This window comes from Peromyscus californicus, unplaced genomic scaffold (assembly GCF_007827085.1).
Source record: "Peromyscus californicus insignis strain IS unplaced genomic scaffold, ASM782708v3 Scaffold_10__1_contigs__length_136768540, whole genome shotgun sequence".
NCBI lineage: Eukaryota > Metazoa > Chordata > Mammalia > Rodentia > Cricetidae > Peromyscus > Peromyscus californicus.
Window position 1 is genome coordinate 115,393,624 of NW_026294391.1, and position 65,835 is coordinate 115,459,458.

Here is a 65,835-nt window from a genome sequence, read left to right on the forward strand (position 1 = left end):
GATTTACTTGTTTTTTATTTATTTTGTGTCATCTTTCTGTGATCACGCACGTGCCATAGAGCACACGTGGAGGTCAAAGGACAAATTGTGAGAGTCGGTTCTCTCCTTTCGTCACATGGGTTCCAGGTATCAAGCCCAGGTTCTCAAGCTTTGGCAGTGCCTTTACACACCGAGCCACCTTGCCAGCCCATTTACAGGTTTTCTTTTCTATTGCTTGAGAATTTCCTACTTGCCTACAATGTGTTTTGATCAAGTCTGCCTCCATCCCCTCCTCTCCAATTCCTCCCCACCCCTACCACAATTCCCCTACCAGTGTCATGGGTTCTTTCTGTGATTTGTAAACCTAAGTAGTTCATTCAGTGCTGCCAGTGTGTGCATGGGTGGAAGGCCATCTACTGGAGTATGGGTAGCCTCCCTGGGGCCACAGCCCTGGAGAACAAGAATGACTTTGAGTTTTCAAAATACTGTAGCCATTCCCAGTGTGTTCTCTGCCTCCTTCTTTCAGATCAAGATGTGAGCTCTCAGCTGCTCCTGACATCATGTCTTTGTTCCACTATCATGGACTCTAACTTTCTGAAACTATAAGCACAATTAAATGCTTTCTTTTATAAGTTGCCTTGATCACAGTGTTTCAGCCCAACAATAGTAAAGTAACTAAGACAGTGCAAGTCTTTTGAAACCTCAAAGCCTTCCCCCAGTGACACACTTCTAACAAGGTCACACCTTCTAATCCTTCCCAAACACTTCCACAAACTGGAGACCAAGGCTCAACATATGAGCCCATGGGGCCATTCTCATTCAAACTAGCACATTAACTCCTGCAACATTTTTGTTTCTGTTGTACCAGTGGGCATATCTTGCCAGGCTGGCCATTACTATACTTCACAGGGTTCACTGTTGAGTAGGAGTGATGATTACACTTCTTCCCTGGTAATATGCATAGTACCTTCTAGCACTATGAAAGCTAGCTAGTAAAGATGAAGTGAATACCGGCTTGATTGTCCCATGTTCTACCATTATGTGGTGTTTTCAGCAATAGGGTCTTACCATCAAGTTCTGGAGGATAACCAGGAGCAATGGCAATAGCTTGTAATGTTTGAGATTTTATTTATTTATTTATTTATTTATTTATTTATTTATTTATTTATTTGTGTGTGTGTGTGTGTGTGTGTGTGTGTGTGTGTGTGTGTGTGTGTGTGTGTGTTCATATACCTAAGTAGGCCAGAGATATCTGTTCCATCAGGGCTGGAGTTACAGATAGTTGTGAGCTGAGTGTCAGGAACTGAACTTATGAGCAGTACACACTTTTAACTCCTCTACAGCCCCCATCTCCAGTTTTATTCATATCGTTGTTGTCTACCTAGCTTTTGTTGCCTTTCATGTGACTCTTTTTGAGATTTTTGGGTTATTTGTGGTTTATAGGCAGGGATATAACTTTTTTTTTTACTTGCTCTTGTGGGAACTGAAGGTTGAAATGTAACTTTAAGGTTGCTGTGACGACCGGCCCAATAAGGAGCTGATTGTGACACGTCTGTGGGCCACCTTTTTCAGAAGAGACTACTGGCAGGTCGGCAGCAGACTGGGACATACAGAGCAAGAGATAGTATAAGTTTTAAGCTAAAGGTTCAAGCATACCATTGATCTGAGATCATGGCCTACTGTGGAAGAGGAAACACTGATGGTGAGTATACTAATGTGTAGGTATAGATATAAAGAAGTAAGAGTAATCTCTTTAAATGTCAGGTTTGCCACTGTAGTGTACAGAATTCCTCTGGCTTTGTAGTACTTGATCCTTTTGATATTCTCACCTGTACTGAGTCCTATGTCTTTAAAGGTTTTCATTCTTTCAAAAGAGAAGACATGTAAATCTTCTCTTTTGAAAGAGAAGTCCTCCCTTTGAGTAATAGAATCATTGCTATCTCATATAGTTAGTCACTGCATATTTCTGTGCCACCATTTTCTTTGTTTATTTTAACAATAATGTGTAAGTATAATGTTTGTATTAATTATTTGAGAACTTCATACATATGTACAATGTATTTTGGTTATACTCAGACCCTACTTTTCCTCTTAACTCTTCCCAAGTCTACCCTACCGCCTTCAACTCCTCCTAGCTTCACAGCTTCTTCTTTCTTATAACCCACTGAGTCCAGTTTGTACTGCCCCTATTCATATGGGTGTGAGGCCAACCACTAAAGTATGGTCAGTTTACCAGGGAGCACACTGCTAAAGAGAATGGACTCTCCCTCAGTCAGCAGCCATCAATTGTCAGTAGCTCTTCAGTAAGGGGTGGGAGTTTGTGAAACCCTCCTTACTCCATGCTGGAATGTTGACTGGCTTGATCCTTACAGGCAACCATAGCTGCTGTGAGGTCATGAATGCAACAATCCTGTCATGTCTGGGAGTGACATGTCACTCAAGCCCTGCCCAAATCTGGCTCTTAAAACCTTCCCTACACCTCTTTCACAATGTTCCCTGAGACTTGGGTGGAAGGGTGTGATATAGATGTCTCATTTATGGCTGAGTGTTCCAAAAACACTTAAATCTTTGCACTTCGACAAATTGCAAGTTTCTTCATTAACCATTGTTTGCTCTACAAAGAAACTTCTGTTATGAGGACTGAGATGCACTAAATAGACATTAAAATGTGTATTTAGAGGGCAGTTTGATACTATGTTCATTTAGTAAAATAATAGTAAGATCACCCCTGGGGCCTCTGAGCTCCCCAGCCATAGGTTCTCAGTCAGAATTACAATACTAGGCATGCACTTCCTCTTGTGGAATGGGCCTTAAATGCAATTAGAAAGTGGCTGGTTACCCCCATAGCATTCATGCCACTACTGTACCCGTGGGCATATCTTGACAGGCTAAGCATTACTGTGAGTCACAGCATTCACAGCTAGGTAAGAGTGCTTTGACTCCCCCCACCCCAGCAGCATATATAGCACTTTCCAGTCCTATGAAGGGTACCCAGTGGGAAGGAAGCTTCCCAGGCAATATCAGCTTGATTCCTCCATGCACTGTGACCAAAGGGTGTGGTGTCTTCATCAATAGGATCTGAACATCAAGTTCTTGTAGAAATTCAGAAGCAATGTGTGCCACCCTTTTTCTAGAAACAGTCCCTGATTGTCTTTCCTTGTCATTACACTGTTCTTGTTTCTTAGTTATTGCATTTAGATTGCATATTCTTATTGCATTTAGATTTTTTAAAACTATCTGAAATGCTTAGATATATGAAACATCATCTATTTATTCAAAATACAGTCATTAAACATATTATCCCCAAGAGTATTAATGTACTACGTGAAAATTAAGATAGCAGCAAGAGCTTTTTGTTTACTTGTACACTCCACATTTTTTGTCACACAGTCCTTTCTTCTGTCTTTAAGCACTGCCCTTTTCATGCATTCCATATTCCTCGGCTTTAACAACCACATTTTACAAACTTACCAAACACCCAGGGAACTTTAACAATGCCTTTCAGATCATGGGTGGTAAACTGGATTCTGCTGGTACCAAGTTATATATCATTAACCTTTGGGGATCTATATGCATTGTAAAGTAGTAGTAGTAATGTATATATTTTACAATAAAACTATGAAATATAGTATCTTAGATAGTGTTTCTATTGCTGTGAAGAGACACCATGACCACAGCCACTCATAGGGAAAACATTTAATTGTGGGATGGGGGGCTCATTTATAGTTTTAGAGGTTCAGTCCATTATTATGGTAGGGAGCATGGCAGCATGCAGGCAGACATGATGCTGGCTATATCTTGATCAGAAGGCAATAGGAAGTGGACTGAGGCACTGGGCATGGCTTGGGCATATCTGAGACCTCAGAGCCCACCCCCACCGTGACATACTTTCTCCAACAAGGCCATACCTACTCCTGCAAAGTCAGCCTTCCAACAGTCCTATGAGCTTGTGGGGACCAACAACATTTAAACTACCACATATAGGTTATTTAAATTTGCATGTATTTATATAGCAATTTAATAAATATGTATTGAGTGTTTATTAGTATAGAAATAGTGTTCAGAGAAACATTCAGAGGTGCCTCTTCTATGTTTTTACCTAACTAGAAAGGCAGAGGAACCTTGTCTTTGCCACTTAGTAGTTGGAATTTGAATAAGCCCTCTGGGCTTTGGCTCCCTCCTTTGAAATCTGGGTATTGTGATGGTACCTACCTCACAGAATTATTGTAAGCTTTAAATGTGATCACATATTTAAAGTGATTAGGATAGTACCAGGCACATAAGTGCCCAATAAATGGTAGCTATTATTAACCTGTCTTACATCAGGAATGGAGACTCCAAATCATCCTCATGTCTGGGATTTAGATAATTTAATTCTGCTGAGCATAATCAAGTTTTCCTTCTTCTATTCCCAGAATGAATGAAAAATAAGTGATTATGATCTTACATGTCATAACTTTTCACATACTACCTCAAGACAATTCCATTACTTTAAGCTCATCACTGATTAGCTGAACAAGGCTGATGACTGAACCAATTGAGACATGTGAAAACATTTTGTAAACTCCAAAGTGATATTTGAATATTATGGCTATTTTAATTAAAAAAATCCCATTTCACTAGGGTCATTTACTTTTTTCTGCCAAATTTTATATATATATATATGTATAGTTTCCTAAAATGTGTGGCTTTACAGTATTACTAAGATGCTGGAATTATAGCTCAGCAGTGAGGCATTTCCCCTAGCATGCATCATGCTCTAGGTTCAATCCCCAGTACTCTCTCCCCCTCCACACACAAAAAAACCACAAAACTGAGTAAGGTAAACATACAAGAGGCTAAGGTAGAAGGACTGCTACAAGTTCAAGGCCAGCCTGTGCTACAGAGTGAGTGCCAGGTAAGCTTGGGCTACAATGTGAGACCTTGTCTCAGAAAAAAACAAAAACAAAACCAACCAAACAAACAGAACCGCCAATATTATTAGCATGAAGTTAGGATTTTAGCACTGAGTGGGACTCATTAAATGGTGCTGAAAATTTCTAAATGAGAAGAAGTTAAGTGTTGTGAGTTGCAGAAGCAGAGATAAAGTAGAAGCAATGTTAAAATGAGTACAGCACACCAATACTATCAAAAGTGGAAACATTGATTTGGATGTATTTTGAGACATGTGTTTAAAAAAAATAAGCTTCGCTGTTATGTCTGTACATCAGCTGAGGACTTGGACTAATAGCCAAATTTAATATACTGTGAATATTCATATCAGATTATTGTAAAAAAAGTTGAAAATGAAGATTTATCTGCACATTTGGTTCAGTTGGGAAAGTGATTTATCAAAGCCAAAACCATAAACACGGTGTTTTGCTCTTCTTTGTCCCTTTCAGATTTTAGTTGTGTTTTTCAATTACAAAGGTGTAGCTGGTCTGCTGTACAGGAAACACACATGCCATTAAGCAAGCTTGTTGGTTTCAGTCATAAAAGATGACAGACCAGTCCTGGGAAAACTGAAATAAAGGGTAGAAAGCAAAGTATTCCCATATAACTGACTCCTCTCAGCTTTTTCCTGAATGCTACAGTCAGCAGAGGAGCAGATACAAAGCAGACCTTTAGCACGGCACTAGGAAGAGCACAGGGAAAGGAGTCATGGAAAGGCCCTTCCTAGCCTGCACACATGCTACGCTGCTGCTCCTGAGTCTGCAGCCATAAAGGATGCTAATTGCTTGTGCAGTTAACTGTGCGTTGTCTGACTGGACAAAAGAAGCTGGCAGAGGTGTAACTGCCCTTGTTTCCTCAGGACAGTTAATCTATAGTTTTTGTTTTGACAGTTACTTGTTGCCATGGAATAGAAAACATAAGGGAGGAGAATTCACCTAGTCATTTGTATTAGAGATTTCGATCTTTTCGGCAATTAGGGGTCCAGGTGAGGACTAGGAGGTTTCAGGCCCGTCCTGCCCAGGTTTATGGTCACAGGTGTTAGGGACACTAGGGCTTAAAAGGTGAGTGACTCGACTTATCTAAGGGCTTCCGCCACTCCTCTCTCCCCTTTCCCCCTTTGCATCTCTCCTTACAGATTCTCTGCATCAAGACAGCAGCATGTCCTCAAATCAACAAGAGCCAGATACCCTTCAAAATTTCCAACTGAGTAGCAGCTTTGTCCTCAACACCAAACTGGCCAAGGAGAAAAGGGAAATGGAGTTAGGCCTGCCAGCAGCTTCCACCACTGTAGATGCCAGCTTCCTTAGAAGATCCAGCAGCATCCCTTTGATCAATGGATTTGGGTGAGCAGGGTGGACGTACCTGAGGGTCAAAGGGGGGTGTTGGACAAAAAACGACATCTGGTAGAATTTCCTTGCTTTTACTTATCAAGGTCTTGCAGGCATCTTCCATATTTTTGGTGTCTAAAGAGTCCACCTCAGCCTAGTGGAGAAGAGGGAATGGATGGGCCAAAGTGAGGGACGGCATTCACCCACCCTATCCCATCTCAGGTTAACACATATCTGACCCCGACCACTGTCTTCTGACAGGTCTACGTGGACCCAGCTACAGCCACCAGTTGGTGTGGAGCATGACATTTTTGTGATTTCACTTTATCTCTTAGCCACTGTTTGAAGACGTTGAACATCCCCCTGCCCGTGCCTCCAGATTTGTTATAATGATTGTTTCTTCACTTTCTCAGCGCACTGGTCACCTTTGTTTGACTTTCACCTCCTGCACACTGAAGATGGAAATGGCTGCCAAGCAAATACACACATATATAACTATGAATAACTATAAATATAGAGTTCAAAAACAACAACAATTTTAGGTACTGCAATAAGTTGCTCTCTTTTTTATGCGCTCTCAGTGGGTAATATCCCCAGCCACAAAAAGAGGAAATAACTGGTTCAGAAGTGTATGTTACTCTTTTTTGTGTAAAGCACAAGCATACATATGATATATGAGTAGAGAATTAATGCATAGGTGGTTGTCTTAGTTATTTCCTATTGCTTTGAAAAGGCACCATGACCAAGGCAATTTAAAAAACATTTCATTTGGAGCTGATGGTTTCAGGGGGTAGGAGTCCGGAATCATGGCAGCAGGCAGGCAAGCATGGCAGTGGAGCAGAGCTGAGAGCTCACATCTTGAGACACAACCACAAAGCAGAATGAAAGAGACACACTGGGAACGACTTCAGTCTTAAAACTTCAAAACTGCCCCCCAGTAACACACCTCCTTCAACAAAGCCACACCTCTTAATCCTCCCCAAACAATTCCAACAACTGGATACCAAGTGTTCAAACATATGAGCCTGTGGGGCCATTATTATTTAAACTACCACAGTGGCATCACAATTTGCTGTAGGGGCTGGAAAGATAGTTCAGTGGGCAAATTGCTTGATACACTAGCATGAAGATCTGAGTTCAGATCTCTAGAATCCACAATAAAAGCCAGGCATGGCAGTAAAGACCTGTAACACTAGCACTTGGGGTCCATAGACAAGTAGATCCCAGGAACTTTCTAGCCAGCCAACTGGACTAGCTTAAATAAGCTTTGTATATTTCATGCATACCTGATAATTTACTATTAACTCTTAATTTTCTGTACAAATATTGCTTTATGCATTAAGAGCTTGAGCTATGGAGTTTATCTCTAATTGCATATTAATATTAAATAAAACTCTTCAGTCCTGTGAACAACAAAGGAGACTCTGGAGGAATAACATATCTGTATCTATCATTCTCTCTGTGTGTCAGTGTTGGACATCTTGCTGTATTCTCTCCACCTCTGAAACAGGGCATCTCACTGAACCTGGATCTTACCCTTTCGCCTCATCAAAGCTTTTGACATTGGTACTTTTACTAACACATGATGTACATAAAGCATAAGAGGATATTGGATTTGTTTGTTTTTGTTTTGAGAGTCCCAGGAATTGGACCTAGAGCCTTGAACATACTAGGGAAGCTCAATACCACTGAACTCTACCTCAGCCCAGGAACTTAACAGTAATACTGTTTTGAAGAGTTCACATTTAGGAAATTCACTTCTGTAAGTAATGCTGCAAGAAAGCAGACCTCTCTATACATGGAATTCAATGCAAAATTAGAAAATCAGTTGAAAAACATGTGGCAGTGTTTAGCAAGCTGCAGATAGAACAGTTCACTGCTACATGTAGTTTGGAGAGTAGTAGGACACTAGGAAATTGAGGCCTGAGTAAGGGAGTATGGTGCATATGAACTGGAAACACAAGAGGGGAAATGAATTGACTAAGGCTCAGTGCAGCTCTACTCTAGACCAATTCTTCTTTCTGAGTAAGTCTCCGACTGCACCCTACCTCACTCAATGTGCTCTAAACAAAAATAAGCCCTCACGTGGGCAAGTCTCTGACCTGAGGCCTGTCAGACATGATTCCCGTGTTATGTCAGATGGTGTTATGTCAGCTGTTTTGAAAGCTGAGTGTGGCGGCTCATACTCATCATCCTGGCACCTGAAGCCTGGGCCAGAACGATCATCGTGAGTGCTTTATACTCTCAGTCTGCAGTTCGTTAACTTAATGGCTGATGTCCAAACGTTTGACAGTCTTATGGAACGGGCTGTGTTCTAACTGGTGATCTCTTGCCTCCATCTCCTAAGTGTTGTGATTAGAGATACATATACACCATCACACTTAGCTTCAATACTACATTCAAGGCAGTTTTTAAATTTATTTATTTATTTTCTATCCCAGTGCAGTTTCCCCTCTCCCCTCTCCTCTCATTCCTTCCCCCCACCCCCTCGGTTCCCACCCCCCAATACACTCCTCCTTTGTTTCTGTTTAGGAAAGGGCAGGTCTCCCATGAATATCAACAAAACATGGCATGTTAAGTTGCGCTAAGAGTAAGCACCTCACTATATTTAAGGTAGTTTTTCAATACTATATTTAAAAGTAAGGTTTTTAAAAACCTTTTTCTCTGGCCTTTCTTTAAAAAATTAGAAATTGAGATAGGGGTGTAACTCTCTGGTAGACTGTTTGCCTAGCATGTATGAGACCCTGGGATCGATCCCCATCACCACGTACAGATAAACATGTACACAAACCTCAGCTTAATCTGATGCCATCTACCTGTAATCACAGGACTAAGCAGAGTGAGCTAGAGAATTGCTGAGTTCAAGGCCAGCCTGGACTACATAGTGAGTTTGATGTCAGCTAGGACTACATGGTGAGGCCCTACTCAAACAAACAAAACAAAACCTTTAAATACCAAGTTTTTGGACTCCCTGCCAATGGCTTCCCCTTCTACAGCCCTCTGGCTTCATTCTAAATTTAAACTGTTACTAAATCAAGAGACAGATTACTGACCAAATACAGACTGCTGTTTGATTTTGTGAAAAAAAGTTATATTGGAACTTAACCACACCCATTTGCTTCCTAATTGTCCATACAGTGGCATAGAAGAGAAGTTACAACAGAAATTGTATGTCCCCAAAGCCTTAATATTTACTGGGTGGTGCTTTCAAGGTCTGTCCACTACCTAGTTTATTGAATTCTTACTAACCTAGAAGAATAGTGCTCATCCTACTAAGTGATTGTTTCAGGAACAGAATTAATACAGATCTACTGTTGCTTAGATAAGCTGCATACTGACATTTGATGTGGGACATACGAGCATGGCCCAGTTACATTGCCTCTGCTTTTTTTCAAGTTAGAGGACAGCTAGGTGTGGTGGCCTATGCCTGTAATCCTAGCATTCTGGAAGTGGAGTTCCAGAGTTCAGTGAGCTCAAGGCCAGCGTTGATTACATAGTGAGAGACTGTTTTTAAAAACCAACACACACTGTGTGTGTGTGTGTGTGTGTGTGTGTGTGTGTGTGTGTGTGTGTGTGTGTGTGTGTTTATGTGGTGTATGTGGGAGAGAGAGAGAGAGAGAGAGAGAGAGAGAGAGAGAGAGAGAGAGACAGAAAGAGAGAGAGAAAGACAGAAAGAGAGAGAGAATGCACACAAGTACAGAAAGAGGAGGAGGAAAGAGAAGAACAGCTGGGTATTATGCAAACTATAATCTTAGCACTTGGAAACTTAGGAGGTGGATGCACGAGAATCAGGGGTTCAAAGTCAACCTTGGCTACACAAAGAGGTGGAGACAGGCCTCAGCTTCATAGGAGCCTACCTGAAACAGACCAAAATTAAAGGAGGCAAAGAAAATTTAGGAATGACTAGCTTGGGTAACATTTCAAGTATATGGAATAATTCTGGAAATGGACAATCATAGGTATACACAGAAAGCTAAGTGGTCAAATTTGTGTGTATGACTGGCTTGAAATGTTTGCCTGCTCTGATCTGTTGATCTCAAGTAAAGGTCCTTTCCTCCCACTACTCTATTTTTAGTTGAAACGTCACCATAAATGTGTAATGCAGTTGCCAATTGTTCCTTTCTAGGCAGGACTAGTTTGTACTTTAAGGCTGTTTGCCCCCTACATAACATATTACCCTTTCACAAGTAAAATATTGAATGGGCCGGGTGGCAAAGGCCTGTGTGTAATCTTAGCTACTTAGAAGACTGAGGTAGGAGAACCTCAAGGTCAAGTCCCACCTGAGCTGTGAAATGAGTTCAAACCAACTGAAGCAATTCATTGAGTAAAAGGAGGGCTGAGAATATAGTTCAATGGTAGAGCACTTGGTTACCACGTACCTGGTGTTGGCTCCATCCCCCACTATCACAGTAAAGTAATAGACAAAAATTAATAATGGTGGTCAATAATAGTATTTAAAATGAACTACTATTAATTGTACATATTTTGGGGGTTTAGTAAGATCATTCAATACGTGTGTATGATATGTAATAATCAAATAAGTGGCTGCTATTCTTATTTCCTTAAATTTTTATAAAGCTCAGATGAACACAAATAATGACATTTGTCAGACTCTGTATATTTCAATATATGTATATATAATGTATGCTGATCAAATAAGAGTAAGGAATAGTTCCCACGCTCAGGCTGCTCTGTGTCTGTAGCCCGTAAGTTCTTCTCTTGGTGTTTTAAACTACAGACTAGTTTGCTGTGAACTCTGCTCCCTTCACTGTGCTGTACTGAACAAAAGAAAAACAGAGAAGCTGTGTTTGCGTCTGGATTTTGTTCTGAAATTTTCCTAGTCCCTGAAATCCAAAAGTCTGTAGGCAGACTGTGGAGGGCTTTGACTCTCCTACTGAAGACTTGAATGTGGTAGATAACAGCCGCTGGAAATTGCGAGCTGGAGAGCAAGCTGTTCTTTAGGAAGGTGCCCCTGGCAAGTCTGCTAACTAGCTTGGAATAGGGAAAGAACAGAGGTGAGGAGGCCAAAGAGACTATTGTGCAGTCTGTGTATGAGGAAAAATGCTTTGAAGTGGTTTTTGGCAACGCTCCTAAAAAGAATGAGATGGAGAGAAAATAGAGCTGAGGGGTTCAGCCTCAATGACTGGCGCTTGATTGGCTATGAGCAGCAAGAAGAAGGTGTTAGAGATGTTTCCTTTTGAGAGAGAGACAAGGTTTCATATAGCCTAGGTTGGCCTCAAACTCTGTAGCTAAGACTGGCAATGAATTCCTGACTCTCCTGCCTCCACTTCCCAAGTGCTGGGATTATAGGCATGGACCACCTACTGCTCCTGGCTAAAGATGATTTTTTAGAGTCAGTGGAGGAACCTGGATAAATGGCACATGGGAACCATCTGTATTCTTTATGTGACTTCTTAGGAGTTCAACTGAGGAGCTCTGATAAAACGAAACATAAAAAGTAAAAGGTGACATCTTCTAGGTGATAAGGTCAAATAAGTTTGAGGCCACCTGTGGAGGCAACAGTCAAGCTGGGAACATAGATGCCACTTTCAGTGTGCAGGGGTTAGCTGCTGAGTTTGTCTGCTCTTGTTTGCAGTGTGGGGATGTGGTCCAGTGTTGCACAAACTTGCAAATGTTCAACTGAAGCTGGAAATACTGAGTCTGGATTTTTTAAATGTGAAATCTCTTGGAAAACACAATGAATTCAAAACCATTTTAACAGAGTAGGGCAACACGTACCTGCAGACGCTCTCAGTTCCTTTGAGTCCTGCTATTGGGTGCGGTTCTTTATGTAACAGTTTAGACACTGAGAATTTGTGCTTGTACATTATAGTTCTGCTCATAAAATTCAATCAGGTACAAGTTTACACAAACATGGCGTATTTCCAAGCTTACAGTAAATTATGCTTATTTTCAGTAGAACAATTAGAGGGAAAACGGCGTAGCTGAGAATTTCTTACCTTGCAGTGAAGCTTGTTTAAACTTAGATGAGTAAGCCTCTGTCTCTGTCTCTATATCTGTGTAAACCATCTGCACAGATATCTCCACCATTTGCATTCATAGCGTTCCTCTTTCTTTAAGTTCTCTTTCTTTAAAAAGCTGGTAATGGATTTTATATGTCAAATCTTTTCTTTTGTCTTAGTGATAATTCACAGGGATTTCAAGCTGACACCGTGAGAATGAGAAGGAACAGCTCACCATTTCTGAACCGCCATGCTTTGGTAAGAAAATGCTTATTGTGGCATCCCTGGGTAAGACACACTTCCTGGTCTTCATTGGTGCCTTTCAGACTTGAGTGTGGAACATGGAAGGCTTGTTAAAACACAGCTAGGGCTCACCTTACAGAGTTTCTGACTCACAAGGTCTGAGAATGTGCATTTCTAGAAAGTTCTGGCTTTGAGAAACAGCTTCTCTAAATGTTACTAATGGACAACAAACACATCCAACACAGTTCTAATTATTTTGCTGCAGCTGCAACCTCATTATCTTTTAAATCCCTTATGAATTTAACACAAAGATATGTTTTTGTATGTAAAGCCATCTAGTTTCCACTCCATTCTCAGGCTTTCCTAAAAGTAGTTTTCATCCCTTTTTAGTTAAACTTTTATCTCATGTTCCTCTGGAATTGTAGTTAAAATTTCCTATTTATGGTGTTACCAGGCAATCTAAATTATAACTCCTTTTGTGCTAATTAAAGCTAGGAAAATAGGAAAGATTCCTATAGGTCAGTAAGTCAAAAGAATAAATGATTCATCATATAAATTTTTTAAATGACGTAAATTGTTGCTCACACAACATTCAGTGAACTATTTTAAGGATGCAATGAGCCGCATTCTGTGCTTTCACCCTGTGTTTGAATTATTACCTCTCCAGTTTCAACAAGTGCATATCTTTGTCTTACGGTTGGAATGGTGGGCGATTCAGTCTCCCACCATTGACTGATCTAAGGAAGTTCCCATCTGTTTCTACCTGTTTGAATTGTTGTAGTACTTTTTCTGAATCAGTGGAAATAATTGTGTGTTCTTCCCCATTGTTCTATTAATAGGATGTATTATGCAGATTTTCTTACGTTGAATCTCCTTCAGATTCCTGAGATAAATCTTCTTTTAGCATTAGTCTCCAGTTTTCTTGTGACGGTTTTACTAGCTTGGGTGTCTGGGTAACACGAGCCTCATGAAACACTGGGAAGCTGTCTATATTGATCCTTCTTTCCTTCTCCTGGACCCTAACTCACCTTCCCCCCCCATCTCCTCCTCTTCCCTCTGCTTCTTCCCTCCACATCCCCCACTTCCCTTACCTCCTTTCCCTTGCTCCTGTCCTCTCCCCTCCTCTCTCCTCCCCCTCCTCCCCCTTCCCATGCCTCCTCCCCTCCTCTTCCCCTCACTTCCTCTCCCCTCCCTCTCCTTCTTCTGTCCTAGCTCCCTTCAGTCTCCTCCCTTCCTGCTCCACTCCCTCTCTACTCCCCTATGCTGCCTGCCTCCAGTCTGACTTCCTGAGTTCAGTTCCTAGAACACGTATGGAGGAAGGGCAGAACTGACCCCTGAAAGTTTCCCCTGATCTTAATATTCATGTGCAATGGCATACATGTACCCCCATGCACAAATAACAAATTCATAAATAAGCAATCATTAAAGAAATAGAGGTCACGAGTTTGAGAGAGAGCATAGGAGTGCATGGGAAGGGGAAGAGGAAAACAATGTAATTACATTTGAATTTAAAAAATAAAATGATATTTAAAATCCAAAAAGAAAGGATCATATTTGATGAGCTGGAAGGAAAAAGAAATATAACGTGGAAAAAATAGGGTATGCACTGATTTGAAAGGAGTACATTGTAGCTAGGATGGATGGAAGTATAAGATGGGAAGACATGTGGTTGGGCCGGGCACTAGACCAATACAAGATCTTATAGACTGAGGTGTGGAAGCGCGTGCCTGGAAGTCCAGTTCTTGGGAAGCCTAAGTAGGAAGATTGGGAGCTTACGGGCAGAACTGAGCTCTATAGTGAGGCCACACTGAACTACACTCTAAGATTTTTGTCTTAAAAACAAAAAACGAACGAACCAACAATTCAAAAATACAGGACGTTTTTGTTGCATTCAGGTCATGCTAGAGATTCTGTGTCTTATTTTACGATCAATGAGAAGTCATTGAATAGTTCAAAGGCAGTTGTTGCTGTGAACAAATTTTCAGTTTTAAAAAATCACTTTGGGGTTCATGACTTTAATCCCAGCACTCAGGAGGCAGAGGCAAATGGGTCTCTGAGTTCAAGTCCAGCCTGGTCTACAGAGCAAGTTCCAGGATGACTTGGTTTTACAGAGAAACCCTATCTCACAACAAAAACAAAAACAAAAACAAAATTACCCTGGGGGCTGAGAGATAGCTCAGTGGATAAGAGCATGTGCTGCTCTTTAAGAGGACTGGAGTTCCCGGCACCCATGCTTGGTTCCCAGTACAACTCCTGTTTCTGGGGGTCTGACATCCTCTTCTGGTCTCCAAAGGGGAACTGCACTTATATGTACAAATATACATATACACATAATTAAAAATAAAAATAAGGTCTTTAAAAATTACCCTGTCTTCATGAGCTGGAGATATAATTCAATACATAGAGTGCTTGCCTAGCATGCACAAAGCCCTGGGTTTGATCCTCAGTACCACATAAACTGGATATGATGATTCATGCCTGGAATGCCAAAGCTTGGGAGGTGGAAGCAGAAACATCAGAAGTTCAAAGTCATCCTCAGCTACAAGCTCAGCAAATTCAATGCCAATCTGGGTTACATGAGAGTCTATCTCAAAAATAACATATATTAAAAAAATTAGATTACCTTGTCTTTAGAGTCAAAGAAAGATTAGAAGAAGGCAAAAATAGATGCAAGAGTTTTCAGTGGGAGGTCGCTTCTACAATAACCACGGCAAAAGGCTGATGATGGAGTTGGAGAGATGGGTCAGTGGTTAGGAGCACTTGCTGCCTTGCAGAGGACCTGGGTTTAGTTGTAAAAGCAATTTTATTGGAGAAAAGAGTGAGATATAATTAAGGCAGATTGGTTTCTGATGAAGAAGGGTGGAAATGTAAGGACACTAATAAATAACACTGTACATAAAAGCTCAGCTCAATTGTTTGGGGCCAAATTACTTTTTCTATGCCTTAATTGCATCATCTGTAAGATGAGAATATGATAACATTGACATTATAGGCTTCTTTTGATAATTACATCTTTCATAATAAATAACTTGCACATACTGGTCAATAAATATTAGATGTATTGTGTGTGTGTGTATGTTTACAAGGCTGCATGTGTAGGTGTATGTGTAAGTGTGTATGCATAATTGGGGAGGTCAAAGTTTAATATCAGGTGCCTTTCTCGATGTTTCTTCACCTTATTTTTTTGAGACAAGTTCTCTCACTGAACCTGGAGCTCACCAATTCAGTTAGACCGGCTGACCAGCAGGTTGCAGGGATCTTCCTGTCTCTGTCTTCCCAGCTCCGGGATTACAGGTGCATGCCATGACGCCTGGCTTTTCTATAAATGCTGGAGATCTGACTCAGGTCCTCAAGTTTGCATAGGAAACACCACCAACTGATCCATTTTTCTGGCCTCAAGATGTTTTTAGTACTAATAGTATGTGTAGACAATAACCATGTACCCAGCATTTTAATGCCATTCTAGAGGAATTATAGACTCTTAATTTACATAAGCGTCAGGCTAATACAATGTGCATTTTAAGTAAACCATCTTATAGAACTAGTCCAGGTTGCAAAGAATTCAGGTCATTTAACTTACTTCATGATGGGGATTTCAATGCTTATTGATTTAGCTTGCTATGACAACACTAGGCATATGTTTTTATTGTGTCCAAGTATCATTTCATTAATATAAGCCATATGTAAGTATATGCTTACATTAGTACAGAAATGCTAAGTTATCCAGGAGAATGACATGATGAATTACAATGTGGTAGGCAGAAGCAACAAAATCCAGTTCGAAGGAGCTTAGACTGTAAGAAGTCAGATAACAGAGGAGGTTTCAGGATTGCCTAATTCAATGGTTCAGTGATGTCATCAGAGACCCAAATTCCTTCCATGTCCACACTCTCCCATTCTCAGTAGCTTTATTAATAATATGTTCCCAGCAATTAGACTCCAAGATATTTACATAACATGTAAATATGTGTTTATCAAACTGCTGTTAGTAGTTATCTCTGGAATATGCAGTTATAGGACAAATTTGACTTCTACTTTGTACATTTCTATAGCATTTAAAAATTTTCAACCAAGTGTGAACACTCAAGTTTTGTTACCCACCTCTTCCCAGCCTCTCACAGCCACTCTTCTTTCAGTCTTCATGGAGTCTCACTAGGTAGCCTAAACTGCCTTCCAACTTGGGGTCCTTCTGCCTCCACCTCACTAATTTTGAATGTCCTCAGAAAAAGCATAGTTCCACTGAGCGACATGCCCTTTTGTAGAGAATAACAAACCTTTAGTGAAATGACAAACAGTGTGTTGTTTTCCTAATCAACCTACCCATTTCCTCTTCCTTCCTTCCTTCCTTCCTTCCTTCCTTCCTTTCTTTCTTTCTTTTTCTTCCTTCCTTCCTTCCTTCCTTCCTTTCTTTCTTTCTTTTTCTTCCTTCCTTCCTTCCTTTCTTTCTTTTTCTTCCTTCCTTCCTTCCTTCCTTCCTTCCTTCCTTCCTTTCTTTCTTTTTCTTCCTTCCTTCCTTCCTTTCTTCCTTCCTTCCTTCCTTCCTTCCTTCCTTCCTTCCTTCCTTCCTTTCTTTCTTTCTTTGCCTTTTTTTGAGACAGCATTTAGTTGTGTGGCCCAGGCTGTCTTCAAACTTGAGGTCTTCTGCCAAGTGCTGGAGTTGCAGGAATGTGCTACCACAGTAGGCCCAGACATTTGAACTGTACAACCCATGATATCTATCTGCTAGGACATTAGCTTTGCACATTGGCTGCCACAAGCTCCAAATCAGTTTATGCTCCCTTAGTAGCAAGTGTATCGTCTCATTCCTGACACCGTTCTGTACTCTGTCTATGCAACCCACATTCATTCCTGGTAAGTACTAATATAAGCTTCCTTGAGTCATTTCTGGAACCAGGCAGAGTGATCTCGAAACACGGCCTACAACCCTTCCTTCAGGATTATCTAAGCATTTTATCTGAAGCAACTGCAATGGGGAATGGGTTAAAAATAGTAAAACTGGGACATTTTAAATTTAATTTTTAAAACTTTTAATATCTATACACATTAAGTTTGTTCCCTATCTAGCTCTCTTATCTCTATGTAATATAGGCTGAACTCAAACTCAAGCTCCTGCCTCAAACTCTAGCATGCTGGCATTCATAGGCCTCCATACCTAGCTGTGCTTTTTTGAAAAAAAGAAAAAAATCTCAGACTGACTTCTTCATTTCTAAAGTGAATATACTTCTTGGGAATGGGTTTTAGCTAGCACACACTCCAGTCCCTTTCACTTCTATTTCCCTTAAACATCCAGAAACATGCACATACTCCACCCTCATGACATCATTTCTTGGCCCCGCTACTCTTGCTTCCTTCCAAGGAATTCATCCTCCTAGACTAGGAGAAAAAGGCACAATGAGAATTTACACAGAAGACAATCACAAAGTTTTATCAACATCTCAGAAAAGGATCAGTCCTGAGGATTGAACCCAAGGCCTTTTGCATGCTAAGCAAGCCCTCTTACCACTGAGCTTTACAACCCTGTTGTAGTTCAACTTCAGTCTCTTGTTTCACACAAGAAAAAAACACACAAGGCAATTTCCTCGCAAGTGCCACCTGCAGCGCTTAACTTGGAGGGAGGGAGACTTGCTTCCAGAGTTCTTGCCTTTCCTGGTTAATTTTCCACAGTGGTACTATTAAAAGAACCGGCCAATCACATATTGGAGTTACGTGTATCCAATTTAAAAGTCTTCCAGATGCTTCTTTAAGCCTTTCCTCTCTGTCCCCTACTCCTACACATGTTCACTCAGGCTTGGATTTTTGTTCCCATTCTACTTTTTGCTCATTGGACATTCATTTCTTATCTCTTCTAGTTGTTCCTTTTTTGGTCTAAATGTTTTTTATTTTTATTTTATGTGCATTGGTATTTTGCCTGTATGCATATATGTGTGAGGGTGTCAGAGCCCCTGGAACAGGAGTTACAGACAGTTGTGAGCTGCCATGTGGGTGCTGGGAATTGAACCCAGGTCCTGTGGAAGAGCAATCAGTGCTCTTAACTGCTGAGCCATCTCTCGACCCCACTGTCTAAATGATTTTTAATATGTGTGTGTGTTTTATAATATTTACTTTAGTTTTTAAGTGTGTGTGTGTGTGTGTGTGTGTGTGTGTGTGTGTGTGTGTGTGTGTAAATGTCCATGGAGTCCAGAAAATAGTGTTGAATCCTCTGGATTTGGAGTTGCAGGCAGTTGTGAGCCACCCATCCTGGGTGCTGGGAACTGGACTCAGGTCCTCTGCAAGAACAGTACACACTCATAACTGCTGAGTCTTCTCTCCAGCCCTCTGTCTAAATGTTTTTCTTTGAAGCAAATATTTGTACTAAGTAAGACTTTATTTCACTCCAAAATAAAACAGCACAGTCAGGGCAAGATTCATTTCAAACAGGGTCTTACTACGTATTCCAGGCTAGCCCGGGACTCTCATCCCCCCTTCCTTCACTTGAAATTTTTCCACATATTGCTGCTACTTTTTTTTAACCTTTCAAAGCAGACGGAACTTGCTTGTTTAAAAGATCTTCAAGATTTAAGAATGTGGAGAAACTTATACTTTGCTTTCTATTGAGATCAAAGTCTAAATTCCCAAAATTGCAATTCAGTTTCAGCCACTTCTCACCAAATTTATTTCCTGCTGCTTCCTCCCAGCAAGTTTTCAACACCTTGTGCCTCTCTGTGCCTGGAACATTCCTCTCTCCCTGAGTTGTTCTTCCTCTTCATTGGAATACCTTCTGTACACATTAAGAATGCCTACCTCAGCCTGGAGAGATGGCTCAGTGGTTAAGTGTACTTGTTCCTCTTGAAGAAGGCCTGGCTTCAATTCCCAGCACCCACATGGAGGCTCACAGCCATCTGTAACCCCAGTCTCAGCACATCCAAAGCTCTCTTCTGACCTTTGAGTGTACCAGGCTCACATGTGTTGGACACATATATACATGCAGGCAACACACTCATAAACATACAATAATAAAATAAATAAATCTAAAGAACCGGAATTCCTATCTACTCTGTGAGGCCTATTGTAAGACCTCAGGCATGAATCTTCTTTGAATTCCCACAGTCAGAACTCTGCTTTGGCAGTTGCTTGGGGTTTTTTCCTAACTAGAGGTTGATTTTCTCAAGGTCAGGAAGATTGCCTTTTTACTTCTGGATCCTTAGGTCCTAGCAAAGTGCTTTGGCACATAGTAGATATTTGTTAGAGATTTTTTAAATGCTCCACTCAGTGTGTTCTTAATACATAATGAGGCTGAGCATGTAGGCTAGTGTTAGGACACATGCCTGTCTTACACAAGATCTTAGGCTTGATTCCCCAGCACCACAAATAAAATCAGAATGTGAAAGTTAGTTAAAGAGAAATTCACACCAAGCATTTTAGGAAACAACCAGGCTACAGATAGAATAGATAAATTCTGAGGGTGATTTAAGCTTTAAGTCCATACTTAGCCTTGAATCCCCTCATTCCTTCATTCTCCTCTTACGTGGGTTTTCCTGAGCTTTGAGACAAGACAAAAAAGGAGGAAGTAGTTCTGAAAAAGAGAAAGGACCTAGGCAACAAGTACCTTAGCAACGAAGAGTAAAATTTTGGAAACTACTTGAAAGTGTTGCCTTAAGTCAACCCATACTATGAAAATTTCTTTTCACCAGCAGGATTTTAAGATACTTGATGAACTCGCTCTGTTCAGGTTTCCTTTGTGTGTGTGTGTGTGTGTGTGTGTGTGTGTGTGTGTGTGTGTGTGTGTGTGTGTGTGTGCTTAGCTGATGGTTTAATAACTGCTGGAGCATGTTGTCCTGGTAACACCTCTCACTAACCTTAAGTGCTTGATGAAAACCAGCAAGAGAACTGAGATGACGTCGATCTCTAGTGTCTTAGGGAAGGAAAATTGGCGATGTTGCTGGATGTGGTTGTGAACCCTGAAATTCCAGCACTCAGAAGTGGAGAGGCTCAGCTAGATAAGGAGTTTGAGGCCAAGCTGGCCTACAAGAGACTCTTTCTCAAAAACAGACTAACTTCCAAGGTAAACAAACATTTTTACTGATGTTTTGTCTCATGTTTCTTCCGTTAGCAATTATTTAATTTTGACATATATAGACTTCCGAATAACACAACGCTTTAGTCAAGATCCAATTTTAATGTTTTAAGCCTTGAAGTTAACAAATGCCATTGCTACTGTACAATAGGCACTCAATAAGTATTTTAGACAATATAACATTAACTTCATATTTTAAATTATTAATCAGAAATATTAAAGCAAGTTTGACTCTTATGTTTTAATTTTCAGTTTCTGCCTTCCCGCACTCGTACATCTGCCAACCGGATTTTCCAAATCAAACAAGTAAGAGAATTTTAAAAATTAACAGCTGCTCATTTTAAATTGAATTATTTTTTATTGAATTTATTTATTTATTTGTGAGTGTGTATATGAATGTGCCATGACATGTGTGTGGCTGTCAGAAGACAATATGTGGAACCTGGTTCTTTCCTTCCACTATGTAGGTTCTGGCAATCAAAAAGGTCATCATCAGGCTTGGAGGCAAGCATCTTTGCCCAATGAACCATCTCACCAGCCCCTATATTATTATTGGAACTGCTGTTTCTATAATTCTAAAAACATCATGTGCAGTTAAATTTTTAATTCAAGGAATGTTTTCCTAAAACAAAATGGATGAACTGCCAGGTGTGGTATCACATGCCAGGAATTTTAGGGCTTGTAAGATGGAAGAAGATAGATAAAGAGTTCAAGGTCATCGTCAGCTACATAATGAGTTCAGGGCTACCTTGAGCTACATGAGACATTTAGTGTCCACATTATAGACTATAATCTTTAAATTTATGTATTTATTTGCTGTTTGGGTTTGAACTCAGGGTTTTGTGAATGTTAAACATACACTCTACCATAGAGCTATATACCTGAAACTTTCAACTCTTTTAATCACACAGAACATCAACAAAAACTGTGAGTATATGTGCCTACAAAGTACATATAAAACCATGTTTATTTATACATTTTGAATATACGTCACTGTGCTAGCAGACTGTATGAATCATTGACTATAACCAAAATAGAAATACAAAGATACAGTGGCCACGGTGGTGCATGTCTGGAATCCCAATGCTCAGAAGTTGAAGGCAAGAAGATCAGGAGTTCAAGGACAGCCTGACCTACAGGAGACTTTGTCTCAATATGTCCCCCCTCCCCATAAACAGAGAAATACTAAAGAATGAGATAAAAAGGAAATGGTATTTTCAGAAATTCTTAAGTGTTATTAATAAAAGCTCAGTACTGATAGTAAATATGAATTCCTACTTATAATAGTCCATAATTTCCACAATATTTGCTTCAACTTTACATTACTAGTGTTAACTTCTGTCCAAGATTTCTTTGTAGGATTATTTTTTGTTTTTTATTTATTCTCCTCTCATATATTACATTACAGTTTCCCCTCCCTCTGCTCTTCCCAGTTCCTCTCCCCCAACTCCCTTCTCCCCCAGATTCACTCCTGCTCTGTTTTCCTTCAGAGAAGAGCAGGTCTGCTAGGGATATCAACCGAACACGGCATGCAAGTTACAATAAGACTAGGCACAAACCCACATAGCAAGGCTGGATGAGGCGACCCAGTAAAATGGAAAAAGTCCCCAAAGCAGGCAAGAATCAGAGGTTTGTAGGATTTTATTTGTTTGTCTTGAAACCGGACATCACTGTACTGCCTAGGCTGGTCTTGAACTCCCCACCTTGGGTGATCTACCTGTCTCCACTTCCCCCGAGGAGCTGGCACTATAGGGTTTCACACGTGCTGGGCAAGCACTCTGCCACTGAGCTGTATTCCTTGCCCCATTTCAACCATTTTTAAGAGTACAGCTAATGGTAATAAGTATATTCACAATGTTAGATAGTAGGTTCTATTTCTAGGACTTTTTTGTCATGCCCAAAAGAAACTATGCATCCATTTAAACAATAACCTTCAAGTCTCACAACCACCCCAGCCCCATCCTGGAAGCTCCATTCTATTTTCTGGCTTTACGAATTTTGACTATTCTAGGTACTGCATATAAATTAAATCATGTAGTATTTGTCCTGGCCTTTTCCACCTAGCATAATGCTTTCAGGATTCATCCATGCTGCAGTATGTATCAGAACTTTATTTGTTTAATTGTTTTGCACTACTGGTAGTTGAACCCAGGCCCTTGTACATGATAAGCAAACACTCTACCACTGCACTACATACTGAACTCATGCCTTAATTTTTTTTTTTTTTTTTTTTTTTTTTGGTTTTTCGAGACAGGGTTTCTCTGTGTAGCTTTGCGCCTTTCCTGGAACTCGCTTTGGAGACCAGGCTGGCCTCGAACTCACAGAGATCCGCCTGCCTCTGCCTCCCGAGTGCTGGGATTAAAGGCGTGTGCCACCACCGCCTGGCTCATACCTTCATTTTTATATATAGCTGAATAATATTCTTTTGTGTGGACACAGCACATTTTGCCCCTCATCTCCTGGAAGACACTTGGTTGTTTACCTCTTGTGAATGGTGCTGTTAGGAATGTTGGTGTAAAAGTATCTGAGTCCTTATTTTCATCTCTTTGGGGACTTTCCTACAGAATCTGTATCACTTTTATTACCACCAGCAATATCCCAAGATTACAGTTTCTCCATATTTTCACTAATACTTGTTATTTCTTTGATAAATATTCTAAGTGCCTCTCTTACGAGTTTATAAAAGCAATGAATTTCCTTACTTAGGTAATGCATGTTTTAAAATTTTATTTATTTAATTAATTAATTTATTTATTTATTGTGTGCTCATGTGATGAAATCATTCAAGGGTGCAAGTGTGGAGGTCAGAGAACAACTTTGGGGAGCTGATTTGTTGTGGAATATTAGTTTGGGATGTGTTACACTTGTTTATGCTGTGGAACATTTGTTTAATGATGCAAAGATGTGTTGCATTCTTTTATGTTGCATTTGTTTAACTCTGTGAAGCTGTGTTACTGTGCCTGTCTAAAACACCTGATTGGTCTAATAAAGAGCTGAATGATCAATAGAAAGGCAGGAGAAAGGATAGGAGGGCTGGCAGGCAGAGAGAATGAATAGGAGGAAAAATCTGGGAGGAGGAGATCGGGGAGCAAAAAAAAGGAGGAGAACGTCAGGGGCCAGCCACCCAGCTACACAGCGAGCCACAGAGTAAGAATTAAAGAAAGACATACAGAAATAGAGAAAGATAAAAGGCCAGGGGCAAAAGGTAGATGGGATAATTTAAGTTTAGAAAAGCTGGCTAGAAACAAGCCAGGCTAAGGCTGGGCATTTATAAGTAAGAATAAGCCTCCATGTGTATTTATTTGGGAGCTGGGTGGAACTAACAAACTAACTACACTGGTTTTCCCCTTTCCATCATGTGGAATAGAATAGAATAGAACCAGGTCATCATGCTTGATGGCAAGCACCTTCCCCTACTAAGCCACCCACCAGCCCTGTAATACATATTTTGAACTTCAGTGGTTTGGTCTAAATCATCTTTAAATCCTATCATTTGCTTAAAAAACCATACTGATAGGCATTTAATATGATATAGACTAAGACCATCATAGTACTACTAGTAGAGAAAAGCATGGACTTGTGAATCTTGGTGTTCTCTCCCTTGACTGCTGGAAGGCACAGAGTTTCTCATACAGTCCATTTTGGTGTATTTGATATGTTGCAATGCAGAAGTAATAGACCACGGCTGTGGTAATTTGTAGGATAACAAAGTAGAGAGCCAGCCACTTGCTCGAGATTTGCTTGTAATGAAACAATGTAGCTCTTCCATAGCCTAGTGGATAACAATGAAGTACAGCTTAGTGAAATTTGAAACTCCCAACCTAAATGAAATTTAGTAGACCAGTAGGAGTTGGGCCCTCAGTTTATTCTTATTTCCTTACCTTCCAGGAAGAAGGGATGGATTTAGCAAGCAGAGAAGCAATGCATGAACGGTGAGTGCCATACTTTGTTACTGTTTTGATCATTTGTATATTCAGTTACATCTTTTCCTTCAGATGGGCTGGCTACAGCACTAATAATTTCTTTTCTTTTGCAGGAAAATGCATACTGCTATGCAGGTAAGTCAGACTTGGGAAGAAACTCTAAGTCTGGTACAACATTCACATTTTAATTTTGTAGAAAATTTCTGTTTTCACTAATATGGTGTTGTGTTGACAGCATCCATGTTGCAGCTCACAACCTCCCATCACTCCAGTTCCAGTCGACCTGCCACCCTCTTGTGACCTCTGTGGGTTCCTCCACACATGTGAGCTCACAGACTGACTCAGGCTCACACATACACACAACCATTACAAAAAGACCCTTACAAAGAAACATTTTACAGTTTTACCCATAAGAATAAATGTCATTATGTGAAAGAGGAGCTGAAATAACAGTTTTCTGACCCCAAACTGTAGATGTAGCTGGGAGTTGTGAAGTCTCTCTATAGATATAATACTGGAAAAGTGGAGACAGGAGGATTCTTCCAACCTAGAAATATGAGGCCAGCCTGGACAATATAGTGGGGGTGGAGGCGGGAGACAGAAACACAGAGACAGACAGACACAGGAGAGAGACAGAGAAACAGAGAAAGACAGAGAAACAGAGACACAGAGAGGAAAGAGACATTGAAAGACACACAGAGGAAGAAACAGAGACAGAGAGACAGAGATAGAAAGAGACAGAGAGATACTGATTGAGGTTGATTCTGTTGTGGACCAATGGACCAACTTGCTCTCTTTCCTGATTAACCCAAGAAAAGTTCAGTTGTTGCCAGCACTGCGTAGGTAGAGGCGGGAGGACCAGAAGTTCAAAGCCATCCTTGACTGCAAGTTTGAAGCCAGCCTGGCTACATGAGACCCTGGTCTTTAACAAAAGGTTGAGGACTAAGGACATGGCTTAATTAGTGAAGTGCTTGTCACACAAGCGTGGGAACCAGAGTTTGAGTCCCAGTGCCCATGTGAAAAACCCAGGCGTGGTAGTGTGTGCCTGTAACATCAGCACTGGCAGGGGCTGGGAACAAAGACAAAGTTCCTTCGAGCTTACTGGTCAGCCAGTCTAAACGAATTCGTGAACTCCAGATTTACGAGAGAAATAATGTGGAAAGTGATTGAAGAAAACATCTGACTTTGACCTCTGACCTTTGGCTCCATGTGTGCATGCGGGTACATGCACTGGCATGCACTTGCATGCATACACACACACACACACACACACACACACACACACACACACACACACACACACAAGTTCATTTGTGCTGAAACATTTAGATGACAAAACAATTTTCTTCCCATCTATATAATTTAGCAACTGTAGGTTAGATTGTTAGGGGCAGATTTACTGAGCTAATATGGCCTTTAATTCAATAATTTATAATATTTCCACAGAGAGGTTGACATACAGCCTTTAATTTCAACATTTAGGCTATAGGTATATCCCTACTTTATGTTTTTAAATGTCTGTAAACATTGTAGTTACTTAGCTGTGCTTGTTCCATGGCTTTTACTCTTCTTTCTGAGCATCCATGACAAAACAAGAGAGACTCTGGCTAATGTCAACCTCCAGACTGAGAAGTCAGTAGATGAGGAAATGGGTTCTTGGAGGAAGACATCTTTTCCTTGGAAAGATGCCTCAGATGGGCACCGGGCCCTCATTTGACAGTAGCTTTTGAAGTCACTGGCTAGGCGAGTACTGAGCTCTGGAGTCTTGGCCCTTTTCAGGCTTCATAGGGATTTAGGTTGTAGATGCTGTTGGAGTTCCTTAACTGAGCAGATTCATTTCATCACTTTAGGTGTTGGCATGAGTGAATAAGAGAACCTGGATGTTGGGAGGTGGAAGAGAATACATACTATACAAGTATAACTTGACTCCAGTTTTGGAAAAGAATGCATTTTAAAATCCTGAGTTATGGGAGTAATACTGTGCAAGAAAGGACCAAAAATGATTTAGTGAGAATTACAATACAAATGAAATATCAGGCATAAATATGTATATTAGTTTATAGTTTTCAATAGCACAGCAATAGGTCCAACCAAAAGGAAAATATTAATTTTAGGGCCTGAGTATATTGTATAATAGCTCAATATTGAGTGTTCACAATGCCTTTCTCGGGTACTGGGTAAGCACCTCAATGACCATGTAGTTCTCTCCTCCAAAAGATCAAGGGTGCCATTGCTTTATCAACATGATTCTTGGGTTCCCCGCTTGCTTTGTGGTAAGAGATCCTCACTGTTGCACTGTGATCCTGTCCTAAGGACACCCCTGCTCACCAACAGCTGTTTCTGCCAAGGGCTTGAATAGTATGCAGCTGGTGCTGCATGGTACACTTCTTTCTGTTTACCCAGAATGGCAGCACCACTGTGAAGCAACTAACTATAAGGAACATCCAACTGATTCCAGTCTCCCCAATGGCTTCTCTCACCAAGAAACCTAGGAAGGTAAGAAAGGAGTGCTTAAAAGTCTGTATCTCTTGAACCGGTGATGGATATTAATCGTTCCCCACTCAAGTCTGTAGGGGAATATATTTGACTGTATATACCCAATTCTGTGTGATTCTTTTCCTGTCAAGCATGGTGATGCCTGCATGTAATCTCAGCACTCACAAGGCTGAAGCAGGAGGATCTCAAGTGTGAGGCCAGCTTGGGTTACAGAGTGAGACTGTTTCGAACACAAATGTAAAATGACCTGTGAAATACTTTACCCTTCTTTTTTCTTTCTTAAACATGTTATCTGCTCCCAACTAAATTCAGCAGCTTTTTAATGTATAGTTGAATCAGTTTTGGGATCACATACATTTCTATAACTACAGCCATAGTAAAGATCGAGAGAAGCTCTCAGTCTAATTCCCTCTTGATGTTTTGTACTCAGCCTTCTCCCATTAGCCCTGCATGCCCTAGGAAGCCACTGAGAAAAGCAGTGATTTTAAAATCTCTATTCCAATTTGTTTTTTACAGTGGTTTTCTTTCCATCCTCACAAATGTGTGTGAACTGCAGTGGTTTGCCTTCAAGCCCTATTCACAAGTCCATGCGATAGTTTCAGCTTTTCATCGGTTCTGTTTGTTTTGTTTGTTCAGACAAGGTCTTTCTCTGTAGCTCAGGTTGGACTTGAACTTGTGATGATCCTTCTGCCTCAGCCTCCCAAGTCCTGAGATTACAGGTGTGAACTACCATGGCTAACTCATATGTGACCACTTTCTTTTTCACATCTCTCTCTTTTTCAATTTCTTTCTTCTTCCTTCCTTCCTTTCTTCCCTCCCTCCCTCCATTTCTTCTTCCCTTCTTTCCTTCCTTCCTTCCTTTCTTCCCTCGTTCCTCCCTCCCTCCCTCCATTTCTTATTCCCTTCCTTCCTTCCTTCCTTCCTTCCTTCCTTCCTTCCTTCCTTCCTTCCTTCCTTCCTTCCTTCTTTCCTTCCTTCCATCCCTAGAGATGGAACTCAGGGTCTTGTGCATACTAGTCCAACAATCTACCAGTAAACTATATCCTTGGCCTTCATTTTACTTTTTGAGACAGGATGTTGATAAATTGCCCAGGGTAGCCTTCAACTCACTGTGTATGTCAGACTGGCCTTGAATTTGACATCCTCCTGGCTTGGCTCCTGAATAACTAGGATTGTAAGCTTACCCTATCAGGTTAAGTGACAATTTTCCATTTAAGTTTATGTTGTCTGAAAATACTAAATTGCTTGTAAAATAAATTCCTTTTGCAATGCTGGGAATAAAACTCAGGGTCTCATGTATGCAGGGCAAGTACTTCATCACTGAACTAATCTGGCCCCCAAGGAAGCATTCCAGTAGCTTCAAAGAAAGTAGACTTCCAAACTCTATGAAAATGAAGTTATTTTGCTTTAGTGAGATTAAAATATCATTTGTTTCAGTTTATCATTTTATATACTGAAAAGAAAAAAAATCAAGTGACCAAGTGGTGAATTCGGCAATTCATTAACCCTGGTTTGACCATAATCTTTCTCTGACCAAGTTTGAATTTGTTCATAAGCATCTATAGCACTTTATTGATTTGCTTCAAACACGAGCTCATGTACTTCAGGCTATGCTACCCTCAAATTCAATTTGTAGCAGGGGATAACCTTAAATTTCTGACCCTCTGGCCTCCACGTCCTAAGTAGTGGAATTCCAGGCATGTAGCACCGTATCTAGTTTTCACAGTGCTGGCTGGGGCTCGAACCCAGAGCATCTAACATGCTGGCTAAAACACTCTACGCACTGATAGACACCACCAGCTTTCCAAAGCACTTTAGAGAAAATATCTCTGGGGATCTGCAGTTTAGTGGTAGTACTCCACAGTGCTTGCCTAGAGTGCGTGAGGTCTTGGGTTCAATCCCCAGCATTGCAAGAACTTTTTCATCTTTGTTTTTTATCTTATCTCATATTAATATTTAGAGGAAGGCAATGCAATGATGGGATGTTACATAGTATACAGACATCTCATTAGTACAGAGACTCAAGTGTTTATAATGAAATCACAATTGATTTTGTTTCAAAGTTTTCTTGTAATAATCATGATGGTTTTATTTTATAATTCACAGGACTATCAGAACTTTTAGACCAAGGATCCTGCAAACATCAAAAAGAAAAGGTACCTTTACATTCAGGTAGAAATAAATGTAACTTTGAATTATTTTGTAAAATAAGCTAATATCAAATATTATTCAAATTTTTTGTTTTAATTTGGTTATTATTTTTGTTCTTTTAGACTGAGTCTCACTCTGTAGCCCTGGCTGGCCTGGAACTTGCTATATAGAGCAGGCTGGCTTCAGACTCATGGAGATCCACCTGCCTTTGCCTCCCAAATGCTGGAATTAAAAGTGTTTGCCACCACACCTGACTAAAAACTTTAAAAATTTTTGAATGTTTAATTTTTTCAGAAGTTCATACACAAGAGGACTATGTTTACATACTTCCCATTTCTCCCTCTCATTGTGTGTATGTATATGTATCTGTGTGTGGGTGTATGCATGTGACTGTTGTCCTCAGAGGCAAGAAGAGAATGTCACATTTCTTGGAGCTGGAGTTAAAGGTGCTCGTGAGTGGCCTGGTTTGGGTGCTGGAACTGACCTCTGGCCTTTTTCAAGAGCAGGATGTGCTCTTAAATGCCGATCATCTCTCTAGCCTTCAAAAAATTGTTTTCAAAGCATTTATTTTAAAAATATATTTGATAAGTCACTAGGCCTTTCATTTTATCCCAATAGAAATATATTTAGAGCCATATAGGAAACTGTAAAATTCTATATAAGTATGAATTGGAGAATGTATTTAGTATTCAGCTCAGCAAACACCAAACTTCCCAGTGATACCCCACTAAGCTATGTTCTTCCTCCTTTGTGAATACAACCACTGAACTACAGGGTTAGTACACAGCTTAACTGCTGTTGATGGGAGAAAGGGTAAATAGGAAGGAAATTAAAATTGTGTTTGTGAAAATCAGTTATGGTAAAGAAAGAGAAGAAAAAAATATAGGGAAAAGTTTGGTATATATCATTATGGTTTATGTATTTTAGATTAGTTAATTAATTAGGTACATTCCTGACAATGTTCCTAACTCAGTTGTGTGAACAAGACTAGGTAAAATCTGGCTGTGCATGGTGCCAGCATGTCTCTAATCCCAGCCTTTGGGAGGTAGAAGCAGGAGGATCTGGATTTCAAGGTCATCCTTAGCTGGATAGCAAATTTGATGCTAGCCTTGACTACTGAATGAGACTTTGTCTCAAAAAACGGCTAAATAAACTTTGAAAAATATATAAGAAGTCTAATATAATAATATATTTGCAAATATATTATCAGTCTAGGAGCTCTTAGGAAGTGGAAGTCATTTGCATATTTAAAAGTATCGGATAGTGGAATGTAGATAATTTGGTGGAGTGCTTGCCTAGCATGCAAGAAACCCTGAGTTCAATCCCTCGCACTACATAAACTAGAAATAGCAGTGCATGCCTGGAATCCCAGCATAATGGAGGTTAAGCAAGAAGATCAGAAGTGTAAGGTGGTCCTTGGGTATACAGAGAATTTAAGGCCACCCTGGGCTACATTAAACAAACAAATAAATAAATAAACCAGTAGTGTGCTTAAATTAGAGCATAAATACCACACTGGAGTTGTTTTCCTTTTGCTACAGTTTTACACAAAATATTTTATTACGTGGTGACATTTTCTTAGAATTTATTGATTAAAATTTTTCTTTGGGTTTAGTAGTATTGCTGAGGTGTAGAATCCTGGCCTAGCATGCATGAGGCCCTGGACTGAATCCTCAGCATTGCATAAAATTGTCTGTATCACTTAGTTTTGGCATAATACACTTGGTCTCCTCCCAGTGCCGTGTCATCTCTCACACACACACACCCATATCATGTATCTGGGTTCCAGCTGCTCTAGAGGGCAACTGCCTTATTTGTTTGTGTATCCCTAAGGTAATTCCAAAGTGAACTCTGTGTATGCCACAGTGTCTGTATGCTAAGTCAGACTCTCCCAGGCATGCCCTATCCAAATATGATAAAAATTCATTTGGTCATTAGTGATAAAACTCAATAGCAAGTGTGTTGAAATCTAATCTCATTGCAATATTTTGGAATATTAATATTCACCTGGGAAACAACCTCTGGCCTATTTGGAGCCCATCAACACAAATGAAATACAGGGAAAGATGATATAAAATAAAAAAGAAGGCTCTGGTTGAGGAAACTGTTAAAAAGATTGAGGACATTGGAAAGTACAAGAACATGAGATAAAAATTAGGCTCTCAAGTGTATGTGATGAGCAGCAATTCATTCTCCGAGGGCAATCAGGGCCTGATAAGGCTTCAATTGGCAAGTCCACGAAATTTGAAGAAACTAGACAGATGTAAAATACTACTTTTAAACTAATGCTAAGATTACCAAAGCATATTTCAAATTTGATTTTATGAGAAATACATTTTCGTTTTCCATATTTCACATTTAAGTGAAAAGGGAGAAATGGGTCATTTTTCTATAGCAATATAAGCATAATCTAGCAGGGACCAGGATGTGGGGCTTCTTTAGCCCTGAATAAGCTGTGGGTTTATGGTAAGAAGGTCTATTGAATATCTCATGGGCACTTTCGTTGTTGTGTTGATGAGATTTGAGTCCAGGGCCTTTCACATGCTAGGCAAATATTCTATCACTGAACTACACCTCCAGCCCTTCTTGGGTCATTTTTAAGTGGTAGCCTTAATGATTTATTGTTCACATATACCCTACATGAGATGGTATGGACTCGAGGATCAGTTTTCCCCATGGGCAGATACTATTATAAGAATGAAACTGCAAAAATGAACACTTACATCAAGGTAGTGAGTTTAGCAATTCTGCTTTTACATACGTCTAACTAGGATTAAATACAGGGCCTCACCTATACCAGGCAAGGGCTCAGCCAGAGTTAGCCCTCCCTCCCCCGGCCTAGTAGTGTTGTTTTTTCACAGTCAAGGGTTTCTGGTCAGTATTTGAAAATGTGTTTGTACTGTTCATTGTGTGCTATAGGAGAATTTATCTATTTAGTTACAGTGTATGTTTAGAAAATCAAGCTAAGTATAATGACCCATGTTTATAATCCCAGGTTGCCTGGCCTACAGAGTGAGTTCTGGCTCTATTGGGCTACAGAGTGAAACTCAGTCTCAAAACAAATAAATGAATGAATAAGTAAATAGTCATGTTACAGTCCTTGGTTAATACTAAAAATGATAGTTTCTTAAAAACAAAACACTTTGTTCTAATTAACTCACTATATAAAATAAACAAAATCACAAATAACAGCATCACATAACTAGTTTAAAGAAGGCACTTGTCTTGGTTTGGGTTTTTATTGCTGTGAAGAGACACCATGACCACAGCAACTCTTAGAAAGAAAACATTTAAGTGAGGTGGTGGCTTACAGTTTCAGAGGTTCAGTCCATGATCATCATGACAAGGAGCATGGTGGTGTGCTGGCAGACGTGGTGCTGGCTACGTCTTGACCAGAAGACAGTAGGAAATCAACTGACTGTCACACTGAGTTAATCTTGAGAAAAAGACCTTAAAGCCCGCCTCCACATGACACACTTCCTCCAACAAGGCCACACTTCCTAATAATGCCACTCCCTTTGGGGGCCATTGTCTTTCAAACCACCACAGCACTCAAACACTTGCCAAGTCCCAAACTTGAAACATAGTAAAATGGCCATTCTGAAGCAATGGTGCTGTGCTTTAGGATTTACACTTTCACTATCAATTATATTTTATTCCCTATCTATCACAAAAAAGAAAACTATGATGGAGTTGAAACTTTAAAATCTAGCTTTGTATCTGCTTTCATAAATCATGTATCCAGAGTTTGCTGGTTCTCCATTCTTCCCATCACCTAATAGTGTCTGCTCTTGGACTTCTTTCTAAATAGTATAATATACCCACACTTACACCTGCTTAAATTTATACATCTGTAAATTATAGACAAGGAGATATCTATATAAGGGAAAACATATGTTTTTTGTTTGTTTGTATCTGAGTTTCAGTCATCTCACTTAATATACTTCCCAAGTCCATCCATTTTAATGCAGATACTGTGATTTCACTTTTATTTACAGCTGGATAATACTAGTATTGAATATATACCATAGTTTCATTATCCATTAAAATGGCGGTCATTTTTCAAAGTAATGAACTATCTCATTCTGAAGCCCATGCTGGCCTGAAAGTCATGGCAGGGTTTCTGCTGCAACCTCTGGTGTGAGCCACCATGACTGGCTTCAGATTTGCTTTTCTATTAATGTCTTCCACGTTTTACACATCAATGGCAGCGAGTAAGCATTACTTCCACAATTCAAATTTGGTTTTAAATAAGACATGTCTGTCCTGGCCTACCATTTTGTCATAGGTAAAGTGGAGCTTGAAGATCAGCCAAGTTAAATTTGCACGTGTTACCATCTTTTAACCTCCCTAATCTTCTCAACTGTCAACAAAATGTTTGGTGAGTATTAACATGGGAGTTATAAAAAACAATTATTGGCCATTTTCCATTTTGTTTTAAAGTATACTGTGACTACTATGTATATTCAGAAATATGGTACATTCCTGTATGGAAAAGTTACAAAGTACTATTCCAAATGGGTGCTATCAACTTTTGTTCATTTCCCTAGCATGTGTATTATTAATGTTTGATGGATACACTTTTAGAAGGGATGTTTAGGCATTCGGTTAAGAAGTTTAGAGAAACACATAAGAATGTATACTTGGATCTGGGACTATACGTAGTTCAGTGGCTGAGCATGGTGAGTTTGCATGAGGCCTCAGGTTCAATGCCCAGTGTCACACAAAAAAGTGGAGTTGGTAGGGTAGTTCAGTTGGAAGAGTGCTTGCCTAGCATGCATGATCCCCTGAACCACATAAATCAGCTTTAGTGGTACACACAGTACTTCAAGATAATCCTCAACTACATAGAAAGTTTAAGGCCAGCCTGGGATACACGAAAGTCTGACTCAAAAATGACCAAAACAAAAACTAAAGTTGGTAGGGAGTTTTATTAAAAAGCATTCCTCCCAAAGTGTGCTTTAATTGTAGAAAGAGAAATAGAAGAGATGTGCTGATTTTTCTCATTCTGCTCTTGTGGAACTATTTTTATGACTAAATGCTAGATGTTTGCATCACGGATTTCATGTTCTGTGTAAACAAAACAGTGTTTCTTGAACGTTGTAACAGATGAGTAGCATGCACTTCTCCTAATCTAGACACTCTTGCACTCTTGATGGAAACAGCAGCAAGACTGGATCTTCCTCCTCTTCCTCCTCCTCCTTTATTTTCTTCTTTTTGTGGTTTTTTGAGACAGGATTGTTCTTCGTAACAAGCCTAGTTGTCCTGGAACTCACTCTGTAGGCCAGGCTGGCCTTGAACTCACAGAGATCTGCCTGCCTCTGCTTCCTGAGTGCTAGGATCAAAGGTGTGGGCCACTACTGCTTAGCTAATTGGATCTTCCTCTAACTCACCCTCTAAAAGAAGCACTCACCATCCATCACTTTCTGATACTGGCTCTCTAGTTTATTCTAGTAGATTTCTGCTAAGTGATTCATATAGTTCAAGATTTTCTCACATGTGGTAGGGGTGGAGTAGAGCAAGTTAGATCAATAACAGATGATATAGTAGAGTTTATACTATCTCCTATTTGTCATTTTTTTCAGTTTCCCAACATTCTGTTTATCTATAGAGTTTGCGTGCTTGATTCTTGTGCTCTTAAATTCATTGCAGTAATAGTTTACGGTTTTCCAAATAAAAACTACGTTGAAGATCTAGTCATATACCTCTAAGGTGTTAATACATAGAAAAATTTTCTCCTTAATTTTTTGTTTGTTTGTTTGAGGCAAGGTTTCATGTAGCCAGAGTGGCCTTCATGCTTCTTGCCTCCACCTCCCAGTTGCTGTGATTACAGGTATGCTCCAACATACTCAGGCTGTCCCTTGATATTTTCTTGTTTTATTTGATTTTGTGTGATTGGAAACAGAATCCAGGTTTTTGCACATGCTAGGCAGTAACTCTACTCACTCCCGAGTCCCATTCCTAGTCTCTTGATTTTGTTTAAGACCTAAGATGTAGCACGAATCCTAATTGGTCTTGATAATAAAAACCTGGAGCCAGATATCAGGGTAAATGCTGAAAGATCAGAGAGACAAAGGAGCAAGCCACAGCCACCTCTTAAAAGTAGGATTTGTGCCGTTCTGAGATCTGGATTTACTTATAGAAACAACAAAATGAAATTATTAGACACATAAAAGTATAGATTTTAATGAAGTGTGATTATTCAATTAACCACCAGGCAAACCATTTTTAAAAATGATGTGCTTAGATCTAGGAGTGCAGCTCAGTAGTAAAGCACTTGCCCAGCATGCTTGAGGACCTGTGTTTGATCTCTAGGACTATAACAAACTAGGTCCTTAATGGCCATACTCATTTTTAAGTAACGCTTTCAGTAATTGCTAGTTTCCACTGAGGAGGGAAACCATGTCATCTATGAAAGCAATTTTGAAAATCAATGCAGCTAGTTATACCACAGATCCAAGGATTGCTTATTTTGCACAGGAATCCTTGGGTGTTTAATTTGTTGGGAAGGTGTAGGAAGAGAAACAGCAAGATGAATAAAAGCTAATTGAATAAAAAAAATAATAAGTAATTGGAGCTTCACTGAATTTGTACTCATCCTAATTAGCCCTGATCAACTTTACATTCTAATTAAAGTGGGAGGGGGGAGAAAATGTCAGAAAATATAACCTTTTTCATTTTATGAATTTTTTTGCTCATCTTCATGACTATTGCCTGACTTAATTAAATACAAGTTTAATATATTTGGACTTTTGCAACAACAACAACAAAACATCATGTTTACAGGTGTTCACTAAGGGTTTTGTATTTTTTTAAACCCCAATTGTTTTCTTTTTAAAAAATCTCAAGGGTTTTTAAATAGGAAACATCATGTTAAAAGTTTTAAATCTAAAGTAAATGCTTTAAGTAACTTGATATTAATATTAGCACTTTGAGCAATGGAAATGTACCATCATGACATGAAACTGAGAATTTGTTTAAAGTGCTTCAGTCAATACAGTAAAAACAGTTACCTAAAACATTAATGAAACACGTTTTACCTTTGAATATAATTGAAGGATAGGAATCTGATGTAGGTATGAAGAAATGATTGTGCTTTTACTTTTGTTTGTTTACTGTTATTTGAGATACCTTCTCACTTTGTTGTACAGGATGGCCTTGAACTCAGAGTGAGCTACCAGTCTCAGCCTGCCAAGTGTTAGGATTACAGGAATGAGCCACCATGCCTTGCTGTTAAGATTTTTTAAACAGTGGCCCTGATACATATGATTATGTTCATCTGTGATGCAACTGAATTTTTGATGAGTAGTACTGAAACTTGAACCCAGGGCCTTGCACAAACTAGGCAAGCACTTTACCACTGGACTACATCTCCGCCCTTAAATTGAATATGTATGAGGTGCGTGACGTGATAGTTCCCTGAAATGAGACAGTAGTCTATAAATTGGTGAAGGACAAGTGAACTAAAATATTTTCAGTGTGGTTGCCATATTTTTTTCCTGAAGATGTAGGAAACAGCAAACATAAAGGTTCACATGCGCTATAGGCAAAGAGTTTTGGTTTTTGTTTGTTTGTTTTGTTTTGTTTTTCAAGACAGGGTTTCTCTGTGTAGATTTGGTGCCTGTCCTGGATCTTGCTCTGTAGACCATGCTGGCCTCAAACTCACAGAGATCCGCCTGTCTCTGCCTCCCGAGTGCTGGGATTAAAGGTGTGCGCCACCACTGCCTGGAACAAAAAGAATTCTGTAATAAAATGGCTGACATGTTCCAGCACAAAAACTAATGATGAAAGTAAATAATGGGAACTGACAAGTCAAGTCCGGTGGCATATCCCTGTAATCCCAGCGTTTGGGAGATGGAAGCAGGAAGATTAAGAATTCAAGATCGCAGAGGCCGGCGGATCTCTGTGAGTTCGAGGCCAGCCTGAGCTACCAAGTGAGTTCCAGGAAAGGCGCAAAGCTACACAGAGAAACCCTGTCTCGAAAAACCAAAAAAAAAAAAAAAAAAAAAAAAAAAAAAAAAAAAAAAAAAGAATTCAAGATCATCATGTAAGACCATATCGTAAGTTTAAGGTCAGTCTGGGCTATATGAGCCCAGGATGAGCTTGCGCTCCTGATCTTCCTACATCTAGTTCCCAAGTATTGGCAATCTAGGTATGCATCACCATGCTTGACTAGTAATCATAAATTCCATTTATTAATACAGTGAGTTTTCTTATTTAATCTCAGTGAGTCATTCAAGTAAATATAGATTGCTATCCATTTATAAAGTTGTGAGTAAGTTAAGAACTGAATTGAATTCATATTTTAGGCTTAAACATTATGCTTTGAAATATTTGAGAGCTAGGCTGAGATATAGTCCCTGCTCCTGTTTTACACTTTTTACTAGTGTGTATTCAATTACATAAAATAATGGGTTAATAATGTTTAAGCCTAAAATATGTATTCAATTAAGTTCTTATCTTGTATCACACAGCAAGTTTGAGGCTAGCCTGGGCTATGTGAGACTGTCTAAAAAAAGCAACAAAACCAACCAGAAATGAAAACAAAAGGAACGCTAGACCAAACACCACCACCCAAACTCCAGTGGATTCTAGAAAGGTTATCTTTCAGCTACAGTTGGAAATCTTTCTTTTTTTTTAATTTTTATTTTTATTTTGCAATACAATTCAGTTCTACATATCAGCCATGGATTCCCTTGTTCTCCCCCCTCCGGCCTCCCTCACCTTCCCCCCAGCCCACCCCCCATTCCCACCTCCTCCAGGGCAAAGCCTCCCCCACGGACTGAGATCAACCTGGTAGACTCAGTCCAGGTAAGTCCAGTTCCCTCCTCCCAGGCCGAGCCAAGCGATCCTGCATAGGCCCCAGGTTTCAAACAGCCAACTCATGCAATGAGCACAGGACCCGGTCCCACTGCCTGGATGTCTCCCAAACAGATCAAGCCAATCAACTGTCTCACCTATTCAGAGGGCCTGATCCAGTTGGGGGCCCCTCAGCCATTGGTTCATAGTTCATGTGTTTCCATTCGTTTGGCTATTTGTCCCTGTGCTTTATCCAACCTTGGTCTCAACAATTCTCACTCATATAAACCCTCCTCATTCTCGCTAATTGGACTCCCAGAGATCCTCCCGGGGCCTAGCCATGGATCTCTGCATCCAGATCCCTCAGTAGTTGGATGGGGTTTCTAGCACGACAACTAGGGTGTTTGGCCATCCCATCACCAGAGTAGGTCAGTTCGGGCTGTCTCTCGACCATTGCCAGCAGTCTGTTGTGGGGGTATCTTTGTGGATTTCTGTGGGCCTCTCTAGCACTTTGCTTCTTCCTATTCTCATGTGGTCTTCATTTACCATGGTCTCCTATTCCTAGTTCTCCCTCTAATGAGCCAGCTGTCAGCCCAGTTCCCTTGTCAGATAACTCTCACGATTAGCAATCCCCTACCTTAAGAACTGAGGATCGGTTTAGGTCTGGAGTTTTAGCTGGGTGGCTTGTTTCATTGGCTCCTTAGAACTGAGGTAAATCAAGTAAGCTATTAAAAGCACATGCGTTAAGATTCTAATCTGCATTAATCTTTGTCCCTGCTCCTTGAATTATTAGTACTCCCACAACAGGATATATTTAATCTCATCGCCTAAATGAAAAATTTTAATTCACCTCGAAGCAACTATATATAAATGAATGATGAAAATGCATCTATGACATTGGATATCTATGGGGAAAAACTAATTATGATTCCCCTCGAGTGTTTTAAATTACTTTAAAATCTGAAAAGTTGTGCTTGAAAATTCTATTATATAGATAAATTTTGTTGTCAGATAGCCGAAATTGTGCATTTAGAAAAGACCAGGAAGCCATATGAATGCCCCCAAAATACAGCTTATTTCCTTGACAGCCTATGATTTAAAACAAAGCCAGATGGTAGTGCAGATCTGTAAGCTCAGCCCTAAGGAGGCTGAGGCAGGAGACTCTTCAAGATCAAGGGTAGCTTGCCCTACACAGTGAGTCCAGGACACCCTAGACCACATAGTGAGATTCTGTCTCAGACAAAGTAAACTGAATTGATTTTCAAAAGCCTCCAATATGTAAGAGATTCATGGTCTATCACATAGGAATCTTGGAAATGTGCTCACTATTTAATAATAGGAAACTTAATGACCATGGTCTCTCAGAAATAAAGCATTAAGTGAATGATGCTATTAGGTGGATCCTTAATGAATTGACCAATAGCTATTCTATGCAATTTGGAAATCTCTGTGGCTTTACTGATAATAAAGGAAACTAGTAACAAAGATCACATAAGCCTTTTGAGGGGAAAGACCATCCTGTATCTTTTTGAGACAAGGTCTCAATAGGTATATAGCCCTGGCTAACCTAAAACTTGCTTTGTCGACCAGGCTGACCTTGAACTCATAGAGATCCACCTGCTTCTTCTGCTTCCTGTGTGCTTGGATTAAAAGCATGCATCTTCACACCCAGCCCAGGCTGTAGTCTTTACTTTTTATTTCATGTTTATTTGTGTTTTGCCTGCATGTATGTGCATGCACTAAATGCATGCTTGGTGCCTAAGGAGGCCAGAAGGCTTTGCGTTTCCTGGAACTGGAATTACCAACCATGTAGGTGCTAGGAACTGAACCCAGGTCTTCTGCAAGAGAAGCAAGTGCTCTTAACCTCTGAGCCATCTCTTGCCTCCAGACTCTGTATTCTCTCTCTCTCTCTCTCTCTCTCTCTCTCTCTCTCTCTCTCTCTCTCTCTCTCTCTCTCTCTCTCTCCTCTCTCTCTCTCATCTTTTTAATTCATTTTACATACCAACTACAGATTCCCCCTCTCATTCCTCCTCCTGCTCCTCCCTGCCTGTCCCTCACTCAACCCACCCCTTATCCCCTCCTCTAACAGGGTAAGTTCTCCCATGGGAGGACAGCTTAGCCTGGTACATTCAGTTGAGGCAGGACCAAGCTCCTCCCCACTGCATCAGGGGTGAGCAAGGTGTCTGACCATAGGTAATGGGATTCAGAAAGCCAGCTCATGTACCAGGGATAGATCCTGATCACACTGCCAGGGGTCCCTCAAACAGACCCAGCTTTACAACTGTCTCCCGTATGCAGAAGGTCTAGTCTGGTCCCATGCAGGTTCCACAGCTGTCAGTTTAAAGTTCGTGAGTTCCTTTGAGCTTGGTTCAGTTGTCTCTGTAGATTTCCCCAAAACCTGCAGCTAGGGAAATTCCAAGGAACCCACAAGGAGGACTCCAGACTAGACTACTAGCAACAGTGGAGAGGGTGCCTGAGCTGGCCTACCCTAGTAATCAGATCGGTGAACACCCTAGCTGTCATCATAGAGCCTTTCTCCAGTAACTGATGAAAGCAGATGCAGAGATCCACAACCATGCACCAGGCTGAGCTCCAGGAGTCCAGTCAAAGAGAGGGAAGAAGGATTACATGAGCAAGGGGGGGTCAGACCTTATTCTTAATGAATACAAGAGTCCTGAGTTTTGTAGCTCAAGTTCTGCCCCTGGTTCTGAGTGATTTTGAATAGGACACTTCAGCTGTCTGGACTTCAGGTGTTTGATCTGTAAAATAGAGTTGGACTGGACATTTATAAGGTCGTCCCTTCTGCCTCTTAATTTTTTATTGAGTCTGGAAAACTATCTTCCTCCATCTTCACTAGACTGACAGTAAAAGTTGCGGTAGCATGAAATTTCAGAACACTTAAGAATATTTAAGAAATTAGACAGTTTTGTTGCAAATATTTTTATTCTTCTCGGCAACAAGAAACTAATTTTGTTCAGCCTCATCAATAGTCTCCTCTATTCCCTAAATTATGCATGATTTATGATGAAATACAGAAAGCTAATTTCCCCCTGGTTTCTTGTTTTGTGTGAAAAAATGATCCTCTCAGGCTCTCCTTATTAATAACAAGTTCCAATGGACAGAGCACTCACCATAACATTTTCTTTGTACTGTAACTACAGCTTGAGCAAAACAAAATAAGAGTTATGCTTGGTGTGTTTGTTCCAGAGAATCAAGAAAGACATGGCCCAAAGTGCCATTTGCTATAAAAATGTTGTCCTGCTATGCATTGGGAAGCACTTGTCTAGCACTAAAGAGGACGCTACCAGCAAATGAACCTCTTCTTTTTCTTCAATAATTACTGTATGGCTAGAAGAAAAGCCCTCTAAGGTCAATTTAGCGTATTTCTTGGCATGGGCCTTTGCTTGGTAAGTCTCTATTAAACACAAATAAAAAAAGGACACATTTGAAAGTTGCAAACAGCTGGCTTGTGACTGGGCTGAGGAAGGAAATACTTAAAAATGTCATTATCCAGCAGAGGAACCTAATTATACTTTCCTTTTCTAGTCTTGCTTTTCTGTAAGGAAGGGTTTAGTTTGCTTCCTTAACTAGACTTGTAGGAAGCTCCTTTGGGGTTTACATCAAGCCCTATTCTCGGGTTATCTTCCTGTAAGGGTGAGAGCTTGGGAAAGGAAAGGACTAGGGCAGCATGTCAAAGACAGTTCAAACTAAACCGCCCTTCAGCTTGCTTTGGAATCCATTCCCACGCCGTGTTATTACCAGAGATTTTTTTTTCAAATGTTAATAAAATGCGAAACTGTTGGGAATATGGGGAAAGTGGCATTCAAATTCACTATGTTGGATTCCTAATGGTCTTTCTGGTGGAAGTTTGATATTGCTCAAAACTATTCAAGCAGTGATTTTTTTTTTTACACTTTCTCTTCCTCCTTCTCCATCCCCCTCCCTGTCCACGCTCCATTCCTCCTCCTCTCCATCTCTATGCTTCTTCTGCTGGTGCTGACAAGAAAACCCAGGGATTCACACACACTGGGAAGGTGTTCTAAGCACTGCACACTATTTCCACTCTTCATTCTCCAATACAGCAAATCTAGATTTTCTTAGGGGAAAATATGAGGCTGAGGCTCAGGACTTAGCTCAGCTGGCAGATTATTTGCCTGGCATACAGAAGTCCTGAGTTCGATCCCCAGGGCTATATAAACAGCGTGCAGTGGTGCAGCCCTCTAATTCTAGCACTTGGAAGGTGATATAAGAGAATCAGAAATTCAAGGTTGTCCTTGGCTATGTGTCGAGTTCAAGGCCATCCTGGGATACATGAGAAGCTGTCTCAAAAAACAAAAATATAGTAAGTTTAAAAAACATATTCATTATAATATTATTTGGTTTTTTTTCTTTTTTTGTTTGTTTTTTCAAGACAGGGTTTCTCTGTGTAGCCCTGGCTGTCCTGGAACTAGCTCTGTAGATCAGGCTGGCCTCAAACTCACAGAGATCCATCTGCCTCTGCCTCCTGAGTGCTGGGATTAAGGGCATGGGCCACCAAGTCTAGCCCATTATAATATTATTATTTGTAAATGCTAAATAAATGAAAGATTATTGCCTTCAAGGTAAGATGTTGGATCTCTGTTGTACAATGTATTGGACTGTTAAAAGAAAAGTTGATGGTTGGAGGTTACCCAGCAGCATTCCTTTCCACCGATCTTCTTGTGGGTTCACTAAAAACAGTGCCTCCCGGAGATCTCTTAGCTGGCTGTGGTGGCACAGGTAGTGGTTGGGAGGTAGGAAGGTTAGGAGTTCAAGATTATCCTTGCTACACAGCAAGTTTGAGGCCAGGTTGGGGTTTCTGATCCCCAGCAAAAAAACCAAAAAACCTCAAACAAACCAAAATTAAACTGAACAAGAAACAAGTGGTGTGCTGGAGCAGCTGAAAATCTATATTCAAATAATGGTGGTTGGCCATGAAAACCAATCGAGTCTTGACACAAATGACAACATGGATGGATCTTGAAACAGTCTATTAAGTAAAATAAATCAGACATAAAGGTCAAATGCTATATAATTTTACTTACATTAAATAATTCAAATAAACAGATTAATAATAGTAGAAAGATTAGATTAGAGTTTACCAGTGGCTGGAAAGGGGATACAGGAAGTTACTCTCAATGAATATAGTTTCTGTTTGGGGATAACAAAAAGGATTCAGAAACAGACAGTACTGGTGGTCATACAATGTTGTAAATGTAATTAGTATCATATTTAAAATGGTTAGTGAGTTTTAGGTTAAAAACAACAACAAAATGAGAACTGGTGTCTAACACTGGGATCAATTAGTTTAGCATTTCTCTAGGTGTTTTATAAAACGTGAATAAGTCAGTATTCTGGCAAATTAAGACGAGGTCACCTAGGAAGAGTCCAGGGACAAGTCAGTTCAGCCAGCTCAGTTAAAGCTGCTCCTGTTTTTTCAACAGAATGAAAAATGAGTTTAGTATACCACAGAGGTGGCAGCTGGGCAGTAATAGGGTACTGCCTGCAGCCTCCACTCCCCTCTATGTCATTGTGAAAGCCCGAGAAAGGGGATGTGGTATGGAGCATGTTCGAACTGTTTAACTATGTCCTCGTTTCTGAGCACCCATTTTGTGGCATTGGTGCTATGTAGACTACCCTTTGGGAAATGCTGGGCTACATAAATTGCAGCACCATCATTTTGTAGAAACTGCCACACATTCTAAGAATGACGATATCATCTGTATCACTTGATGTGGAAAGAAGTTTTGACATGGAAAGAGGTTTGTGACTACAATGTTACAAAACACTGTGATTAACAGAGTCTTGTTTTTTTTTAAGTATATGGATATTCTCTATTTGGCTATGTTGTATACAGACAGACTGTATACGAATATATTTTGTGGATGGGGAGATGCCCTTTCTTGAATTCCCACAGATAGACTTTCAGACCTCTAGCCATCTGTAGATCTTTCTACAAATCTGTTCTCTTGGGTTTACCGTCCCCGCCATTTTTCGTGTGTGTGTGTGTGTGTGTGTGTGTGTGTGTGTGTGTGTGTGTGTGTGTGTGTGTGTGAGAGAGAGAGAGAGAGAGAGAGAGAGAGAGAGAGAGAGTGTTCAGGTGCCACAGTGGCCCCATAGTGGGTGTCAGATTGCCCAGAGCTGAAGCTACATCGGTGTGAGTTATCTGACATAAATGCTAAGAACCAAACTCCTGTCCTCTGCAAGGTCGCCGTGTGCTCTTAAGCACTGAGCTGTCTCTCCAGCCCCTGTCATTTTTCTTTGAGATGTCTTTTCTAGTAGCTACTTTATTCTTAATGTGTAGCACCCTGAAATTACCATAACACTTCATGCTTTTTGAAAGAAAGTACTATCCTTATTACTAAATAATTCCAGTTACATATAAAATTATATATATATGACAATTGGGTACCAATTGTCTTAATCAAATCTTGGAAACCATGTCTAATTTCGTACTGATTTCTGAATTGTACTTGGATTTTATAACTGCTACATATCTAGCCCCTTAAAGATTTAGTACAATCTAATTCAACATTTTCTTTATTACCTACTTCAGTATAACTATTCTGAATCCTACCCTATAAGTATTTGAAAGAAATTTATTTTATTCACCTTACTTTTTTCTAGAGACATAATCTTGGCATGTAGGCCATGGATCTAAACTCAGGATCCTCTCACCTCAGCTTCCACATAGTACTGGGGTTAAAGGCATATTCCACCACGCCCATTATCCACTATCTTTTATTTCTAAAGGTGAATAACGTGTTCCAGATCCTAACATATCCCCAATTCAATTGCCTACATTTATTAAAGTGTTATTAGAACTTTGTTTTTGAGACAGAGCCTCACTGTGCAGCTTTGGCTGATTTGGGGATCCACACACCTCTGCTTTCAAAGTGCTAGAATTAAAGGAGTGCACTCCCATGCCCTGGGTTATTCAAACTGTTTACCTAACACTGGAAGAAAAGGAGCTTCCATACTGATGAGGAAGGCAAGGGCCTTCTTGCAGCTTAGCCATAGAATTTGGAGTACCTTTTGCCACACACCACTTTTTCTATTTGCTCCAGTCATTGCTATCAGTTATTGTTGTTGTTTGTTTTTGACTTTCGATTCCCATGAGAGCTCAGTTAGATAAAGTCTGTCTTTATGAACCTTGACATGTACTCCCTAAGACGGCACTGTCAGGGTTCACAGTACTCCGAATTGTTATTTCTTGTCCTTGACTTATCTAACCCAGTTACATGTTAGTCTTTTCAGCTTAATGAAGACTTTGTTTTCGATTTCTGTTATCAGTCCTCCCATACAGTAGCTACTTTTTCCCTCAAAAGCCTGATTGAACTAGGACACCTTGCTCTAAACAGCACGCAACTTAGCTCCTTCTACCAAGCCTATATTGCCTGTGTGCTGCGGTTTTCCAGAGAGTAGCTGCTGCTCTGCAGTTGTCACATCGTATACGGTACAGGTGCACAGCATATGCAGAATGCTTAGTACATAAGGCTTCCTTAAAGGAAGTAAGGTTAAAACTTCAACTTTGTAAGGATTTCCCACCGTGCATAGTGGCACATGTTTGCAAACCCTGATGCCTGGGAGGTGGAGGCAGGAGCATCAGGAATTCAAAGACAGCTTTGGCTACATAGTGAGCTTGAGGCCAGCCTGGACTACAAGAGATGTTGCCTCAAACAACACAACAAAACAGCTGCACCAACTTTAAGCTTTCAATCAAGATTCATACCATTTCCATTGCTGCATAAAGCATCCTTTGGGGTTTAGCCTCCTTGGTTGCCCTCCACTGGCTTTAAGCAACCCCACTTACTTACCTCATTTTTATCATGTAGAATCTGATATATGTAATCATAAAGTGTGCAATTTCGTATCTGGTTTTTTTACTTGGAATAATATCTTTGGAATCCACCTGTGTCGTTTCCTGTATTGGTTGCTCATTATTTTTTATTACTGAATCTATGTAGGGTACAACAGGTCTCTTCATTCACTTCAGAGCTATTACTAGTTAAGCTGCTGTGAACATTTGTGTTTAAGCCTTTATATTAATTAATCTTACTTTAAAAACCACACTTATTTTTGTACATATGCCCGGGTATGAGGGGCAGGGCATTTCTGTGCCATGGCGTGTGTGGGGAAGTCATTTCCCTTTTTCCCCTGTGTGGTCCCAGGAATTGAATTCCAGTCAGACATGAGAGCAAGTGCCTTTCCTTACTGAGCCAGCATGCCAGCCCATGCAAATATCTTTTACTTTCTCTTGAGTAAAAATATAGCAGAATGGTTGTAGTGAGTCTTTCTCTGTCCTACCAGCCAGCTCCCAAATAATGACACAGACTTTTTGTTAATTATGAAAGGTTGGCTTATACCTTAGTCTTGTTTCTAACTAGTTCTTATAACTTAAATTAACCCATTTCTATTAATTTAATTTCTACCTGGTGGCTTTGTTATCTCATCTCTGTAGTGCCCATCCTGCTCGCTCTGCATCTCCTGGTGTCTCCCCTTCTTCCCAGCATCCTCTTTGCCTGGAAAACCTGACTAGCTACTGAGCACTCAGCTTTTTATTAAACCGATCAGAGTGACATATCTTTATACAGTGTAATCAAATATCTTACAACAAATGGTTATATTATATGATGAATGTATGTTTAACCTTACAAGGAATAGGCAGTCTATTACAAATAGTTATATTATATGATGAATGTACGTTTAACCTTACAAGGAATAGGCAGTCTATTTTTTCCAATGTGAATTCACCATTCTATTTCCCACTGACCGTGAATGTTCTTTAATATAGTTCCTATGTAAATAATTAAACAGCAGATTTTATTTTGGGTTTTAGTTGACTTGTTTTGATGTTGTTTTATTTTGTTTGGGTATTTTAGTGACAGTCTTCATATATATCCACAGCTTGCCTGCAATTACAGACTGGCCTCAAATTCCAGAGCAATCTTGCCTTTGCCGCCTGACTTAGAATCACAAGCATGATCTCACTAAACAGTGTTTTTGTTTTGAGGTTTACATTTTAAAAGATGTTGTGTCTAATGTTACTTGAGATAAGAAAATTATCAATGATGGCAGCAAAACATGTTTCAATGTTTATTTTATCAGAATTGTTAATTCAATTATATTTTCATCAAATAATTTAACTTGCATGTGTTGAGTTTTAGTATTTGGTTAAACACAATTATCCATCGCTGCTCAAAATGACTGGCTAAAGGGCTTTTGAAGTTTATTTAGTTTGGTTTGGGGTTTTGGTTTTATAAGACACAGTCTCACTAGTATCTCAGGCAGGCCTCAAATTGTTGATTCTGCTGCCTCAGCCTTCCAGGATTAGGAAGACAGGCATGTGCCATACCCACACCTTGTTGTATTTTTTGTTTTTGTTTTTTTTTTTTACACAGATTTTACTATATAGGCTAGGCTGGCTCATACATCACAAATGCTGGCATTACAGATATATGCCACCATTGCTGGTGAGGGCATACTTCTACAATGAAAATCCAAGCTGTGGACTGTAGGACATACTTGTAATTCTAGCACTTGGGAGGCTGAGACAGGGGGATTGTAAACTTAAGACTAGTCTGCTACATGAAACCCTATCTCAAAACAAGAATGAAATTCAAAGTAGATCAGACCCAATTTAAGAGGAGTTGTGTCTTGTTTAAGTCCCAGTAACATATTCAACATGCACATGGCTTTCTGAACTCTAACTTACTGACAGGAAAAGAATCTGACCTCATAGATATTGCCAGTATCCTGTTGGTCATCTGGAAAGCTACCAAGCATGGCATTACTCTTTGGATCTCAGTGACAAGAAAGAAATGAAAACACAAAGCTAAATAAAACAGTAGACGTACTTGCTCTGTTTTTACCATAGTGAAGATCTAAGGGTTTACATAGAGCACATGTTACCAAGTGACAAGCCCCTTCTAATCCTGATTTACAAATAGAAATGATAGCGTAAGTGCCAGGGTTGGCTGAGTCTTGTCTGGGACCTCCCAAATGCTGAGTAGGATGAAGAAGCCATTTGTGCTCTAGATAGTGTAGTCATGCTCTCACTGGGCTGTTAGCAAAAAGAATCTTGGTGTATCCTTCCTTAGTGGATCAGTCTTTGGGGAATTTGATCATAAACAGTCTTTGTTTTTCTGCCATGATATAGGGTCTAGATAACACATAACATCTGGGGCTGTTAGGCAATGCCTCCTCTGTACCAGAGATTAACCCCTTCTACTCTTCGCTTTTCTATTTCAATAAGAAGCTTTTGTTTAGTCTCCAGTTTTCTCTGAGAAATTTAAAAATATGTACTCTATGCAAGGATAACTTTCCTTTATAAACTGAGTGTTGAAGGACTGCACTGAAAGTCACATTCCAGGCTTCTTGCATTACAGTGAGCTTTGGTTGTAAGCCTTTAATGGACCCAGGGCGACTGCTGGTAGCCTATAGACTGCCAGTGGGTGACTCTGGAATTCTCATTATGCAATAACAAATGGAACCAGAGAAAGATGTACCTCTAGTTCAGAGTCTTTGCTAGTGTTAATTGCATGAATGAAAATGACTTTTGTTGGATGTAGTAGCCATGCTTGTAATTCCAGCACTTGGAGGAGAGGGTAGAAACAGGAAGATCAGGAGTTCAGGGCTGGTCTTAGCTGCATAGGTACTCATGTTGTCTTAAAAAAATAAAGCAACCCTTACAAAAATGCTGGTGTGGTGATGCACACATTTAATTTCAGCATTTCAGGAAGCAGAGGCAGGCAGATCTCTGTGAGTTCAAGGCCAGCCAGGGCTAAATGGTGAACTCCTATCTCAAAAAACAAATTTGAGAGATAGAGACAGGAACATTAGGAGTTCAAGGACAGCTTCGGCAATATAGAGAATTCAAGGCCAGCTTGGACTACATGAAACCTATCAATAAACAAACAACCCCCTCCCCAAAAAAGTTTTTTGTTAAGCTATCAGGCTGATTTCTCAGGAAATTGAAGAGCAGTACATATGCTTTGTGAGACTCAACAGGTAAACAGGGCCTCATTCCTGCCTCTCTCTTCTGACATGTTACTGTAGGTTAATTCTTCTTGACTAGAGACAAAGGAGCCCGACAGTTTCTCTCCAGCCCCTCCCTCCCTTACTCTTGGTTATTTCTTCCCTTCCAGCCACTCACCCTCCTCAACTAGTTTTTACCCTGATCTGGCTTCTTCCCAAAGGAGCCAGCCAACGTTCTAGCAGCACATTGTCTTCCTTCTTCTAATCAAAACCGCCATCCTAACAAGGCTAACATCAATTTGAACATTCCAATTAGGCTATTCACAGGACAATTAAAATGACCAATAAATGGAACTCTGTGGGGAGGCATGTGTGTTCTGAAGCCATGTTCTGGCTCAGCTCTCAGTCACGGAGAGAGTCAGTGGTGGCTGTCGTTAAGACTCTCTGTCATCTCCCTTCCCCACCCCCCGCCCTGGAAAGCCTCCCCAAAGCTTGGAAATGGGGCAGACACTGCCTTCTCTCCTAGGTCCCCATTACTGTTTCTATTTGTCTGCTGGAAACAGTGGCAGAGGAAGGCGAAAGACAACCCCGGCTTCTTCCTAAGAAAATGGGAACAATGCAATGATGTTACCTATTTTGTGGGGTTATTGTAAAGAGGGATTCATCTTCTGTGTATAAAACAGTAGGCTGCCCGAGAAATAATAAGCATGCAATTTAGGAAGCATTTGTGATTTACAAAGTGGTATCTGAAAGGAAGAAAACAGACAGCTGCTAAATATCTCTCCTAGTGTCCCTTCCTAGACCTTTATGGCTTATAATACTAGGTTTTCATTCATGTGAGTGTTGGGACATTCTCCTTAAAATAAATTACAGTAGGGAATTTAAATCATTAGATACTGGGTATCAGGTCACATGTAAATATGTTAGAGATGGTGATAAATGTAAGGAAAATCATTATTTGTGTCCTTCTTACAAAATAAGCTCATTATGGGTATTGCTCAGTGATACAGACTTGCCTAACATAGACAAGGTCCTTTCTTGAGTCCCAGCATCCCCCCAAAAAAAACACACACACTATAATAAGGTGAAATTTCACAATGATCCTAATAGGCACTGTATTTACTACTGTAAATTATAAAAAATTACTTCTGCAAATTACTATTTGCCTGTCTGCACTTTTATCCCTGTCTCTATTCCCATTCGGTTTTGTTTGGTTTTGTTACTATAGTTTTTGTATGTTTGTTCTGTTTGTTTTGAGACAGGGTCTCATACTCCATTCCAAACTTGTCTGTTTGTCTATGTAGAGCTGGCCTCAAACTTATGTCAGTCCCTCCCTGTGCACGTGGAAGCCAGAAGCTGGGATCAGGTGTCACGGTTAATTGCTCTCAACTTAACTTTTTTAGACAGGGACTCTTAATAAATAGGAAAGCTCATCAATTTGACTAAGCTGGCTGGACAATAGACTCCAGGAATCCACCTGTCTCTGCACAGAACCCCCAAAAGTGGGGCTCCGGGTGTCTGCCACCGTGCCCAGCTTTTTACGTGAGTGCTGGGGATCCAAACTTAGGTCGTCATGCTTGTAGAGTAAGAGATTTTCCCACTGAAACATCTACCCAGCCCCTATCCTTTTGATTATTTGCCTCTCTTTGCTACAACATAAGCCCCCTCCAGTAGCAATATTTTCTTGTTTTGTTCCAAGAAGTGAGCAAAATACCTAAAATACTATGTGACCTGTGGGAAGTGATCAATAATTATCTGGCACCCAGCTGACTGAATGACTGTGGCTTTCACAGTCCTTTATGATTTGGTTCCTCTGCTTTCCAGCCCCACCCTTTGCCATCTTCTCCTCTGTGTGTCACTCAATTTAACATTTTCCCACGTGCAACACTTATACCCCCATCTCTGTGTTTACTCCTAATCTTCCCTCTGCCCTGTAAATAATCAGGGATATTTGCAGATTTTCAGTTATGAGAATGTGCTTCACAGCCTGAGCTTGTATAAGTGAAAAAATGTGAAGTAGCCAAGGCACCCATCTGCAATTTATAAATGAAAGACATCATGGTAGGCTCAGGGATGAGCTCAGTGGACAGAGTGCTTGCCTAGTACACACTGGGTTCAGTTATCACCAAATAAACTGGGCATGGTACATGCCTATGATCCCAGCACTTGGGAAGAGAGGCAGGGAGATCAGAAGTTCAAGGTTATCCTCATATATAGAGAGTTCCAGGCCATCCTTGCCTATATGAGACCCCCCGACTAAAAACAAGGAAGGAAAGAGGCAAGAAGGAGGTAGTGATAGCTTTCACTCATTTTGGCAATGTCTATCAAAACTGCAAATCCACAGGGCTGGGGTTACAGTTCCATGACAAGAGTGCTTGACTAGCATGTGTGAAGCCCTGAGTTTAGCCTCCAGCATCACACACACACACACACACACACACACACACACACACACACACACACACACACACACGTGAGGGGGGATGGGGAGGAAGGGAGAGAGAAAGAGAGAAGAAAAATGTAGTGTTTTCAGAACTCCACAGCCCACTCATATGCTTACCCATGTGCCAACTGAGTATGTGTTGGAGAGTTGCTGCAGCAGCTTAGTCGCTTCTGTTAGGCATGAGAAGGACAGGACTCATGATTATGTAGAGATATAGGATTTGCTGTAGAAGACCATGTAGCTAACATTAATTTGACTTGTTACATGTCAGGCACTGTGACATATACCTTAATATGTTTTTTCTCATCTAATTCTCATAAAACCAGGTGAAGAAGTTGCTATAATAATCTATGTTTTTGCACAAGAGGAACTGGACTCAGAGAAGTTAATTTTCTTAATTTGGGCCAGACAATAAGTAGCAAGGCTTCAGTATTCTAAAATGTATATAAACTTTGCATATATGATCCAATTTTGTAAATATGTGTGTGTGTGTGTATGTGCATGTGAAAACATAAGATGTTGACAGTTGGATGATGTCATTGTGATTTTGTTATTTTCTTCTACTTTACTTATCTGCTTATTATTTTTCTGAGATGGGATCTTACCACATGGCCCACACTGACCTTCAACTCTCAACCCTCCCTGCATACCTCACCAGTGCTGAGGCTGCTAATGAACACCACCATGCCTGGTGTGCTTTCTGGTTTTGTGGCAAACATAGGAAGGGGAAGTGAAGCCAGGAGGCAGCTGAGACACTTGTGTAATTGTAAAGATTGCTAAACATGAAGAGTCTGGTGGGAAGATGGCGATATGGAACAATGGCACATAGAATTGCTCTTAAGTAAAGAGGGGAAAAATTAATGAGGAGGAAAAGCTAGCCTAAAGGGAAGGGAGATAGATTCTGGGGTTGAGTGAGAGGAGGGCAAGGGAACCCAGTGCCAAAGGCGTAAGTGGAAGAGGTCAACCTGAGCAGGAAGTATTGGCTTCAGGGAAGCTGGGGGTGGGAAGGTGAAAGGCATGACTGGGTGGGCAGAGAAGTGAGGACGGCAGGTGAAGGAGGATCTAATATGGGAGTATCGCCCGATGACCTATGTCTGTTCATTAAAATCCAAAGCTAGGTGCTGGACAGAGGGGTCTTAGGCAAGAGTCAGGTAGGGTATATGAGGAACTGGAAAGGATTTGGAACAATCACTGAGAGAAATATGATATCAATATATAAAAGGACTGCCTCCTAGCCCTTGGGGCCCAGCGGGGGCTGGCTGGCCAGGCTTTGTAGTGGAGCCAACTTTTTGACCTTCTCCAGCAATAGCAGGCTGCCTAGGAGAGGGTGATGGAGAGAATGCCCACTGTGCTAGGGTTTTCACGAGGCTGGGGATTGGCAGAGCAGGTGCTGCCAAAGGTCGCTGGGAGAGGGACTTGAGTAGATCAACACAGGCAGAGCTAAAATGGCTAGCCATGGAACGGAATCAGAAGGAGCTGAAGGGAAGCCAGGGGGTTACTAATGGCTTCTGGGAAAAGAGAGGGGAAGAAGGGCAGAGTGCTAGCTGTGAGGGCCAAAGAGTAGGGGAGACAGAGAGAGGGAGAGAGAAAGAGAGAAAGGGGGGGGGGAGAAAGGGAGAGAGAGAGAGAGAGAAGCCTAGCAATAGGAAGCTAAAGAAAGGCAGAGTGCTAGCTGTGAAGGTCAAAGATCAGGAGACAGCGACAGAGACAGATACAGAGCAGGGGGAGGGGAGGAGAAAAGACCAGCAATAGGAGGCTAAGGTCACCGACGTGTCTTTGCGTTGGAGATGTTGAAGCAGTTCACTATGGGACTCTGGAAGTAAGTGTGAAGAAGCAGCTCCAATGTGATGGAAGAGCATGGACAGAATTCAGCCAGCACTTACCCGAGCGAGGATAACTTAGGATCATCTGTCAGAATTACACACATTCCCTTCTGTTCAGCAAGGCTGCCTTAAGGAGCTTTGTCTTACCCATATGCGTGCTTTTGTGCAGGATAATTGTGAGAGAGCAGACACTGCGGTGTTGCCTGTGAGTGTGTCTCGTGAGAAACACCCTGAAGCCCAATCAGAGCGAGTTAAGTTAGAGTCCATAAAGTGGAAGGCTGTATGGTGGTATAAGAGGATGCATTTCATGTGCTGATGTGAAAAAATCATTGTATAGTAAATGGGAGGAGCGAGGCCCAACAGAGTGTCAAGAGTGTTCAGTGCACTTGACATTATTATAGGCATAAAATAGTTCTAGAAGGAGACACTAACATGGATATTGGTTTCTCCAAAGACAGCTGTTGGCAAGTGAACTGCAGCTGGGAACTTTTGCTTGGGGGCAAAGGTAAGACAGGACCTCCCCTACACACATACTCTTAAAAAATAAAGTCAGGCTTATACTATGTAGCCCTGGCTAGCCCGGGACTCACTATATAGACAAGACTGGCCTCACACTCAGAGATCTGCCTGCATCTGCCTCTTGAGTGCTGGAGTTAGAGCACTGTCATTCCTGGCTCTTTTTGTGAAGTTTAAAAACTTACGTGTGAGTGTGTGAGTGTGTGTGTGTGTGTGTGTGTGTGTGTGTGTGTGTGTGTGTGTGTGTGTGTGAAGCATGCACATTCTCAAGCGTAGACCATGGTATACATGTGGAAGTTGGAGGATAACCTGTGGGAGTTGGTTTTCTTCTTGCATTACATGGATCCTGAAGATCAAGCTCAGGTCATCCGGCTCGTGAGCACGCATTTTGATTCATGGAGCCACTGCGTACCCCTTCCTTTCCTCTCTTTCTCCTACCTTTTGTGTTTTGAGCCATGTGAATATATTACTTGCTGAGAAAGTAATTTAAAATATATGAATTTAATCTCTCAACCTCAGTTTTCGGTATGTATGTAATTTGTATCTACTTTATAGATATAAATCATTAGAATAAAAGTACAACAAAAACTTCCAATAGAATTTTGCTTCACACCAGTCAGTTTGCCAGGCTATTTGGTCAGGGTATAGATGAAATGAAACTGACCATGTGTTGAAGTTAAGTGATGAATATATGGGGATTTATTTTCATTTGAAATATAAAATTGCTTTTTTTTGAGACAAAATATCACTCTGGAGCCCAGACTGGGACTCCAAGTTGCCTGCCAAGTGCTTGGACAGCAGGTGCGACCTGCCATGCTCTACTAAAATTGCCATCTTTGGGGAGAGACAGAGTCTCACTACATAGTCCTAGCTGACCTGGAACTTACTGAGATCTGCTCCCCCTATCTCCCAAGTGTGAGAAAACAATGAAAGAGGGCCAGCAAAATGGTTCAGCAGCTAAGGATGCCTGGTGCTAAGCCTGTGAATCTGCGTTCTGCCCCAGAACCCACATGGTAGGAGAGAATCTACTCCCCAAAGTTGTCCTTTGGCCTCCATAAGTGCACCATGGCGCCTTCATGTACACACACACACACACACACACACACACACACACACACACACACACACACAAATAAACAAAACCTAAAAAGAGAAAAGAAAAGAAAAAACAGTTCCTATCAGGCTCTGGCTAAGAACATTCAGGTACTTTCTCGTCCTGGATCTTGTATCCATAATTGAATGGAAATTCCCATTCCCCATTGACTTCTGAAACAGCATCATTACCTCACTGATTTCCCTTTATTATGGGGCCTGGTACTATTCTCAGGATTTTTCCTACTAATGACAATCTCTCCCTGTCCTGTTGGGTGTTAATTGGCTACTACCTTATTCTTATTGCTTGCAAAGCTCATCTTGTTCTCGAAAAATCACTTCATTAGATTTTTTTGTTTTAATGACCACTTGACATTCTCTTTCTACCCTAGTTTATTATTAGCTACCCTAACTAATTTGTAGCCGTTCCTTTAACTTGGTTACCTATACTTATCAATCCAGGGGTTGATGTCTCTTAGACATTCAGTTACACAACACAGCAAAGGTCATAGGTGAGCACACTGGTGTTCAACCTCAAGTTGTTTGCTTATGTCTGCTCTTCTTATATTACCTAAGAGGCCACAGTGGCCTCATCCTGGCTGCTGACACCTGCTAATCTTTGCCTTGGTGTCTGTCCTCAGGAGGCAGGTGGTTTTCTTCTGCTACAGGCTCAAGTGTCTTCCCTATATCCAAATCTGTCAGCCATCTCTGCATGCATGTCTCACCAGCACCCAAAAGCTTCACAAGGTTTCCTAACTGTAACAGTTTCAATCTGGAGTGTGCCCCCCCCCCCACAAGGCTCATATTTTGAATGCTTGTTTCCCAGCTGGTGGCACTATTTTGGGAGGAGGCTGTGGACATTTCAGGAGGTGGCATCAACTAGCAAAAATAGGTCAGTAGGGGTGGGCCCTAAAAGGTGATAGCCTGGTCCTTGGTCCCTGGCTCACCATGATGAGAAGAACCTCTGCATCATGCTCCTCCCCTCACACATGGTACAGATCCAGCTTGCTTTCCTCACTGTGCCCGACACAAATCCTGTCTTACATTGCTTCTTTCGGGGACTCGCTCACTGAGAAGCAAAACTGACTAATGCTCCAACTGAACCTCCTCTCTTATTTGGTCAGTTCCTCTGGTTTTTGTTTTGTTTTGTTTTGTTTTGAGACCGGGTCCTACTGTGCAGCCCAGTCTCTCCTTGAACTTTCAGAGATCCTCATTGCCTCTGCCTCCTGTGTGCTGGGATGACAGGTGTGTGCCACAATGCCCAGCCCAAGCCCCCTCTTTGCATCCTCTGTAAAGAGCTACTCTGACTCCTTTCCCCAGAAGTCTGAGGTCTGCACACATCCTCAAGCTCTCACATAGGCCTTTATCACATGGTGTGTACTTGCCTTTATATGTTCCCTCCTGCCCTGGACTGCCACTTAAAGATACACACTATATCATGTTCTTGCTCGAATATCTAACACCCAGTACACCAAACACATGATTAACAGCTCAAAATTAAATCTATACATATGTGTGTAGATACACACACATATATGTAAAAACTATATGTATGTGTCTACACACATACGTATGTAAAAACGATATATGTGTGTGTCTACACACATACGTATGTAAAAATGATATATGTGTGTGTCTACACACATACGTATGTAAAAACGATATATGTGTGTGTCTACACGCATACGTATGTAAAAACTATATATGTGTGTGTCTATATACATATGTATATGTTTCTTTTGGGTACTGAGGATCAAACACAGGGCCTCATACATGCCACATAAATGCTCTGTGACTCAGTCACACCCGAAGTCCCCAAAGTTATATATCTATATATCTATATATCTATATCTATATATATGGTTTATGTTTATTATTTTTAATTATGTGTATGTGTGTCAGAAGTGTTATGTGCACAAGAGTGCAGGTCCCAGAGATATCAGATCCCTGAAGGTGGATTTATAGGCAGTTGTGAGCTACCCAGTGTAGATGCTGGGAACCAAATTCAGGTCCCCTGCAAGAGCAATACATACTCTTAACTGCTGAGCCATCACTCCAGCCCCCTAAGTTATATATTTAAAATATCAATTTGAAATACGTTGGATTTATAGAAAATTGGATACATAGCTAAAAGAAGCGAGGCTGTAATCCCAGCACTCAGGAAGTGAAGCAGGAGAATATCAAGTTTGAGGCTATGGAACTGGACCAATGGCTCAGCAGTTAAGAGCACTGGCTACTCTTCCAGAGGACCCAGGTTCAATTCCCAGCACCCACATGGTAGCTCAAAATTGTCTGTAACTCCAGTTTCAGGGGATCTGACACCCTCACACCAATGCAAATAAAATTAAATAAATTATTAAAAACATTTGAGGCTATTCTGAACAACATAGCAGTGACATATCTCAAAAACAATAAAGAAAGAAAAGTAAAAAGGAAAGAAATATAACGTTGATATACAACTTATACTTCATATTCAAATTTTAGTTGTCCAGTGGCTTATATCACTACTTTTTATCATCCATGATCGGGTCTAAAATCACATATTATATTTACTTGTCATGATTCTTTTCTTAATGCTCCTTAAACCTGGAATGATGCTCAACATGATATTGCTGTTTTGGATGAGTCTAGTCAACTTCTTTTGTAGACTGTCCTTCAGTTTGTGGGTGTCCTGTATGTCCTCCTCAGGAGAGTCAGCTTATGCACACTTGGCAGGAATGACACACTACAAGGCTGTTGATATTGACTTTGATTCCTTGCTCGAAATTATGCCTTCTAGACTGAAGAAGCAGAGTCTCTTCCAGAACATGGCTCTAAGCCAGCAAGCAGCAGCAACCACACACACACACACACACACACACACACACACACACACACACACACCCGTCTCTGGTCCTCTTTGAGTTGGGCTTACAGACCTTTGCAGGGATGGCCGGCTTGTTACGTGGGCGTTGGGATCTGAACTCTGAGCCTCATGATTACACAGCAGGTGGTATCGATTGCTGGGACATCTCTTTAGCCCCTGTTCTTGCTATTTTCTATCAAATTTGAGAGCAGAGAAGGAAATGGAAGACACTCTTGCCTTTCCTTTTCTGTGTTTGAAGAATATATGCTGACTGTGGAGGCACATGTCTATAATCTCAGTGCTTGAGATGTGGAAACAGGAGAATCTAGAGCAGTCTGGGCTACATAGTGAGACCCTGTCTCAGAAAAATAAAATTAAAGCAAACTATGTGGTTTTTTTTAATGTGAGATGGTGTTCAGTATCGTATCTAAGCATCTCTGCCACTCTAAGCACTCACATTAGATCAAGGCACAATTTTCATGTGCACTTATAGGTAGAAGAGGAAAAGACACCATAACAACAGGGAAGGCAGAGGAAGCATGTGGTGGGGATTATGTTCTTTCCTGAAGTAGCTGTAACATAGCATTATAAACAACAGATACTGTTTCGAATTGTCAGAAGCTAGAATATGAAATCAACATGTTGGCAGGGCTATACTCTGTAGATTTTAATGGAGCATCCTCTTCCAGCTGCAGGTAGCTCCAGATGTTCATTCGCCAGAAGCTGCACAACTCCAATCTGTGGCTATATTTTCATGTGACCTTCATCCCTTCTCTGTTTGTATCATCACATGGTGCTCTGCACACCACCACCACCACCCTGTTTGTGTGTGTGTGTGTGTCCAAACTTACCTTGCTATACACAGGCCAGATATCAGATAAGGACCCACCCGAATGACCTTTTCTTGCTTTCTCATACTGCCTTCTCTGTAGCACTGGCAACTGAACCCAAGCCCTGGTGTATGCCAAACAAGCTCTCTACCATTGACATGTATCCCCAGTTCTTTGTTTTTATTTTAAGAGAGAGTCTCATTACATTGTCTAGGCTGGCTTCAAACTCTATATATCTGAGGAAGCCACTAATCTTGTGATCCTCCTTCCTCAACCTCCCAAGTACTTGGGTGTGCAAGCATGCACTACCACACCCAGCTTGAAATAGTAATTTTACAGTGGAAAGTCATTCCATCAGCCAATTTTCCCACAGAACTTCAACCTATTTTTTAGGGGAAATCTTATTCAGTGCACAACAGGAATCGTATCTGAAATCCAACCCATTTGAGAACACAAAGCACAGTTTTGTTCTCTATAATACTTACCCCAGTGTAGCAGAAAACTCTATATGTAGTACTTAGTCTAGTATAGCAGACTTTTCTCTTCCTCGCTCATTCTAGTTTTGGTTGGCTTTCCAGTAGGTAAGGAAGAAAACAAGATAGTCAGAATATGCCTGGTGTCCTTGAAATAGACTTAGGACATCCATTTCAAATGGCAATACCAGCTGTTTGCATACCTATCACATAGAGGGCAATCATAGAGAACATTCACAGTCTGCAGAGGTTTCACCCCTGTATTCTTATAATTCTAAGAATTCCTTTAGAATATAAATAAATATGTCACCTTTTGACATATGGAGAGCATGAGTCCCAGAGAGGCAGACTGAATTCCTGTAGGTTACACAGCTACTTACAGTGAGCTTCATGCAAGAGAAAGGTCATGTCTGAAGGTTATCAGATGTAGTAGAGTCATTCACTTATTCAGCCAAGAATATGTGCCATGACTGGTTACTGAGTGAATGACTAAAACCTCATCTACACCTCTTGCCTTCATTTCCGGATCCATTCCTCTTGCCATTGTAGCTCATGATTAACCACAGGCTGAAGTATGGTACCAAGGCAGAGACTGAGACATTGATGTAACTGGGTCCATTTCAGATTCTCGTGCTCTATTTGATAACCTCCACCATAATAGTCTGGAGTTGATTCTTGTGCCTGTTGAGCTCGGCAAGAAGCCATTGTTGTCAAGATATTGAAAATCCCCCGGCTTATGGTTTTACTTAAGTCATATAAATTTGTCTAAAATTATGTTTGGACAAAAGGCAGGCTTTATCACATGAACATTTTTGCTGTGACAGTGTATTAAGGAAGCAAAGAATTAAGTCTGTTGGTGGAGATATGAATCAGAGATAGACAGCTTGCCTAGGATGCCTTGGGTTCAATTCCTAGAACAGCAAAAATTCAATATTAAAATAAAAGAATTCAGTATGTTCCTTTCTGAATGTCTGAGGTAGAACGTTGGCATCTGTGTTAGCTCCTTTTCTATTGCTGTGATAAAACACTAATGAGTATGGCAACTTATAGAAGGAAGGGTTCATTTGGGCTTCCAGTCCCACAGGAATAGAGCTCATCACTATCATGGTGAGGAAGCATGGTGGCAAGTAGGCAGGGAGACTGGAGCAGCATGCTAAGAGCTCACATCTTAAACAGCAAGCAGGAAGCAGAGAGCAAACTGAGAATGAGTGGTGTAAGTTTTTAAACTCTCAAATCCTGCCTCCAGTGACACACTCCCTCCCGCAAGGTCACACCTCCTAAGTCTTCCCAAACAGTGCCACCAATTGTGGACTAAGCATTCAAACTCCCATGAATGAATATGAGAGTATGGGAGACATTTCATTCCAACTTCTACAGCATCCCATCCTGCGTGTTCCAGGTCTCCATCAGCAACACTAGAGGGTCCAGTGCATTTAGCCTTGCCAACAAGGCCACATTAACAAGCATCTAGGTAACTGGAAGACAAAGAACAGAAGCTTCCAGAGCAATGAGCGATGTAACATTCAGAAAAAAAACAATGAGCAGAGCAAGAAGGAGGGTAACAGGTGTGAGCAACTATTTGGTGCTAAACACTTTGTCATTCCTATAAGGGCAGGAGTTACCCCATTTAACACATAAGCAAACTGAGGGGCAGAGAATTTTAAACCAGAGCTTCTTGTTCTTTTACCATGTGGGACCCTTTTTTATCTGAAAAACGTTCACAGGAACCTAGGTATAAAAAATAAGTATACAAATTCAACATTTACCAATAATAAATCATAAAGAGTTTTAAACAATTCCTTGGTAAATATATCATTTTACCATTTATTAAAGAAGAAGGCAAATTTGCATACTGATAAGATGGATGCCTTTGTTTATTTTTACATAAAGAATTAAATCTTGCCTCAATATTTAATATGTTAAGGCATAGAGCATCTTCAGTGTAATAGATATTTTGACTTTATAATCATCAGTCCTGAGAGAACAGCTTCCCACAAATACACAGAGCAAAGTGACAGATGAATGCTTAGGGCCGTTTCAGAAGTTGTGAAAAATTCTATCCCAGGGCCAACAAGATGACTCAGTGCATCAAAGCACTTGCCACCAAGCATGGCAACCTGAGTCCAATCCCCAGAATCTACACAGAGGTGGAAGGAGAGGGCTAACTCCATAAAGCAGTCCTCTGACCTCCACAGATGCACCGTAGCATACATACACATAACCCACAAATTCACATCACACCACACACACACACACACACACACACACACACACACACACACACACACATACACACACATTTTCAAAACGTTTTAATTTTTAAAAGTCAAAATCCCAAGTCAAAATTCATTTAACTTTTCAAAATATATAGCTCAAGTCAGTAACTCAAACAGCACTTTTTATTATTGTTTATTTAATATTTGTGTGAATGTGTGTGTGTGTGTGTGTGTGTGTGTGTGTGTGTGTGTGTGCAGATGCCCACAGAAGTCACAATTGTACTGGATTCCCTGGAGCTGGAGTTATAGTCAGTTGTGAGCTACCTAACTGGGTTCTGGGCACTGAACTCTGGTCCTCTGAAAGAGCAACAAGCACTCTTAGCCGGTGAACCGTTTCTCCAGTCCCTCAAGCAGCAATTAAAAAAAATCAAGCATTCTTACATAATACAATCCAAAAATGCATTAATATAATGCTTATATGCTGAAGTATGATGGTATAAATATATTTAAAGGCTTTCTCACAATTAAACAGTTATGCTCAGCCAGGTATGGTGGCACATGCCTTTAATCCCAACACTCAGGAGGCAGGGGCAGGCAGACCTCTGTGAGTTCAAAGTTAGCCTGGTCTAAAAAGCGAGTGCCAGAAGAGCCAAGACAACACAGACTCCACCTCAACAAAGCAAAACAAAACGACTATTTTTCTGTAGCAGGAGAAAGTTTTGATATAGTAAGTACACAACAGTCCATAGCATACACACACACACACACACACACACACACACACACTCATTTGCATATAAACTAAGGTGTTTCAGGCAGCAGTCACTGGTACAGCCCGGCAAGATAGCATGTGTAGTGCATGTGTGCCCTTTGTACACACGGAAACAAGCTTCAGGGGACTTGCTGAGGCAACAGAGGCAACCGCTGCCAGACAACTCAAATTCATTGTCTGTTTGGTTTTAAGCTTGTTTGTCTTTTGAGCCAGGGTCTCATGCAAGGCTGGCCTCGAACTTACCATGTAGTCAAAGACGACTTTGAACTTCTGATTCTCCTGCTTTTACCTCCCTACTGCTGGGATTGCTGGCCAATGCCACCTGTGCCTTGTTTTCTGCCATGCTGGGGATCAAAGCCAGGGCTTTGTGCATGGTAGGCAAGCGCTCTACCAGTGGAGCCGCATCCTTAGCCCCCGGTTTTGAATTTTGACAGTTGTATGTTCAGAAACGCTTAACTATTGCCAAATTTTCCTCCAGGACTCATGTTGAGGGAAGACTAACATTTTAAGGGATTGTGGTTTAGACAACTTGTCCGAGATCATATGCTAGTAAATGGCAGAATTACTCAGGTTACCCGTAACCTAAAATAAGAATATGAATTAGACAACATTCACCAGCTTCGTGGTTACATGAGCTACATAAAGGTGCTGATGATGTTTCAGGGAGGTACATGCAGTGTAGAGGATCAAGATGGGGCCTCTGTAAGGTCGGGTGTGTCTGGAATCCGAAAGCTTGTGACAGGTATTCCCATTTCCAATTCTTAGCCTGCACAGCACACGCACCTGTTCCCATGAAAGGCTCAGACTCTGTCTATCCCCTCTTCTACAGCACTAGAGGAAGTAACGTAGGGCCATTTTGGACTTCCAGCTTCTACTCCGGCTGCCCCCTCTGAGGCTAGCTGAACTGCTATTCCTCCAAGGGCTTTACTTTGGGAGGCGGTCTCTCGTGCATCTCTACCTCCAGAGCACAGCTGCCTCTGAGCCCAGGGGACCTCTAGGCGAATTGCATGGTAACCTGGCGCCTGTCATCTGAGAACCATGGCCTGGCCTCACAGCCTCCTGGGCTCCCTGTCTTCTTCCTACTTTATGCTTCTTTTCACATTGAAGTTGTTGAAAGACTTTAACCCATCTCTGTGTTCTTTTCATGCAGGGAGAAGAGTTGTCTTAATCAGATACAGAACCTTCCCAGTCTGTTCATGTCTCCAGCAACGAATAGCTCCAATGGAAACAACAGATCCGTAGCTTACAATAAAAGAAGGGTTGCATGCATTCTCTGAGTCCCCCTCTCCTCTGGTTCAGGGGTTTTGTTTGTTTTTGTGGTGTTAGGGACTGAACACAAGGCCTCATGCACAACACACAAGCACTCTAGAACTGGCCCGCTTTTGTTTCTGTGGCTGTGATAAGATACTCTGACAAGGGGCTGAAGAGGTGGTTAGTGCTGGTTATGAACCCTTCCGGAGGACCTAGGTTAGATTCTCAGCACCCATATGGTAGCTTACAACCATCCATAACTCCAGTTCCAGGGATCCAGCATCCCTTTCTGACCTCCACAGGAGCAGGGAACAGACATACATGTAAGCAAATCACCCATACCATATATATATATATATAAACCAAAAATACTCTGACCAAAGCAATTAAGGGAAGAAAAGGTTTAAATCTGCCTTACAATTCCAGGTTATAGTCCATCACTGTAGGAAAGTTAGGGCAGGAACTTTAGCTAGTCATATCACACCCACAATGGAGAGCACAGAGAAATTAATACACACATGCTCATGCATTTCAAGATTCCCTGCCCAGGGAGTGGTGCCACCTATGGTGGTCTGAGTCTTCCCAAATCAATGAATTGAATTAAGACAACCCCGACAGACATGGCCACAGGCCAACCAAGATTCCTTTTCCAGATGATTCTAAGCTAACTATCACACCCCACCTCTTGTCAACTCAACACACAAATACATTACTTTTAAGCCACAGCCTTCCACTCCTTGTCCCCAGAGTCTCTTTCTCACAGTATAAAATACAGTCCAACCTTAAAAGTCCCAAGTCTCTTTAAAAGCCATAAGTCTCTTAACTTGTGAGCTCCTATAAAATAAAAGAATAAGCTATAGACTTCCAACATATAATAGCACAGAGCAATCATTCTTGTTTTAAAAATGAAAAGATGGAGCAATGCAAGGAATGATCAGATCAAAACAAAACCGTAATTCAGCAAGGAAAATACCAAATCTTGTATGTCCAATGTCCAGCATCTGGGGCTCATAATGTAACCTTGTTACCAAAGGGCTTGGGTAGTCTCATCCCTCCGTATATACCATCTGCCGTGCACACAAACTTCTCTCTTGGGCTTAGCCCAGCTCCACCTGACACCTTCTACTACCCTTAGTGAACATCCTACGACCCGACTGTATCATCTCCAGTATCCTGAGTTCTTTTTTTTTTTTTTTTTTGGTTTTTTGAGACAGGGTTTCTCCATGTAGCTTTGCGCCTTTCCTGGATCTTGCTCTGTAGACCAGGCTGGCCTTGAACTTACAGAGATCCGCCTGCCTCTGCCTCCCAAGTGCTGGGATTAAAGGCATGTGCCACCACCGCCCGGCTTTGCAAAGGCTTCTTCTTTTTTTTTTTTTTTTTTCTTTTTTCTTTTTCTTTTTTTTTTTTGGTGTTTTCGAGACAGGGTTTCTCTGTGTAGCTTTGTGCCTTTCCTGGAACTCGCTTTGGAGACCAGGCTGGCCTCGAACTCACAGAGATCCGCCTGCCTCTGCCTCCCGAGTGCTGGGATTAAAGGCGTGCGCCACCACCGCCCGCAAAGGCTTCTTAAGGCCTCTCTCCACAAGGACTCCAAGCAAGTCACAGGGTATAAGACCTTAGATGTTCTCCATGACTTCCTCAATCTTACATCTTTCATGCCCTCAAAACCAGCAGCATGTGGACAGTGCTTCCACTGCTGAGTTCTGCTGTAGGCTTGACGTGTACCCAGCTTCTGGGTGCTGGCTCTGAGACCACACCACACTTTCCTAGTGTCCCAGTGCAGCACTGCAGGCTTCTCTGTGGGGATGCTGAGGTCCGTGATAATTACAGCTGCTTACTCATCCCTAGTGTGGTGAGCACACACACCACATTGGACAAATTATCACACAGATAGCCCTTGTTCTTTCCAGGCATGGAAGCGTGTATCTTTAAACACAGCACTCAGGAGGCAGAGGCAGGTAGGTCTCTGAGTTCGAGGCCAGCCTGGTCTACAGAACAAGTTCCAGGACAGCCAGGGACATATAGAGAGATACTGTCTAAGCTTCTTCCCATCCCCCCTCTCTCTTTCTCTCTCTCCTTCCCTCTCTCTCTCTCTCTCTGACACACACACACACACACACACACACACACACAGATACAGAGAGATAGACAGACGTGTGTGTGCGTGCGTGCGTGTGCGTGCACACACACACATACAGATATATATATATATAGAGAGAGAGAGAGAGAGAGAGGAGAGAGAGAGAGAGAGAGAGAGAGAGAGAGAGAGAGAGAGAGAGAGAGAGAGAGAGAGAGAGAGAGAGAGACTGTTCTTGACAGAGTCTTTGTTTCTCTCCAAAACTCCATGAGCTCGGGCTCCACGGTCGGGATTTCTGTCTTCAAAGCTCTCACAAGAAAATGTTATACAGTACAGGTTATCGCAGCAATGGCCCCACTTCCTTGCTTCAAATTTCTGTCCTAGTTTGCCTCTGTTGCTGTGATAAAAAAAAATGCCTCACAGACAGTAACTGAAGGAGGGCATGGTGGCATATGCCTTTCATTCTAGCACCCAGGAAGCAAAGGCCAGCCTGGTCTATGTTGTGACTTTCAGACCAGCCAGGGCTACATGGTGAGATTCTGTCTCCAAATGAAATAAAAAAGCAACGAAGAGAAAAGCAGGTTTGTTTTAGCTTAAAATTCTAGGTTACAGTCCATCATAGCAGAGAAGTCTCTGTG

General features: G+C 41.0%; 1 protein-coding gene across 1 annotated transcript; it reads left to right on the forward strand.

Moving 5' to 3' along the window:
- The first annotated feature begins 6,069 nt into the window (after nucleotides 1–6,069).
- Nucleotides 6,070–24,721, forward strand: LOC128117669 (P2R1A-PPP2R2A-interacting phosphatase regulator 1-like). Its single transcript, XM_052749846.1, has 6 exons — nucleotides 6,070–6,254; nucleotides 12,382–12,460; nucleotides 19,813–19,815; nucleotides 20,751–20,804; nucleotides 24,535–24,556; nucleotides 24,657–24,721. The coding sequence occupies exons 1-6, from the start codon at nucleotides 6,070–6,072 to the stop codon at nucleotides 24,719–24,721; spliced, it is 408 nt and encodes a 135-aa protein (XP_052605806.1).
- Nucleotides 24,722–65,835: the final 41,114 nt, after the last annotated feature.

Excerpts from the sequence above, each read along its gene's own strand:
- LOC128117669 (XM_052749846.1), top strand. The coding sequence starts at position 6,070 with ATGTCCTCAAATCAACAAGAGCCAGATACCCTTCAAAATTTCCAACTG. Across the intron at positions 6,255-12,381 it reads CCTTTGATCAATGGATTTGG|TGATAATTCACAGGGATTTC; the intron begins GTGAGCAGGGTG and ends CTTTTGTCTTAG. Across the intron at positions 24,557-24,656 it reads AAATGCATACTGCTATGCAG|CATCCATGTTGCAGCTCACA; the intron begins GTAAGTCAGACT and ends TTGTGTTGACAG.